This window comes from Carassius carassius, chromosome 31 (genome assembly GCF_963082965.1).
Source record: "Carassius carassius chromosome 31, fCarCar2.1, whole genome shotgun sequence".
Taxonomy (NCBI): Eukaryota; Metazoa; Chordata; class Actinopteri; order Cypriniformes; family Cyprinidae; genus Carassius; species Carassius carassius.
In genome coordinates this window covers 28,427,085-28,499,173 of record NC_081785.1, presented here as the reverse complement: position 1 = coordinate 28,499,173, position 72,089 = coordinate 28,427,085, and the positions used below count along the sequence as shown (strand labels likewise).

General features: G+C 39.8%; 2 protein-coding genes across 8 annotated transcripts in view; both read left to right on the top strand.

Moving 5' to 3' along the window:
* Window positions 1-42,372: 42,372 nt before the first annotated feature.
* On the top strand, window positions 42,373-65,740 carry LOC132111837 (phospholipase DDHD1-like). Of its 3 annotated transcripts, XM_059519461.1 has the most exons (14): window positions 42,373-43,612; window positions 45,204-45,380; window positions 51,814-51,909; window positions 55,692-55,820; window positions 57,398-57,545; window positions 60,914-61,023; window positions 61,288-61,394; window positions 62,265-62,527; window positions 62,625-62,700; window positions 63,559-63,708; window positions 63,806-63,870; window positions 64,382-64,554; window positions 64,658-64,831; window positions 65,347-65,740. In XM_059519461.1, the coding sequence occupies exons 1-14, from the start codon at window positions 42,919-42,921 to the stop codon at window positions 65,523-65,525; spliced, it is 2,541 nt and encodes an 846-aa protein (XP_059375444.1). In that variant the 5' UTR covers window positions 42,373-42,918; the 3' UTR covers window positions 65,526-65,740. The 3 variants fall into 3 exon arrangements, with proteins under 3 accessions (XP_059375444.1, XP_059375445.1, XP_059375446.1); XM_059519462.1 differs by lacking the exon at window positions 51,814-51,909; XM_059519463.1 differs by lacking the exons at window positions 51,814-51,909; window positions 55,692-55,820.
* A 3,919-nt stretch (window positions 65,741-69,659) lies between these two features.
* LOC132111835 (fermitin family homolog 2) overlaps window positions 69,660-72,089 on the top strand; it is a 65,526-nt gene continuing 63,096 nt past the window's right edge. For 2 of the 5 annotated variants that reach the window (XM_059519458.1, XM_059519456.1), the window contains exons 1-2: window positions 69,660-69,886; window positions 70,804-70,961. In XM_059519458.1, coding sequence (XP_059375441.1) covers window positions 70,805-70,961 — 157 coding nt within the window. In that variant the 5' untranslated portion in view covers window positions 69,660-69,886; window position 70,804. Of the gene's footprint in view, window positions 69,887-70,064; window positions 70,189-70,803; window positions 70,962-72,089 lie in introns of those variants that run through there. The other 3 variants (XM_059519460.1, XM_059519459.1, XM_059519457.1) reach the window with 2 other exon arrangements.

Below are 72,089 nucleotides of genomic sequence, written 5' to 3'. Positions count from 1 at the left end.
TGTATTGTATTGAGGAACAGTATTAATACAAAACTTCTTTTTTTCCTCTTTTTTTAAAGTCATGTGGATTTCAGTAAAAAGGCAAGCTTTCTGATGCTTAATGGTGATGTATTGTTACTGAAGGGCATTTTTTTCAAGACTTTTGTAGAATTTTAGCAATTAATCATGTGCTGGTACTGTGATTGGCAATTTTTTTGAGGTTGTTTTCAGGTGATGTTTTTACACTGAGTGCAAACAGTACCTATCACTATATAAACTCAGTCTGTACAGCATCTTACTTTTTTACAAATACAGGCCCAGATTTACTAACAGTTTGCACCAAAAAATGTATTATAAAATAGTTATTTTTGTGGCTGACCTTATTGCATATACATTTGTAGTTTCTCTTACGTTTGAGTTGAGTAGCAGATTATGCATTTGGAGCAAATGTTTATAGTCTTTAGTTCACCTGTGCCAAACCTGTTTTCTACATTAATGTTGATCTACTGCTTGGCAGTTCATCAGAAGATCTGCTGTCCCTTGGCCCTTTAACATTTGGCCAGACTCGCTCATTTTAGGAAGAGCAAAAATCCAGAAATAAAAGGTGCACCCAAGGACAGAAGCCTGTAATATTCATCCACACTCAGAGGACAGCGCGCACACACACACACACACACACACAAACACCAGGATGAAGCTCAAAATGAGAAGAAATGATGGCTTGTGTCCAAAACTTTCTCTGGACTGCTTTCATACAAAACTACAAAGACAGGAATCCCTGCACGACATGAAACGATCAGTCCCAACCTCTTCCATGTTTATAATGTGCTGTACGGGTCAGGATGGTGAGGGCCTTGTGCCTCTGATAACAAGTTCCTCAAGTTCTTATCGTCATCCATCGCATATTATTTCATGTCTTATCAAAGTTTAGTGTTGAAAGGAGCAAATGCCCACATTGCGCACACTGGAAAACAGTGACTGAAGCTAAGATGGTTTTGCCTCTTTGCTATCTGTACAGATACAAGATGAACATGGGCATCATATTTCCCACCTCCAGCTCAACATGTCTCTGTGAAGTTCAAACAAAGGCATGACACAGATTCCTGGGGTGTGAGGCTTGTCTTCTGTGTTGACCGCCACAAGAGTAGTAAGTTTCAAAATGTTGAGAGCAAACCCAACACAATCAAACTCCTAACTATTATGCTATTATGAGAGTTTTTATGCTAACACTTTAGATTAGGGAATACATATTCACTACTAACTAAGAGTTTCCCTCAATAAACTCCTATCTACTGCTTATTAATAGTTAGTAAGGTAGTTGTTAAATTTAGGAATGAGGTAGAGATTAAGGGATCTAAAATATGGTCATGCCGAATGAGGCAATAATATGTGCTTTATAAATACTAATAATCAGCCAGTATGCTAATAATATGCATGCTAAACCCTATTCCAAACCTTCAACATTGAGGTTTTTCTCAGTAAGATGAGATATGATATATTGAAACACAGGTTCTTCATGCAGTAAAATAGCACATGTTCTCAGGTCTTGCCTGGTCTGTTACAGATTCAACCATATGTGAGAGCTGAGAAATGTGAACACTGACCACAGAAATCTGGAAGATATTTGCTGTCCAAAACAACAGGCTGGTTGGTCTATATCTTTTACAGGATTTCACACAGACCTGGTTCAAAGAACATTAAATCTGATACCGTATCTTGCCAACATGCTTCTCATACATCTGCAGGCATGACATCTCTTTTTTTGTATTGGAGCCCAATTTGTACTTGGTGAAATAACGCTCGCCGTATAATCATGTGACTGATTTTTATCAAGTTTCCCTTATTAACTGAAATTTTGCCTTATTTATTTGAAACTTGACAGATACAAACCATAAGATACAGTTATTCATATCGATGAATTATAAATCATAACATCAGTACAATAATTAACATAAAATTATATTGATAATGAACAACACACGTAAATGTAATTGCAGGGAGAAACAGAGTATGCATAGAAGAAAAAAAATGCTATTTGCATTTAGTGGGAAAAGACTGACAGAATTAACATATTTTTACATTGTAGTTGGAGAATGTCTAAAAGGACTGCCCTGGCATTGTGAAAGCTTCAGTCTTACAATAGCAGCTCTCATTATTTGATTTGTTTAATATCTTACCTGAGTCCCACCAGTAATTGGGGAGCAGCAATATTGTGTTTCTTAGCAGACTTCATAATGAAACAAACTCTTTCACAGCACTTTATGGATATTTGGACTAGCGGGGAGATGTGTCCATATCTAGCACTCGAATCTCTGTAGCTTTAAAAGCAAAAAGCTTCATTTTGATGGATATTAAATGGATATCCAGTGTGTTGGTTTAAGAATCTTGTGATGTGGTGTGTTTAAGCGGCGTGACATGTCAGCTTCTGATTCAACCAATGACGAGAACTGACTAATAGTGACAGAACCTTTACCCGAGATAATCTGAGAGGTTTTTCTGTTCCTCCACAGTTTTGTCCACAGGATGTCTGTTGCTGATCTGTTTGCTTCTGTATGTGAACCTGAAAACACTCATTATTATATTTACACACAAATGTCGAACCGGATTGCTGTTTACCCACAGCTTTTGGGTTTTATACATCCTTTTGCACAAGAGTTTGTGCCCAATGGCAAGAGGAAAGAGAATTTTTAGAAAAGAAAAATCACATTTGAAAAAGATATTCGTAAAAATTATTCATTTATTATATAACCTTTAATGTGTGATTTGTTAGGAGGCACATGGAACCTTGAGTGATACTATAGTAGTGGTAAGTATATAACTTTAATGGGGTTGAAGTAATGCAGAACAGTTAGGTTAATAATAACAATTAATAACTATTTATATTTTGAGATCGTATAGGTCTAAAGGTAATATTTCAATCATTGTTTTACTCAGGTTTTTAAAGCAACAACAACAAAAAACTTCAACAAAAAATGTTTAGTGCTTTGTCATGTTGAAAGATCAAATATTTAATTTTAGGTCTATTACATTTCATTACATTCTATATATCCTCATAATAAAGAACAGGGATTCGAAATGGAGACAAGTGGAGTTCAGAAAAGTCAAACAATAGCTTACTCAAAGCTGAATCTGCTTATTAAACTGGGATACCTGAAAGTATTGTAACATTGAAAAAATTACAAACTCAAAGCGGAGTACTAATTCACAATCAAGTGCATACTGCAGCAGGTTTAAGTGTGCACATCATTAGCCTCATCTCCGGTGTTCTGTCGATTTGTGCTGCCTTGTCGAAAAATGCTACCTCCCATTAAAACCAATGGTAGCATAATTCGATAGCGAAAAGTGTTACCTATCAGATTTTGCTTCATGCATGATATTAATAAGGTGTGAGGCTTTATTAACATGTACACCTACCCCAACCCTAAACCTACCCTTACAGTATGATAAATACAGTGTTGGTAGCATAATCTGATAGGTAGCATTATTTGTCAGAACACCGGCTCTTCGTGTGTTTAATGTGGCAGCCTGTTGGCCTCTTAATATTTCTAGGATGTGGAGTGCTCTGGGGCTCTCGGAGCAGCCGTGCCGCTGGCTGTTGTAAAAGCTGGTCAGCATGCAGTGAAGTCTAATGGGATTTTAAGCATGACTCCCAGTGTGATGAATAGCACACACCTGCACTGCTCACGAGAGTGACCCCGGTTCATAATCTGCAACATGAGAGCTCACCTGCCCCAGTCCAAATCATTAAAACAGTCCGAACCCTTCCATGCAACACCCCCCCCCCCCCCCCATTCTGCTGGGAAGTTTTTGTCTTGCTAATGTGGGACACCTCGAGGAGCATCGGCTATAATGAGAGCCAAAGCCAATCGGACGCTCTCATGAGGGGAGGTTGCGTTGGATTGTTTTACGAAAAGAATTCCTTTAATTAATCACTGTGTTTGAACAGCTGGGTCACTCAAGTCAAGCCGTAATGGGATCTCTACATTGAAGTGTGGATTAGAGACAAATTCTGCTAAATATATTTGTCAGGCGCTGTAGGTGGAAGCCATAGAGGAATACACTCGGGGCCTGGTCAGAGGCCAGAGGAACATATGAGGGCCCCACAGATAATCCAGCTGTGTCTGGCCCTCTAAATACTCAAGATTTGTGGACAAGTAGAAATATTATAAATTATACTATCACATGACTTTGTTCCCTCTGTCTGTCTCTCTTGCAGAGAGTCTCAAAAGTTACTAGACAGTCACAATAATAATTTAGAGAGAGAAAAAAAAAGAGAAGAGTTTTGTTCCAAAACTCAATAAATCCATTTTGACTGACCAATAAAGTGGCAAGTTGAAAACCACTGTTTTCTGTTTCCATGTTGCACGTAGCATTTTTAGGTTATAATAATATAAAAATAAAAAAAAATTCAAATCCACGTTTTGATTTTCAAAGATCTATTATATAAAAAATTAAATTAAAAAAAACTCAAAAGTGCAATAAACCCATTATACTTTTCAAACTTAAAATTAAAATCCATTGAATCAATATGAAAGTTACTTAATGAAAATACACATAGTAATTTGATCCACATATGACAGCCTCTGAACTTGGTCAATACTAATTATATCATAATCAATACTTGTATAGAGGCACTGGACTAAAAATTCATCCAGCATTCATTGTTTCCGAAATGAATTCAATGGGTCATTTTGTGAATACTATAAAATTACAGCAATAACAGAAAATTTAATCATGAACAAGAACAAACAACATTATCACATTTGACCACAGAAATTCCTAAATGAAATTTCCCTTACATTCCATTAAAGGGATACTCCACCGTGTTTTCATATTAAACTATGTTTTTCCCTTACCTAAGACGAGTTGATACATACCTCTCTCGTCTCAGTGCGTGCACTCAATCGCTTTGGCGCGCGGTGACACTTTGAAAGCACTTAGCTTAGCCCATTCATTCAATATGGGCCAAGCAGAGAAGCTACCAAACACCTCCACGTTTTCCCTATTTAAATACAGTTACTCGCGTAGTGTAACTCGACCTAGGATGGTAACCCAAAACAAAACGTTGCGCTTTTCTAAGTGTGTAAAATGGATAACTATATTGTGTGGCGGAATACCATGGCAAGTGCTTGTAAGCACTTCGTCTTGGCACAGTAATATCTTCACTAGAGGGAGCGGGGGCCGGTGAGAGGATTTTTCAAGAGTGAAGATATTACTGTGCCAAGACGGTTTTAACGATTTTGGTGGACATTGCATTCTGGAACCAAACTCCTCATATACACCAAACCGATTCCTGAATATTTGCTATTGGTCAGCCAGCATTGTTGTGCTAATTGTGAAACTCAGAAACAGATCAGCATTTTGGTAGAAGCAAAGTGTTAAGCCACAGCCATACACGAAAATAATAACTGGATGGGTTATTATTCAACTTAGCAATTAGCATGTCAACACTTTATCTTTGCTCAGCAAGATTCTCTTCAAACTTTTGCTTCACAATGACAGGTAGAACAGAAAGCCGACCATAGAAAAAGGTAGAAGGGTGATGAAGAGTGATGAATAAAACTACTTCAGTTTGATGACATTTTCATTCCTTTCAAATTATGTCAAAAGCAGTAAGTTTAATAAGGGAAAACCGTACATTAATATCCAGTCCAAGCAGAGGTCAAAACCAAAGTATCCATCAAACATAAACGGGCAAGAACAGACTCAGGAGTGGCGTGATAAATACAAGGACTCTGTAACACATACTAAAAAAGACAGGGTATACGTATATACACAGGGAAATGACAATGCTAATGAGGAATTGACTGAGTGCAATGATTAGTGACCAGGGACAGCTGAGTGCAATGAAGAAACAAGGATCGTGGGGAATGCAGTTCAGAAAGTGTCAGACACCGTGGGGAAGGAGGACATCTAGTGGTTACCCAGGGAACACAAACCAGACACTGTGACAGTAAAGTGTTAAAGTTGTGGTGTTAAATTTTAGAGGATTAACACTAGCTAGTGTAAAAAGTCCCCTCTGGCAGTGTAAATACTATTGACTACTCTCTCCAAGGAGGTCCAAACACCATTGGCACAGACTTTGTTCAGTGATCAGTAACATACATTAGTGATGGCCGATTCGTGAACGAATCGTTCAATTTAACCGGCTCTTCTTAGTGAACCGGTTGAACCAGTTCACCAAATCGAACTGAATCGTTTGAAACGGTTCACGTCTCCAATAAGCATTAATCCACAAATTACTTAAGATGTTAACTTTTTTAACGTGACTGACACTCCCTCTGAGTCAGAATAAACCAATATCCCGGAGTAATTAATTTACTCAAACAGTACACTGACTGAACTGCTGTGTAGACCGAACTGAAGATGAACACCGAGCCGAGCCAGATAACGAACGAACACGCCCTCTGCTGGAGCAGTTCTCGTTCTCGAGTCAAGAGCCGGTTGCATCGGTTTTCGGATCACCAGTACACTGAACTGAGAATTGTTTCTGTCGGACGCGTCCGATTTGAGAACCGATGAGCTGATTCTCGTTCTCGAGTCAAGAACCGGTTGCATTGGTTTTCGGATCACCAGTACACTGAACGAAAACCGTTTCTTTCGGACGCGTCCGATTTGAGAACCAATGAACTGATGCTACTGCGCATGCGTGTAAAGTATTTCGGAAAGTGTGATAAAAGATCTATGTACATTTTTATTATTATTATTATTTATTTATTTTTTTAAGATGAATGTTTCTAATCTGTATATTGTTGATTATGAATAGGCCAGAGGGGGTTTCAGGGAAGTTGGACAATAATTAAGAACTCTAAAGACTCTATGTTTAATAGGAATAAGGGATGATTTATGAAATATGTGTACTGTATTTATAGTTAATGATGACACATTCACAAATTGAGTTTGTAGTAAACAGAACATGAACACGAGTAGAGCCGCTGATTATACTGAACTGCAGCACGTGCCGGTTAGAGTGATTCTCGTTCTCGAGTCAAGAACCGGTTACATCGGTTTTCGGATCATCAGTACACTGAACCAAAACCGTTTCTTTCGGACGTGTCCGTTTTGAGAACAGAGGAGCTGATGATACTGCGCATGCATGATTCAGCGTGAAGCCGACTGACTCACAGCGAGTCTGAACCGAGATGATTCTTTTGGTATTTGATTCTGAACTGATTCTGTGCTAATGTTATGAGCGCGGGTAAACCGAGGGCTTGAATGAAGGGGCAATCTGGCGAAACGTAAGTTCATTTAATAACAAATACATCGCAATGGTTTATGTATAGTGGTTTCTGCGCTGATGACACCTAATTTATTTACTTTATATCTTCAAGACTTAAATCCTCATATGCACATTATTGCTGTAACTGTATTTGGGTGCATTGTTGCAAAACTTAATTGTAAACTTTTCATGATTATGAGGTTTTTAACTGACTAAAGTTATGATTACTGACTTTATATATTTGAATGTTTGATAGACGTGACGCCATTACGTCATCGCCAATGACGTCATTACGTTGAGCATAAAATAACCGGTTTTTTCAACCGGTTTATTGAATCGAACCGTCCGAAAGAACCGGTTCGCGGAAAAGAATCGAACTTCCCATCACTAACATACATTCAACCAGGGCTGCCCTTAGGGGGGTGCAACTGGTGCAGTCGCACCGGACTCCACACTTGAGGGGTAAACGGACTGAATGAACTGTTTTAATTGTTGTCAAGTCAAGTCAAGTCAAGTCACCTTTATTTATATAGGGCTTTAAACAAAATACATTACGTCAAAGCAACTGAACAATATTCATTAGGAAAACAGTGTGTCAATAATGCAAAATGATAGTTAAAGGCAGTTCATCATTGAAATCAGTGATGTCATCTCTGTTCAGTTAAATAGTGTCTGTGCATTTATTTGCAATCAAGTCAACGATATCACTGTAGATGAAGTGACCCCAACTAAGCAAGCCAGAGGCGACAGCGGCAAGGAACCGAAACTCCATTGGTGACAGAATGGAGAAAAAAACCTTGGGAGAAACCAGGCTCAGTTGGGTGGCCAGTTCTCCTCTGACCAGACAAAACCAGTAGTTCAGTTCCAGGCTGCAGCAAAGTCAGATTGTGCAGAAGAATCATCTGTTTCCTGTGGTCTTGTCCTAGTGGTCCTCTGAGACAAGGTCTTTACAGGGGATCTGTATCTGTGGCTCTAGTTGTCCTGGTCTCCGCTGTCTTTCAGGGCAGTAGAGGTCCTTTCTAGGTGCTGATCCACCATCTGGTCTGGATACGTACTGGATCCGGGTGACTGCAGTGACCCTCTGATCTGGATACAGACTGGATCTGGTGGCTACGGTGACCTCGGAATAAGAGAGAAACAGACAAATATTAGCGTATATGCCATTCTTCTAATGATGTAGCAAATACATAGGGTGTTATGGGAAGTGTTCCCGGTTCCGGTTTACCTAATGAATGCAACCTAAAAATCCTTTAACGGATTTGGATATTAAAAGCATATTAGTATGTTACGTGTAAGCCAGGTTAAAGAGATGGGTCTTTAATCTAGCTTTAAACTGCAAATATTATTTATAAGTAATAAGCAATATTTTAAAATCTATACGATGTTTGATAGGGAGCCAGTGCAGTGTTGACAGGACCGGGCTAATATGGTCATACTTCCTGGTTCTAGTAAGAACTCTTGCTGCTGCATTTTGGACTAGCTGTAGTTTGTTTACTAAGCGTGCAAAACAACCACAAATGCTAGAAACATGGCTTTCTAAGGAAAGATTGCGATCAAATAGCACACCTAGGTTCCTAACTGATGTAGAAGAATTGACAGAGCAACCATCAAGTCTTAGACAGTGTTCTAGGTTATTACAAGCAGCGTTTTTAGGTCCTATAATTAACACCTCTGTTTTTTCAGAATTTAGCAGCAAGAAATTACTCGTCATCCAGTTTTTTATATCGACTATGCATTCATTAGTTTTTCAAATTGGTCTGTTTCACCGGGCCGCGAAGAAATATAGAGCTGATTATCATCAGCATAACAGTGAAAGCTAACACCATGTTTCCTGATGATATCTCCCAAGGGTAACATATAAAGCGTGAAGAGTAGCGGCCCTAGTACTGAGCCTTGAGGTACTCCATACTGCACTTGTGATAGATATGATACATCTTAGTTCACTGCTACGAACTGATGGCGGTCATATAAGTACGATTTAAACCATGCTAATGCACTTCCTTTGATGCCAACAAAGTGTTCAAGTCTATGCAAAAAATGTTGTGGTCAATTGTGTCAAACGCAGCACTAAGATCCAATAAAACTAATAGAGAGATACACCCACGATCAGATGATAAGAGCAGGACATTTGTAACTATAAGGAGAGCAGTCTCAGTACTATGATACGGTCTAAATCCTGACTGGAAATCCTCACATATACCATTTTTCTCTAAGAAGGAATATATATCTTGGACAGAAAAGGGAGATTCGAGATTGGTCTATAATTAACTAGTTCTTTGGGGTCAAGTTGTGGTTTTTTGATGAGAGGCTTAATAACAGCCAGTTTGAAGGTTTTGGGGACATATCCTAATGACAATCAGAATCAGAATCAGTATCAGAATGAGCTTTATTGCCAGGTATGTTTACACATACGAGGAATTTGTTTTCGTGACAGAAGCTCCGCAGTACAACAGAATGACAGCGACAGAACATAAAACACATAATAAAAGAATATAAAAATACAAAAAATACAAATAAGTAGATAAGAAATGACAATATACAAATTGACAATTGTAGGCAGGTATATTCCAAAAATGCAGTTATGTATGTACATGTATATTATGTGCAAAATTTAAGTGTATACTAAGTATGTGTGTTAGATAAATTAAGTGTATGTGTATATAAATATAAAGTGTAGTGTGTTCAGTGTGTTCAGTGTGTATCAGCTGTTCATAAGATGGATTGCCTGAGGGAAGAAACTGTTCCTGTGTCTGGTCGTTCTGGTGCTCAGTGCTCTGTAGCGTCGACCAGATGGCAACAGTTCAAAGAGGGAGTGTGCTGGATGTGAGGGGTCCAGAGTGATTTTAACAGCCCTTTTGCTCACTCTGGATAAGTACAGTTCTTGAATAGATGGGAGAGTTGAACCGATGATTCGCTCAGCAGTCCGGACTACCCTCTGTAGTCTTCTGAGGTCAGATTTAGAAGCTGAGCTGAACCAGACAGTTACTGAAGTGCAGAGGATGGATTCGATGATGGTGGAGTAGAACTGTTTCAGCAGATCCTGTGGCAGGTTAAACTTCCTCAGCTGGCGAAGGTAGTACAACCTCTGCTGGGCCTTTTTCACAATGGAGTCAATGTGAATGTCCCACTTCAGGTCCTGAGAGATAGTGGTGCCCAGGAACCTGAATGACTCCACTGCAGTCACAGTGCTGTTCATGATGGTGAGTGGGGGGAGTGCAGGGGGGTTTCTCCTGAAGTCCACAGTCATCTCCACTGTTTTGAGCCTGTTAAGCTCCAGGTTGTTGAGAGTGCACCAGACAGCCAGCTCTTTAACCTCCTGCCTGTAAGCAGACTCGTCACTGTCCTGAATGAGGCCGATGAGTGTGGTGTCATCTGCAAACTTCAGGAGCTTGACAGAGGGGTCCTTAGATGTGCAGTCATTAGTGTACAGGGAGAAGAGCAGTGGGGAGAGAACGCAGCCCTGGGGAGCTCCAGTGCTGATTGTACGGGTGCTGGATGTGTATTTTCCCAGCCTCACTAGCTGCTGCCTGTCTGTCAGGAAGCTGTTGATCCACTGACAGACGGAGGTGGGCACGGAGAGCTGAGTTAGCTTGGGCAGGAGGAGGTTTGGCATGATCGTGTTAAAAGCCGAGCTGAAGTCCACAAACAGGATCCTCACATAGGTTCCCGGTCTGTCTAGGTGTTGCAGAACATAATGCAGTCCAATGTTTACTGCATCGTCCACAGACCTGTTTGCTCTCTAGGCAAACTGAAGAGGATCCAGCAAGGGTCCAGTGATGTCCTTCAGGTGATCCAGCACCAGTTTTTCAAATGCCTTCATGACTACGGATGTTAAAGCCACAGGCCTGTAGTCATTTAGTCCTGTAATTTTGGGTTTCTTTGGGATGGGGATGATGGTGGAGCGTTTGAAGCATGAAGGGACTTCGCACAGCTCCAGCGATCTGTTGAAGATCTTTGTGAAGATGGGGGCCGGCTGGTCAGCACAGGATTTCAGACAGGCTGGTGTAACACAATCTGGGCCTGGTGCTTTTTTCCTTTTCTGCTTCCGGAAGACCTGGCGCACCGCATCCTCGCTGATCTGTATTGCAGGTGTGGGGGAGAGGGGGGATGCAGGAGGTGTGAATGGTGAGAGTGCTTGATTGGAGAGGTGTTCAGGATGGGTTGCAGGAGCTGTTAATGGTGTGAACGGTTGTGTGGAGAGGTGTTCAGGGCAGGTGATGGGTGTTCTTTCAAACCTGCAGTAAAACTCGTTCAGATCGTCTGCCAGTTGTTGATTCTCCACAGTGCTGGGGGGTGGTGTCTTGTAATTGGTGATCTTCTTTAGACTTTTCCACACTGATGCTGAGTCGTTCGAAGTGAACTGAGTCCTTATTTTTTCAGAATAATTCCTCTTTGCCACTCTGATCTCCTTTTCCAGTGTGTATTTAGCCTGTTTATACAAGACATTGTCCCCCTTCCTGTAAGCATCTTCTTTGGCCTGACGGAGCTGTCTGAGTTTTGTGAACCACGGTTTGTCATTGTTGTAATTTAGTTGAGTCTTGGTAAGAATACACATATCCTCACAGAAACTGATATATGATGTTACGGTCTCTGTGAGTTCATCCAGATCGATGGAAGCAGCTTCAAAAACACTCCAATCAGTGAGGTCAAAACAAGATTGTAAATCCTGCTCTGCTTCATTAGTCCATCTTTTTACAGTCCTTAATACAGGTTTAGCTGATTTTAGTTTCTGCCTGTAGGTCGGTATAAGATGAACCAGAAGGTGATCAGAACGTCCCAAAGCTGCTCGTGGAACAGAGTGATATGCATCCTTTATTGTTGTGTAACAGTGATCCAATATATTACTGTCTCTGGTGGGACAGGTAACATGCTGTCTGTATTTTGGCAGTTCACGGGAGAGATTGGCTTTATTAAAGTCCCCAAGAATGATTAAAACAGAGTCCGGGTGTTGTTGTTCTGTGTCTGTGATCTGATCAGTGAGTTTCTGTAAAGCCAGGCTTACTTGCGCTTGCGGAGGGATGTAAACACTAACCAGAATGAGCGAGTGAAACTCCTGCGGCGAATAGAACGGCTTGCAGTTGACAAACTGCATTTCTAGATTAGGACAGCACATCTTCTTTAACACAGTTACATCTGTACACCACCGTTCATTGATGTAAATGCATGTCCCGCCGCCGCGCGATTTCCCCGTTGATTCTGCGTCGCGATCCGCTCTAAACAGCTGAAAGCCCGGCAGATGGAGCGCGCTGTCCGGTATGGCGTCATTCAGCCAGGTTTCCGTGAAACACAGAGCAGCAGAGTGTGTGAAATCCTTATTTGTCCGAGAAAGCAGAAGGAGTTCGTCCGTTTTGTTGGGTAGAGAGCATAGATTTGGCAGATGGATGCTAGGCAACGGCGTTCGAAATCCGCGCTTCCTGAGTCTGACGAGCGCGCCAGCATGCTTTCCCCGTCTGCGCGTCCTGAAGCGTTTGATCAGCGCCGCTGCTCCTCCGATAACAATATTCAATAAAACGTCTGAATAATTGAAATCCGGAAAAACATCTTGTGGTGCGTTCTGCCGAATGTTCAGCAGTTCATCCCTGGTGAAACTGATTGCAGGAATATAACTAAAGACAGGACAAACTAACAAAAAGACAAAAACATATGCAGAGCATGTCACGGAGGCAGCCATCCTGTACCGGCGCCAAGCTGAATTCTGAGGAATTAATAATAGTCAGAAGAGGATCTATGACTTCTGGAAGCATCTCTTTTAGGAGCTTAGATGGTATAGGGTCTAACATACATGTTGTTGGTTTAGATGATTTAACAAGTTTATACAATTCTTCCTCTCCTATGGTAGAGAACGAGTAGAACTGTTCCTCAGGGGGTCTATAGTGCACTGTCTGATGCGATACTGTAGCTGACGGATAAATGGTTGCAATTTTATATCTAATAGTATAGATTTTAGAAGTAAAGTAGTTCATAAAGTCATTACTGCTGTGGTGTTGGGAAATGTCAACACTTGTTGAGGCTTTATTTTTCATTCATTTGTTGTAAAGTATGTTCTTTACATGTATTGAAAACACTGAATGTGAAGACATTTTGGTGCAGGGAAATAAATAAGTGTAAACATGCATTGTTTTGTTGATTAATTTATCTCTCTATCTCTCTCTCTGTTGAGTTTAAAACGCTTATTACAGTGTTGTTATTTAACTCTAATAGTGTTACATTTTAACACCATAATAGTGTTGACAATATCAAATACACTGGGGTTGTGTGATTAATCACCATAAAGTGTTATATTTGTATTCTTAAGAGTGATAATTTCTCAACACCTCGATTGTTAAATTATACACTAACGCAGTGTTTGAATAATAAACACTTTCGTTAGTGTTGTTTTAACACTAGTAAAGATGGACCTGTATGTTCACCCGGAAAGTGAAAATTTTAACACCCATGGTGACAAATCTCACAACATATTTTTGCTGTGAATCATCAAAACGGTTACACAGTTTATTTATCTATCAGACCTTTTATGTCATTTTGTTCACTTGGCTGTTTCCTTGATCGTAATTATATGATGTGATTACGTTGCTGTTTTGCCACCAGCTAATCACTGCATTACTGATCATGGTTTCAAGTATCATATATCTGCCCCTTCCAATGAACATGACAACACAGAGTAATCTCAAACAATTTAATCCAGATGTTTTAATCTAATCCACTGATTTGTTCCGAGGTCAACGTGGCCACCAGATCCAGTCTGTGTCCAGATCAGAGGGTCACTGCAGTCACCCGGATCCAGTACGTATCCAGACCAGATGCTGGATCAGCACCTAGAAAGGACCTCTACATCCCTGAAAGACAGCGGAGACCAGGACAACTAGAGCCCCAGATACAGATCCCCTGTAATGACCTTGTCTCAGAGGAGCACCAGGACAAGACCACGGGAAACAGATGATTCTTCTGCACAATCTGACTTTGCTGCAGCCTGGAATTGAACTACTGGTTTCGTCTGGTCAGAGGAGAACTGGCCCCCCAACTGAGCCTGGTTTCTCCCAAGGTTTTTTTCTCCATTCTGTCACCGATGGAGTTTCGGTTCCTTGCCGCTGTCGCCTCTGGCTTGCTTAGTTGGGGACACTTCATCTACAGCGATATCGTTGACTTGATTGCAAATAAATGCACAGACACTATTTAACTGAACAGAGATGACATAACTGAATTCAATAATGAACTGCCTTTAACTATCATTTTTGCATTATTGACACTGTTTTCCTAATGAATGTTGTTCAGTTGCTTTGACGCAATGTATTTTGTTTAAAGCACTATATAAATAAAGGTGACATTGACATTGAAGAACCAAATTATCCAAAGATCTTACAGTTAAAAGTATTTTCAGCTTAAATGAAAGTGTCCTTCAGCCAGTCTTCTTCAGTTCTTTTTTGCATTTGTGGTTGCTGAATAAATGCACTTACTTAACAGCTGTTGGTCTATATACAATATTAAATAGCCTATGTAAAAATAAGTTTCTCAATTGACAAAAGAAATATATATATATATATATATCAGTATCAGTTCAACCATTATACATGATTATATTATACATATTTAATTGACTAAAACTAGACTAAAATGCTCAGACATTTAGTCAACTGAAATGTTACTAGACATGTGCCGGTATTCAATAAAGCTATATATCACAGTAATAAATATGCACAATATTGTTATTTTGTTAATGGTTAACTAATGAGGTCTTATTGTAAAGTGATACCTATAGTTCTTTATAGACTTTTTTATTCCTACTGTGATTAATAGGATCCATGTAAATACATGTGTCTAGTTAACAATGCAGCCAACAGGGTGAGTGTGATTTCACCAAGTACAACATGTTCTTGGATCGACATCCTTGTTCATCCTGGAACTGCATTCCAATCAACCAATCAGAATTAAGATATAACTTTTAAGGAAATATCTGTTTTATGCTTACAATCAGAGTTAGGTGCTTCTACACCCTTGTTAATCAGTTATTATTTCCCACTGATTTTAGGAATAAATTATGGGTAGGATTGGGTTTAGGGGTAAGGATTGGGTTAAAGGGATAGTTTACTTTCAAATTAAATTTTGGTATGTTTTAGCTTACCTCAAGGGCATCCAAGATGTAGGTGTCTTTGTTTCCGCAGTAGTTTCAGTTTTGATATTTTTAGGTCAAACCGTTCTTGTCTATCAGTCATATAATGGAGGTCTATGGTCACCACCTCAAAGAGCATGCACAGAGAAGTCCAAATTAAACAATTCCCCATCGTAAGTACACATTGATGGTCTAAGACACGAACCGAGCGGTTTGTGTAAGAAAATGAACAGTATTTATAAAATTTTTACCTCTTGTACACAACCACGTCCAACTTATCTGAGGGCACGCATTCTTCCTGGTGTGTGACGTGTGCGCTCTGGCATAGTCTGCGCAAGCGCCAGAAAGTGCCAGAAGTGATATCTCGTGCGTGTACGTCACTCATTGTTTACACAGATTTCTGAAGTGTTACCTTTCACTGTGAAGATCTAAACATATTTAGACGTACAGGAAATCACAATGGAAGACAATTTCGATATATCATTAGACAACATTGAATTTTTTTCCCAACCATATATATTTGAACCAGAATACACAGATCAAGTACTCAGGAGCGATCGAGGAAACATCTGGTGCAGCAGCACGTCTTCAAGTCTCAGAGAGCCAGAGATCTCTTCAAAATTGGTGGTGTTTTAGTAGCAAGTGTTGTGACAGAAGTGTTGTCACGAATGGAACATAGCAATGCCACAACTACAAGACGACGACGAGGACATTGACAGTATCACATCACACACCTACCTGACTGAAGATCCTGAGTTTTCTCCACTGTTGAGCCGAAGCGTTTTGCACGTTGTGTTTAGTTTGCCACGTATAAACTGGAGGCGACGTCCAATGCCAGAGGGAACCAATCGCACGCTGTCACCTCTTTGAGGTGCTGACCATAGACCTGCATTATATGAGTCACAGACAAGAATGATTTGACCTAAAAATATCAAAATGGTAAACTACTGCGGAAACAAAGACACCTACAGCTTGGATGCCCTTGAGGAAAGCTAAAACATATCAAAATTTAATTTGTCCATATTAGTCCATATTTTTGGACAATAATGTTGATCCAAGATCATCAAAAGATGTTGATACAGGAACATGTCCGACTTGGCAAAATCACTGCAACCAGCCAAAAGGCAGATATATAGTTGCCAGTAGTTTAAGATCAAACACCACAGCATAATCACTGAGATCAGCTATTTCATTTAAAGATTTGTGAATCATTTTCTGAGCTTTGAAAACTAAATTTAGCCCTTCATGTTGAGGGAAGCGATGCTTGAAGTGTATTAATAAAACACCTGGCTGAGTGGAGGCCAAGGAACCAATGTTTAACCAACTCAAAGAAAGGGAACAGAGCAAGTAACCCTTACTGTACAGGATCTCAGAAAGTGCGCAGAGTGTTCAAAGTGCACACTTGCCACCATATGGGTTTCAGAAAGTACACAGAGCTTAGCGTATGTACTTAAAAGCTTCCTAAGCATCGCAGTAGGTGCTGAACCGAACGGGAGAGGCTAGCTCAAATAGAATCCTTTGAGGCAAGGGGAGAACTGCCTGAGACAGCATTATACAAGATTCTCACAAATGCCACCTATACTATATTATAGGTGACCAGGAAGCCCCTCAGGGCGACCTTGCTGGACATCCAGGAAATTTTGCATTGATGTGCCGGGAGCCTGATGATCAATAATGTTCCCGTAGAAGCCTATGACCTGGCTGCATGATCCAGGAAGCATGAACCCGGAACCAGGGCTATTCTACTGGCTGGCGAAGTATCGACAAGTGAAGTAACACTGCAAGTTGAGCACCCGGTTCTGAATCCAGCCAAGGTGGTGCTCACAGAGGACCTACATTAGAAATGACAGAAACCCACAGGTTCCGGAAAAATACTGCAAAGAAATCTCACAGAGGGATTATACACATAACCATTCAGCACATTCATATATATATATATATATATATATATATATATATATATATTAATATTGTGTGCATGTGAGCAGTGACACTATCCTTCTGTGCCCATTTCTGATCCTCAAATCAAGAAGGTCCAGGACTCCTGGGTTGTACGGGCTCAGACCTGGATTTTAAGGCCACTGAGCACGCCTTCGCCTCCCTGAACTTCTCAACCACTGTCTCAACAGAGGTATCAAAGTTTAACCTCTTAGTCTGCACCCCGACGCCCTCATCCTGAAAGCCTCTCAACTTGCACGTGTCAGTGTTTATGAATAGATTAAATGAAACAAGACAAATTTAATCTTGACAAACTATGTATCATTATAAAGATCTAAGCCTCAAGCATCGACACAGATCGCTGTTTTTCAGTGGAAAGCTTATTAAGACTGTATTTGCTACATTTGTGTAAGCAGTACACATAAAAAACATGAACATTAGAAACGCTGTACATACCAGATCTGACGTAATAACGAGTCATAAACACATCCACAGATGTAAATCCTGGTTTAGTTAGGAAGGTAAGGGTCCACTGAACGACATCTCATGAAGTATGTTTAGTCCAACGAAGCAATAACGTTGTAATATGGATCATAATTCCTTTGTTTACATTTCATTTCTTCAGCGACAGAACTGTTTGCGTCCATTATGGAATAACTCACGGTCGGAAACTGTGTCTTGGTAGTAAAAAAAATGGCATGGTTTTGCAGCATACAGTGTCACAAACAGAATGAGGCGATCCACCGGAAAAAAAGAATGAATGAAAGATAGGCGAAATATTTGTTTGAATTTTGGCGCTCCCTCGTGACGCGCTCTGACGCACCTGTCAGCTGATGGAGGCGGAACTTATAGCGAGTGCCTTTTTCTGTGTTTGTTTTATTTTTAAACAGTTTTTATATATGTGAGAGTGTGTTTTATGTTGAATGTGAATGTGCGTAATTCATTGTAAATACTGCATTTCTAGCAATCTGAATGCTTGTGCTTGCTCTTCAATACACACACCCACAGTACGCAAGCTGTGTGGACTGCAGGTATTAGAGCAAAGCCTCTGGCGAGAAACATGCACTCCCAAACACTGTACGCTTCAAACAAAACAGTCAATGAAGACGAAGAAGAGAGTGACGTGTTCTCCCGGTGCCTATTTATACTAGAGTTGCACCGGTAGTGACGTCATAGGCTGTCGCTGGCCAACATGTTGTTGGTGTTTTTCACTGTATGCTTCAGACACAGGTCACAACGAGGCGTTCCCCCATAGCAACCCCTAGAGGACACAGTTCGAAGTTCGAAGAAAGGGAACTTCTAGAACTAACCTGTGGACAAAACTTTGAGAAACTGTATTATTATAACAAAGACCATATAGTGCTTCTGTGTTGTCCATAGGAACATCTGAAGGTACATCTATATTTCTTAAACTTGTAGTGTTCTCTGTCTGTTTATTTTGCTAGTACACAGAATAAACCAGTTAATATCATGAATAGTGTTTGCATCTGAAATTGTTCTAACATCAACACAGGAGATCACAGAACAGCACATTAGAAAAAAAATTACTTTCAATGTCCTGCCAACTTTAGAGCATTGATTTTTTTTCCCCCTTTAATATGTTTAATGCCAGATTTGTTTTGTACTCAGCATGTGGGCATCTTTTGAGGAAAGTTGTGTACTTTAGCGACCGCATAAGGAACTATTTCCTGTTGTTGTAATTATACCATTCCATCATTAATTAGCTGCAGCTGGGAACAGGTATATCAGCTTCTACTGCAGGACATCGATATAACCATATAAATACAAAAGCTTTAGTGTATTGGAAATCTATTTTAACATGCAGGGCATTTAAAATGAGCAACAATATTGAATACAATATAATTCTGTTGACTTACACTTTGCTTGTAAAATGACATGGAGGTGTACGGTGTCTATATTGTACATAATCTGTACATCTCTTTGCAAACGTTTAAAGGAATTCTACCAATTACAAGACAAATGTCAGGACTGGTTCAAACAAGCATAGTCACTTTGGATGGGCTTGAACAAAGAGAGTCTCAGAGCACTTTATAGCAATGTGGTGCTAAAAGAGCTGAGAGAACAGGAGCTTTCTTGCCTCTGCCAGCCAGTTTAATCTACTTCCCTGAACTTACCACAATGCTCAACAGGGGAATCCTGTGAATCAATTTCAGCATATCAAAGCCAAGGCGTCTGGGTCCTTAAAATATATAAAGAAATGAACATGCAGACAGATGGACAGAGAAAGAGAGAGAGAGGGAGAGGGAGGATCAAAGTCAGTGCAAGAGTACATTTCATTAGACGTGATTAAATCAGGAGAGCGCTTAGGCTGGAGCGTCCATATAAAATCAAATATGCATGTCTGGTTGACCTTGCATATCTGAATGAAGACAGAGTCACATGATGGCAATAATACATGACAATTTTCCACTATAAGTGGGAGTCAAAATAACATTGTGGAAATGCTGTGGCTAGACTGTTGACTACATTTAGCGATTTGAGTACTGCTTCCGAATGCATTAACTTTAGAAACTTTTTAGAAACAACTGATGCATAAATTTTATGCAACATGATCGTAAATAAATCGATAAATAGTTAGGATGCTTAACCATTCTAATCTAACAATCAGAAGAAACCTTCTAGATTGCAATGCCAGCTGCCCAGACATGCCCTAGTGACCATGCAAAAGACACTAACTACAGCCTATTAATGTCCTAGTGGCAACCAGTAAGAATACTTTAACAATACCCTAGCACCCATACAGTACAACATAGCAACCACCTAACCATGGCCTAGTAACCAGCCAGAACACACTAGTTTGTCTTAGATTTTTGATTTGTTGTTTTGTTGTGGGTGGCCCTGCTATGTGTGAGTATGAATGCTTGCAATGGGCATTATAATTTAGTATACAGCAGGGGTGTCAAACTTACGGCCCGCGGGTTCAGTCTGGCCTGGGGGATAAATCTGCTATATGAAAAAAAATCATTTTCATTTTCGGTGGACCTAACAGCAGATGGTAGCACTGAGCTTCATGATCTGAGTGGCGTTTGGTTCAATCAGTTTTCCCGCTTTTCTGTTGGCCCTGGCACCCTCATCAGTGAAATGTCTTTGTCAAAAAAGAGAAAAGTGGACACAGAGTGTCGGATTTTTCAAGAAAAATTGACATCTTCCTATATGTTCACGAGGTCAATGGGAAACCCGTGTGCCTGGTGTGCACGCAGCAAGTTTCAGTGCTTAAGGAATATAATATTCGGCGCCACTATGAAACTCAGCATGGTGAAAAATACAACAGCTTGCATTGAGAACTGAGAAGACAGAAGGTAAATGAAATGTAGGTGGGTCTGGGGAAACAGCAATCTGTTTTCACCCGGAGCCGAGAGGCCAGTGATGCTGCAGTGAAAGCCAGCTACCTAATTGCTAGCGAAATAGCATTAGCATCAAAGCTGTACTGTGAGGGTGAGTTCGTCAAAAATTGCATGTTGAAGGCTGGCAAAATTGTGCGTCCTGAGAAGCGACAAGCTTTTGCCAATATTAGCTTGACGAGAAATATCGTGGAAGACAGGATTTCGGAACTATCGGCAGATTTGGACAGCCAACTGAAACGCAAAGTGGAGTCATTTCTGGCATTTTCTTTTGCAATTGATGAGAGTACCGATATAACGGATGTCGCTCAACTGGCCATATTCATTCACGGAGTTGACGAGAATTTGACTGTCACAGAGGAGTTTCTTGAGTTGGTGCCTATGACCGACACCACAACAGCTGAGGACATTTTCTGCTCCGTCGTTGGAGTGCTGGACAGAGTCGGGCCGGACTGGTCCCGCGCCGTAAGCCTGGCTACAGATGGTGTGCCGTCAATGATTCAAAGTTCAGATAGAAAGTACAAGCCACAAATGGAGGGGGTGATTTTTGGACATTTCATTGCATTTTGCATCAGGAGGCATTATGCTGCAAGTCGTTAAAAATGGATCACCTTATGGAGGTGGTTGTCCGAACTGTTAATTTCATCCGAGCCAGAGGTTTCAATCATCGTCAGTTTCTACAGCCTTCTCAGTGACTGTAACATTATCCATGGTCTGCCATACTACACTGAAGTAAGATGGTTAGGCAGATGTGCTGTGCAGAGGTGGGTAGTAACGAGTTACATTTACTTCGTTACATTTACTTGAGTAATTTTTGGGGGTAACTAATACTTTTCGGAGTATATTTAAAGATGGGTACTTTATACTCTTACTTGAGTAAATTTTTGGGGAAAAATCTGTTACTTTTACTTCGTTACTGTGGGCGACGCTGCTCTCGTTACTTTATCTTAATCCTATAAATGCTTCAGTTTATTCCAAACGCGCCATCTACTTTTCTCTGGGCAATGAGTGATGCCCATTCGCGAATGATTCATTCTTTTGAGTCAATTCTGTTCAAAGGCTTGATCAAACCAATTGTCAAACGAGTGAATTGGTTCATGAATCAGTTTGAATGAGTCGTTCAGTTCCCTGCCGCACGCGCTGAGCGTCTGAAGCGGTCCACTCAGAGTTGTAACGTTTAAGAACAGAAAGAGCGTTGAAAACGTGGCTATGGATCTGCACTGAATTGAAAGCAAATCTGCAAAGGCTATTATTTGCTTGCGATGGAGATCCTTATTAGATGAACACCGCGTGTGCTGTCTACTGTTCAACAGGTAATAACTTGGGCTACATTCGATTACAGTACACAATACCACTGTGACATTAGTTTGTTGTACGTGTGTGACTTATAACAGAGGGGAGTCAAGTTGAATGCAGCTTCCAAAAGACAAAAAATAGCCAATTAAGATTTTATTAATTTAAATACAATCACACCGGTGCGAGTACGTTTAGCAAGTCATATCATCAGCTGCTAAATTCAGATCTGTGATTGCTTGCTGGCGCTGAGCCAGAGATAGATGTGTTTTTACAGCACTGCGCATTATAACCAATCACACAAGATTCTTTTGAGCTTATTAAAGCATTGGCCAATCAGAGGTGTTCCGATGAGTCATCGCTAAAATGCCGGTGCTTCCTTCACTCGCTCACTGACTGGATACCTCTTTCTGGCGAATTCTCTCGTCAGAAACAACAAAGTGCAGATCTGTGTACGGATCTTTAATCAAGATATTGATTTCACAGTGTAAACAGTTTCAGTGATTTTAATGGGAGTTTCTGAGAGTGATTGAAATCTAGACTGTCAGTGAAAATGATCTTTAATAATGTAAATGTTATTTGCTCTCTTTCTGAACAATGAAAGATTAATAGCAATATTTATATCACATTAACTTTCAATGTTGAATTCACATTTAATATAAAGTCAGTCGTATTAAAAATATGTTATGGCATGACACCTATATCTGTTACTTAAGTAAACAGACAGGGTTTTATAATAAATTACATAAACTGGAGTAAAGGCTGATGAAATATATACATTTATACACGCACATATACATTACATACATTTTATCTATATATCTAAATAAAAATAGGCTCAGTATATATGACCCAAAGTAACTAGTAACTAACTACTTGAGTAGATTTTTTATCCGATACTCTTTTACTCTTACTCAAGTAACTATTTAAGACTAGTACTTTTACTTTTACTTGAGTAAATATTTCTAGAAGTACTTTTACTTTTACTTGAGTATAGTTTTTGGGTACTCTACCCACCTCTGGTGCTGTGCTAAAGCGCTTCTTTGATCTATGTGGGGAAATCTGACATTTTATAGAGGGAAAAGGTAAACCTGTTAAGGAATTACAGTGCCCACTATGGCTGCAGGACCTTGCATTTATGGTTGATATTACAGAGCACTTTAATAACCACATCAACTCTGGGGACCCACCGGTGGGTCCAATATTGCATATGCCTAATTCTCAAAAAATCAAAATAACAGCTGAAATGGATAATCTGAACAAAATGTTGCAAGGACGCAAAAAAATTGTAACACAGTATTATGACAGCATACGTGCATTCAAGTTAAAGCTCACGTTATGGGAGACGCAGATGGCAAGCGTTGACCCTGCTCATTTTCCCTGTCTAAGAGATGTGTGCGCAGCAAGTGTTAATCCTGACATGAGACAGTACAAAGACAAGATTTCAGGGTTGCTGAGGGAGTTTGAGAAACAATTTCAGGTCTTTAGCGAACTCGTCAATGAAAGAATTCGCAGTTTTTCGCTCACCATTCACAGTCAGAGTTTCTGATGTTCCTGTTGACATGCAACTTGAAATAATTGATTTGAAGTGCGATGTAGAATTGAAGGACAAATTTGCCTCTGTGGGCTTGGACACATTTTATCAGTATTTCCTGCCAGGCTATCCCAAATTAACAGCACTGGCTGCAAAAATGCTGTGCATGTTTGGGACTACCTACCTTTGTGAGCAAATTTTCTTAGTAATGAAACTGTGCTCAAAGCTCACACATACGCACTTAAATGAGATTCTAAAAGTGGCTGCTACTCAGGACATGTTGCCTGATATTGATGCACTTGTGCAGGCTAAAAGATGCCAAGTTTCAGGGGCAAAATGATAAAGTAAATGTGTTTACTTTAATAAGAAAAACTCTGTTTAAAAAAACATATATACTTATGTATAAATTTGCACATTTTACAAATATTTTCTTTTTAAAACAGCTGCCACTTAAGATTTTAAGTGTGTGGAGTCAATTCATGTGTTCAGAATTGCCCCCCAGACCATAATGAGTTTGACACCCCTGGAATATAGAGTACCAGCAGTTTTGTGCAACATTGTTTTCTAGAGTATCCTAGTACGATGTAATTTCTTTACTAAACATAAGTCAGAGGGTGAGTCATTGCTTCTTGTGTTCAGTGCTTGAAGTGGGCTCTTACACAGTTTTTAATGATTTATTATGGCAGAACTCTGTTGGAGAATTATTTTCACTATAAAATCTGAAGGGGGCCGGGTGGAGGTGGACATCTCAATGTCTTTTTTCTATAAAATAAGATATTAAATTGAAAAGCATATTCAGCTGTAAAATAAACAAATATTATACCAAAAATAACATCTTTGAAAGATTAACATCAGTGCTATCAATCAATTAAAAAATAACTAATCAATCACTTATGTAATTAAATGAACATATATATTTAAGTTATCATAATTCCACACTGAACCTCCAAATAAATGAAGAAACAACTTAAAGATGGTATATTTTAAATACGTTTTAATGGCATCTTTTTACTAGGAAGCCTAATGTGAATGAAGGCCAGTATCATTGATGCCAATAATGTTACTGATATCTCTATTAAATTCATTTTCCCTCAATTTTAGCCAGTTATTGTAGCCTTTCAACAGTACAATATAATCAAAAAGCCATTATTTGTAACACTCAATAGGCTCTGAAAAATATGACAACTTTTAATTTAAGTGAACTTAAAACAGTCATAAACTACAAATTCACATAAACTACAAATTGTTTGTATAAATTATAAAATGACAAAACAAAAGTTAATAAGTGACTAGAACAGTGGAATGATTTCTCCTTTTTCTTTTGTTCTTTGATTTACATCAATGACAGACTTCATCAGGTTTCACTTTAACCCTCTCAGACTCAAATAAAATATGTATCTGGAGTAATAAGGTTTTTAGTTTTTAACTGTTGCAAATCAGCAACGCCTGCCTTGAGAGGGTTAAAAGCAGTGCAATCTCTTAACCTAATGCACATGCGGCGGAACTGACGCACACATTCGCTCTTCTCCCAACATTTTACAGTCATTTAGAACTCATTTAATACCATGTTTATGAGGTAAGTTTGTTTTTGCTTTTTTGTCTGCTGAAGTGGCTCAGCAGTGTATGTGGAAAGTCGAACGCGCAACCTTTCAAACTTCATTTAACAATCAACTTTGTCCAGTCTCTGTGCTTTTTCTCGCTATAAGATATGACAGATATGACTAATTTAAACTACAGTTTCGGATATCTCATAATCCCCTCACATGAGCACTTGTTGGTGAGTGTCTTCCTTTTCTTTTTCAGCTGTGAAACAACAGTTCGGGCCAGTGTTTCCACCTTGTGGACAAACTAATTAGAGAAAAAATAATTCAAGGCATGTGTGCGAGTCTTCTCCCGGGCCAGATGAAGATGATTTATAGGCCGGATTAGGCCCACAGGCCACCAATTGAATAGCCCGGCTCTAGAGCGACTGTGAAAAAAGGCACCTAGAGTACACGTCATCAGCACTTTTGTCTGAAGGAGACATGTCCAGGTATACCCAAAACATGGCAGCAGGACACAGTGGCTAGGTTTATGTGCACATCAACCCGCTCACTTTATTTAGTGTTCATGTAAACACTACAGTCAGATTCATCAATCATAAGGAATTCAGTCCGATTGAACCAAAAAGTGTGCATGTAAATGTAACCAGTGTCTTGTTCCCCTTCTCAGGGAACCATGGTTACATGTGTAACCTGAGATTTTCCCTTTATCGAATGGGAACTCACTGCATCCAAAGACTCTTTGAGGAACGAGTACCCACTACGCTATGCTGAGGGAATAACTGCTAAAGAAGTTAGACAAGCAAAATGAAGGCTCACTCAGGTCAACACAAAGCTGTCTGTTACACTATACCCTAAGGCCACAACCATACCTAGCGAGGGCAGAGCTCAAGGAAAGCTTAATATCACCTTAAAGATAATATAGGCAAGGAGAAACGAGAGTTCCCTCGCCATGTCACTAGACTAGGGGGATAAGAATCAACCCCTGAGGAACACAGGGCATCTGAAAGACCTGCTCAACTCTGCATGACTCAAAGTCGGCAACACTGATCCACATTAGATCGGGCCAGAGGTGGGTCCAATCAAAGACAGTTTACCAAGGCGGCCCCAAGAGGGCCGAACATCTGGTATCACCATCTGTGGCTGGAGCTCAGGTGATCGAAGGCCTCAGCAGAATAACTCTCTAAACTTGAGGAGATCAGCCCTACTCAACCATGTAGACAGTTTATCAAGGTGGCCAGTGGGAGGGAGGGGGAAGAGGAGTCTGAGTTGCCACACTCTCCCTCTGGGCCTGCCTGTACTCCACAGACTCAGATAGCCCAGGTTCCACCAAGATTTTGGGTGCAAACCGGGGGCAGCACAGTATTAATTTCTTGCAAGCTGGAGACCGTGCCCTCGCCCCTCTGTTCAATTTATTGACCACCACCTCAATGTACAAATTAATTCACAGGGTGAGTGTGGTGCATTGAGAAGAAAGTGTTTCTCTTTCTCCACGATATCAGCCAGATTGATCCACAGATGTCTCTCTGTGGCCACCATTGCCTCCATTTGCACAAACAATAGCGGCAACTGTTTGTTTATTTGCCAAGAGAGCAAGAAATTTGGTGCTGCACAGCTCGGTAACTGCCTCAGGGGACAGGCCCTTGCCATCATCCAGGTCCTTAAGCAGATCAGCCTGGTAGGCCTGCAACACTGCCATTGTGTGCAGAGCACCACCAGCCTGACCCACAGCTGCATACATCCTTCCATTCATTCTAAAATGTCTTGATGTCAGGTTTGAAATCTTCAACATCGATGTCTCTCTCATGCATATCCACACTCTCGTAATCTGTCCACATTCATGCAATTGGTGTGGTATAGCTGAATGTGGATTCTTCCAAGACCTTTACACCTCCGTTTGCAGGTCTGTTAGAAATGGAAGACTTGCTGGAATTTGGAGGTCGTGGCCAGACAAGAAAGGTTCATCTATTCTGCCAAAAGCGGTCTGTGGCTTTCCACGGTTCCTGCTCTCTGTTGTATGGACCATAATCTCCAACAATTCACTGTATGCGGGGAAGGCAAGCTGAAAAGGCACCATTAATACATTAATACATACACATCCTGATCTTTTTAGCTGAAAACCAAAAGAGCACAATCTGCTGGATCAGATGGTCCTAAACAAAGAATATCCAAATCCAGCATATCGTTCGCGTTGGCAACAAACGAAATAGAAAGAGAGCTTTTTTTATTTAAAAGCTCTCGCAATCTGCATATTCTGCTCCATCGAGAACAGAATGCACATGGTCCTTTCAAAGACAAAAAATTATCATCCTGTGTGTCATCTGGTCTCAGAAAACACGGACATGGGGAACACACTTCCTCAAGAGCTTGTCAGAGGATTACATAGTAATCACCTTCAAACGCTTCAAAACAAATGGTCTCCTGAAGACAAAAAATAAATAAATATGATGCGAGTTGATGTTTTGATGTTCATTTGGATTTTCGTTTGGCTGTGCCCATTCTCTCCTGTGGATTATTAAAAGAACTCTTTTGATTATACTTCTTCGTCCTGTGCTTTGTTTTGCACACAAAATCATTGCAGAATAGCAGACCAAAAAAAGTGATTATAGTTTGGTGGTGTTTTTCTTTTGTTTCATTTTTTCCACTCCTCTTCCTCCCAGAATGGATTTTCCAGCCGTTCAACTCCTTTGCCTGGAGCAACAGGACCGTTCACTGGAGGACCATACCAGGGACTTTTTAGATCTGGCGTGCCTTACACAATTCCCGGTATTCTACATCACCAGTCTGAACAAGCATTGTAAGGCACGCCTGCCAGTGAACGGTCCCAAGGAGGATTTTGCCGCTTTCGTGGAGGGGGGGCTGGAGAATAATGGATATCAATTCACTGTATGCCCCACTGAGGAGGATATCTCCAGCCCCACTCCTGAACCAGAGACCTGCCAGCCGTCATCCTGCTCAACGGAGCAAATGCTAGAGCCCACCACAGCTGCAGAGTCTGACCCTGCTGCGATTAAAGAGCCAGTGCCAGTGCCTAAGTCCTCTGTAACATCGTAACATCTCAGCACTCTAAATAGCCCTAGGTATAGGCTCATTTAGCCAACGCACCAATAAAAACTGAGTCTTTCTTAACAAATTAAATTAAGATAAATTCAAAATTAAGATGGGTATTTGGCAATAACGAAATTAATTAAGATGAAGGTTCTGCCGGATTTGCTTCGCCATAGCAGCTGAAATTTAATAAAAGAATAATGCCAACATTAGCATATATACTCTGTCTACATTATGCATTTAAGACTCAATTGATATTGTTATCATTTGAAAAACCTTTACTCACCAAGATTAGGCTAGGCCTACATGTTTTTGTGGAGGAAAATTATTGAATCCATTGTAGATGTCTTCAGTACGGTCCTGCGCTCACTGACGGTGCATCCAGCAATATAACCCACTGGCTCATTATTCTCATTATAAACATGGTCAAAACTTTTCCACTCCTCAGACTTTGCTTTAGTTACTGGTACAACCAAAACGTAATCGCCAGAGGCAAGCCTCTGTTTCAACTACTCAGCATACATTTTCGCATCTTTCTCGCGCTGATCGAAACACATCACATGACTGCTCATTTACTGCTCGAGCCCGTGTAAAATTATATAAATTAAGCCCGATCCCGACCGAACCCATCAGATCCGATCGGGTCCCATCGGGTTCGGGCAAAGATCTTAAGCTCTACCCAGAACTAGGACTTGAGAGCACAACTGACCAGGTGTGTGAGCCGGCAACACTGTGTGTCGTGGGAATACTGGTGGAGACTGAGGGCTTGGAGGAAAGCCCCGCCCACACTCCTGCGATTGATGGTGAGCTGCATCTGGTTTCTGGGAATCAAATGGAGGAACTAATGGAATTTTTAAATGGACTTAATAGACTGTTTTGGGGAGGTAATTCCCAGTTCTCCTCTGTCTCCGCTGACTCTGTCCAGCCCTGAATCTCCTGCGTCTTCATTGGTTCCATACAGCCCTGAATCTACTGCATCTCTGTGGTTCGGTCCAGCCCTGAATCTACTGTCTCCACTGGTTCTGCCCAGCTCAAGTCCTCCTGTGTTCCTTCCAGGCTCGCTCTCCCACTTCCTCTTAAACCAATCAGTTCCTCAGCTCCATCTCCACTGATGACTGTCAGTCCCTTAGCTCACCCTCAGTCAGCGGCAACTAGGTGCTCTAATCCACCTTAGGACTTCCAGTCTTCAACTCCGCCTGGGCGTGATGATCCCCTGTCTCCCAGCTTCCAGCCTTCGAATCCTGGACTCCACCCACCTCAGTCCTTTGACCACTGGCTCCTAGCTCCCTCATCTCCCCCAAGGCCTGTCATCCCACTGGCGCAACCGGGTTCCCTCGCCCCTCCGGCTCTGCCTTGGTCAGTCATCAACCATCTACCACCTCAGGACTCCATTCCTCTGGCTTCGCCTCATCACTCTGTCCCTCTGGCTCTGTCAGGCTCATCCTTCCCTCTGGCTCCACTTCCATCCTCAGTCGCTCCACTGGGGTCTTTCAGAGCCCAGCCGCCACCTCGGTGTAACGACTGGGTGAAGGAGTGGCAGGAAGCAAGTGCGAGATAAATGAGATTTAATGAAGACAATGAGACAATACAAAACTGAGACACTAATAACGCTGGGAGGAATGCACAGTCCAAGATGGTGGTGAGGAATGACGAATCCGGAAGGCAGAGGTGAGTTGGCAGCAGGAGAGGGTGACACAGGAACTGCGGGGAAGAGAGCCGAAGGTAAGCGGTGTTGCTTGGTGGTGGGTTGCGTAGAGTGGACGGGGTTCCGGGGAGACACGGACATCCAACGCAGAAACACACAAGAAAGCAAGGCATAGGTTACAAACATGAAACAACGCTCTCACGAACACAAGACGCTAGACAAGCCAATATATAGGGATGAGTAATGATTGACAGCTGTTGCTGATGACAATTAACGGAGATGCCCACAAACTAATCAGTGCTGATGCATAACACACAGACTTCACCCACAAAGTGCAAAACCCAGAGATCACGGTTTACCAACTGTGACACTCGGTCACCTGAGCCTTCTGCTCCACCTTGGCCCTCTGGATCCTCTGTGTCTCCCTGGCTCTGTGGCTGCTTTGCTCCATCCTGGGCTCCTACTCCATTAGTGTCATCTCCATCAGTCGGCCTTCTGGTGTTGTCGGCCCAACTCCACCATGGCTCCTCTCGCTGTCAACTCCACCATGGGCCGCTGTCCTGGCTGGCCTCTGGATCTCCACCTGGCTCCTCCTGCTCCAGGCTCCTCCCTGACTCCTCCTATCTACTCCATCCTATGAACTATGCCAATTTCCCATTTCCTGCCCCTTGTCTGCTCTACGCCCACCTCCTGAACCCCCACCCTCCCTCCTCTGGACTTTTTCTCATGATGCACCGTTCCGGGAGGGGGTGAACTGTCACATGTATGATCTGTTTTAGTTTAGCTTTCTGTGTCTCCGTTACCCTGCCTTGTTAGTTTCCATGGTTTTTGATTAATTAGTTCCACACCTGTTTCTGTTCTTCTTGATTACGTTCCAAGTATTTAAAGCCTGTGTTCTCCATTGTTCCTTTTGTCTGCTATTGATGTTTATTTGTTTGGTTGTGGCCATTCTCTTCCGTGGATTATTAAAAGCACTTTCAATTATACTACTTCAACGTGCACTTTCTTTTGCACACCAGACTATGACACAGACCTACTTGATGTGTTCAAGAAAACACAAAATGTTAAATGGCCTTCATTGCATTACCACTTATGATAATTCTGCTATAATAGTAAAGATAATGGTTATAATAAGAACAAGAAGCAAATAAAATATCAAATACTTTAAACTTTTTTTTTCTGGCTGTCTAAAGAATCTTTAAAGAAAATGAGTCTGCCATCTGAAAAGGTTCCTGGCCTCTGCTTTAAAGTCCTTGGCTAAAGTAAATTTGTAGATTTTCTCCATTGTCACTATATCTTTTGTACACCAACTTTCCCATTTTCCCCACACACCCCATGCAGAGGCCCACTTCCTCAGCCTCTCCTATCCACACACACACTTTTACTCAGTAGACTGACCTTTGACTATTTCTGTTTTTATTTGACTTTTAACATGTCCGCAAGCGAAACATGCATTTATAATGTTGATGAGATCTGATGTGTTTCTGACAGGCAACTAACATGAGATGGGAGATTCATCAACACACAACATTTCCTGTGTCAGCTCACCTCTCAATGATAGACATAACTTAAGTAATTAAGTTTAATACAGATTACAAGACCAGACAATAGTTTGGAATAATTACTAAAAGTAATAATATTGTGAAATATTATTACCTTTTAAAATTACTCTTTTCTATGTGAATTTATTTTAAACTGTAAATGAATTCTGTGATCAAATCTGAATTTTCAGAATCATTACTCCAGTCACACGATCCTTCAGAAATCATTCTAATTTGCTGATTTGCTGCTCAAGAAACATCTCTGATTATTATCAATGTTGAAAACATTCAGTTTCAAGTTCAGCTGTGGGGGAATGCCGTCAGCATGATCTGTGTCTGAAGCATGTGTGAAAACACTCCAATCCCATTTGGCCACTCATTAGCGGGGTCTCTGGAAGTATATGAGGGTACCAGTAATGCACATCATCAGCATTTTTAGTTTTCAGGAGCTGTCTGTCTCTTCAGCTCATGTGAGACACGTATAAGAGTTCATAAGAGTTCAAAGTTTTTTACAACCAAGGACATGCACAACCTACATATTATGTGTTTGGGAGAGGAGCACACGCATTCAGTACTCAAGAGCACTGACTGCATTCATTGTGAGAAATTCTTACTGAAAAAGCTCTGATCGCGCCTGTCCTTGTTCTCAAAGGATGCAGGACAGACATCTGCACCTCACGACTCAGGTCCTTCTGAGTCATGGTGGAAGCTCCGGTCGTGGGGATCGCAGGTACTCACTGAGAAGTTGGAGAAAGGTTTGGATTTTTCTGCTTCTTCTGTCACAAGCTTGCTGATGTGCTCTTGTTGGAGTCATCCAGTTTGGTAGATAGCAATCTGCTGGGGTCATCCAGTCAGTACGAGTGATGACAAGGAAAGTGTAAGTACTGAGTCATCCCAGCCCACCAGCTCCACCATATGTTGGAGGTTATGGCCCATGCTGCTAAAAGATTGGAATTGGTTTGGGAACGTGACAAACAGAAGCCTGCCTGTAGTTGTCTGGTGGGCTTTACTTACTGTGGCTGTGTTACAAGCCTATCAGGTGGACCTGTTGAAAGATCTAGATGAAGGTAAGGGGTTGTCCCCTGAGGCTGTGGAGGAGCTGCACTGCACCACGAATCTTGCTCCCTACGCCACTTAGCAAACCACTGCCACCATTGGCAGGGTGTTGGCATCAATGGTGGCTACAGAGTGTCATCTGTAGTTAAATCTAGTGGACATTGGGAGGAAGGAGTAGAACTTTCTCTTTGATGCTCTGCTCTTACCTTTTGGGCTTTTTGGCACATGTCACATGAGGTGGTGGTCAAAAAGGTTTAGGCAGGCGAGGGCGCAGTTTCCAGCCTTTAAGAGGTACATCCCTAGCCAAACAAGTTCATCTCCTAAAACCTGTGAGGGGGCTGATCTTAGGATCGCAGACAGGACCAGCATGGCCACTCGTGCTCCTCCCTCTTCCAGGAGTAGAGCATGTAGGAGGTGTGATGCTAAGGAGAATAGAGGGTATATCAGAAAGTTGATTGAGAAGAAGCGTGCTTATAGCCGGCTCTCTGTTACTAACTCCCCTTAGTGCTTAGTGTTGGCTGTCGCCCCCTTTTTTCAATTTTTGTGCTACTCACGAACCACCTACTGATAATACCGGTCTCATAGGCAGTGTTGCTAAGGTTGGGCTGCCTTTTCGGGAGTTTTTTGTGAAAGATGTACCAATTGAGGCCGATTTCCTTTGATAAGACACCCTCCCTTTTACTGTGAGATTTCCTATCTATATTTTATAGCAGGGTTGGGCTTCCTCCTTGCTTTAGGACTTCAAGTAGGCAGCCCTCCTGATGTTCACTTTTTGCCTAGCATAGTGGTGCCTCCCCTGTATTAGAAATTATTAGGTAGGCGGACCATTCATAGCAGCCTTGTCTGAGGTTAGTAGCTGTCTGAGGATAGATTCCTTTTGATGTGTTGTTCTTCCTATCCAATGCTTGGGTTTTCTCCACTGTTAGGATTTCAAGTTGATGGCCACTATGTTTGCCACTAATTTTTTGTGCTCTCTCACCAGGTAGTCAGGCATGCACCAGGGCATGGCACAGTGGGTATTTTGCTCCCCAAAGTGTCCCCTAGAGGAACATCTTCGATGACACATGTAACCATGTTTCAACAAGTGGGGATGAGACACAAAAAATGAAGCTAAGGCCACATCCACACGAAGCTAGAGCTTTTCCTATCCAATCTTTTTTGCCTCGTTCAAATAAAAAAATCTGTAAAAAACACGGTGTCATCTGAAGAAATATCTTCGTATACACAAAACCACTGAAATCAACTCAAAAAGATGTAGTATACATGCCAGACCAGTATGTGGTGCTGTAATTCTGCCACAGGGATACCCTAAAAATGAAGAAGGACTTGGATCATGCACATAAACCTTACACTTTTTGTTGTTTTTGCTGGTATATGTTTGTAATGATAAAAACTCCGTAATCTTCGGGAAGAAGGAGGCGGGAACCGGCGGACAATCAACTGATATTTAATAATGACAAAATAAATACAAAACAGCGCGTCAGCCCCTCACGGACGACTGACGCGCACAAATAAAAATCTAAACACAAACTAAAACCCTGGCCTGGTCCTCTCTCGTCCGTCACTGTCGTCGCTCCGGTTTTATATCCTTCCATCTCCTCCGTGGGACTCGAGACCGGCGAGTGTCGCAGGTGTCACTCATCTCCAATCACTCCACCGGCCTCGCTCGTGTTCCCACATCCCTCGACCCCGCCCCACTCGTCACATACCCCCATCGCCCCTCGCAGGCCGGGGGGTACTCCCGAGACTGCACTCTACTCCCCACCCCCCCCCCCACCCCCCGTCCGGTAGGACAGACGAGGTGAGAGAAAAGGGAAAAGGAGATGGAAGGAGGAGCGACAGAGACGTGAGAGGGGAGAGAGGAAAAAAAAAAATCCGGTTCCCAGACGCACTGCTGCTCGGCCCTCCACCAGCTGGGTGATCTCCTCCGCGGTGCCTGGCGGTGGCACTGGATGGCCCTCGGCGGATGGCACGACACTACTCCACCGCCCGGTGGACGGCAGGAGTCCCCCGTTCCCTGCTCCTCCCCGTTCCAACAGATGGCAGCAGGCTCCGGCCACCTGGCGAACGCCGCCGACTCCTCTGCTCCCTCACGGACAGCAGCCACCCCTCCACATCACGGGCGGCCGGCAGCGAGCTCGCCCGTCCCCGGCAACTCACTCCAGCCCACCACCTTGAGCGTCCATGGCGGCACACTTCCTCGCCTGCTCGATGGCACCGCGGATTCACCACAGCAGCGTGGGATCTTCAGCAGCGCGTCCCTCCTTCTCCCGGGTTTCGGCACCACTGTAATGATAAAAACTCCGTAATCTTCGGGAAGAAGGAGGCGGGAAACGGCGGACAATCAACTGATATTTAATAATGACAAAATAAATACAAAACAGCGCGTCAGCCCCTCACGGACGACTGACGCGTACAAATAAAAATCAAAGCACAAACTAAAACCCAGGCCTGGTCCTCTCTCGTCCTTCACTGTCGTCGCTCCAGTTTTATATCCTTCCATCTCCTCCGTGGGACTCGAGACCGGTGGGTCGAACAGGTGTCGTTCATCTCCAATCACTCCACCGGCCTCGCTCCTGTTCCCACGTCTCTCGGCCCCGCCCCACTTGTCACAGTGTTGTAGTGGTGTTTGACTAGAGTCAAGACGTGGGCTGATGACATTATAATTTCACAGAACATACAGATTGGCTGTACACATGAAAACGCAAGAGTGTCATTTTCAGATTTATCCACTCTGGGACCTGGTTTCAAGAAATAGTGGTTTCAGGCTCCCAAAACGCACTTTACCAGTGCTTGAAGTGGAAAAAATAAGTGCTGGTACTCACCCAAAATTAATTAATTAATTAATTAAATTAAATAAGTACTTTTTAATCATTCATAATGTATGTATGTATAGTGCGATAAGCTGCGATACCAAACAGGACCACAGGGAGACGCCAAACACCACTAATAACCTGCTTTTACTTCTATACGGATCTATTCAGAATCGCTAAATCTCTGACCACCACATGATCAGTGTTCATTATAAAACACTCTTGCTTTTAAGCCAAATACAGGCTGAAAATAACAATTTTACTGACATCTGGACGTAAGTCTCTTTTCTCTTAGTCTCACGTCCATGGGTGTGACATCTGAGGCTGACACTTCTAATCTCTCCACAATCGCTGATGAAATCGGCAGTGTTTTCTCTGCATTAGCGTTGTTTGGACTTACTGATCAAATTCGTTTACTGGATCCTTGGACCTTACAGGAGTTTATCGGTTTAAAATGAAAAACTGCTTCTATTCATTTTATTATTTTCACTATAAAGTACCGATTAAGATTAATAATCAATAATTAATTATTATGCTACTACACTGCGCACCTCCCCTGACATGCTCTTGCACCCCACACACTCCGCTTGCATTCATTCACATTTATGATTGTGATTTATATAGTGGGCTTTCTAATCATATATGGGATTAGTAGATGCTAAAATTAACACATTCTAATTAGATGGCCACCTTTAAATATCGACACAGACCACAGCATTGAAATTACATATTGATATTGTATGTATACTCTCACACTTGAATTGCTTCAATTGAAGAACACTTGATTATTTAATCAAGTTAAAGTCGCACATCTAGCAAAAAGCACAGCACTGTGCCTAGGAGAACTCACAGGTATCAGGTATCACACACACCGAATATGATGTTCAGTTCAAGCGGCAGTCTAAAACAGTTTATTTAGTCACCAAATCTATATGAAGCATACTTGCAGACTTGAGCAGAGATGGACAAACCACTGTCCTGCCCTGATAAAACTCACCTGCCTGTAACCTTCTAGCAATCCTAATGAACTAGGTAGATGTGTTTAATTAGGGTTTGAGGGAAACTCTGCAGGACAGTAGCCCTCCAGGACCACTGTAAAATACCACCATAGATACATTCCCGCAAATCTCTGGACTAGAGATGTCCTTTCTGCATCTAGTCAACAAAGTAATTACTTGGTAATGATATGAAAACAAGCACTATAGTATACTCTATACATACCATTTTGAAGTGTCCCGCTCTGTGCAGCATGCAGTGTCACTTGTCAAAACAAACCGTGCATGGTTTCAGTGAAAGCTCTGTAGTTCAGCCGATAGTTCCAGCAATCAAAAATCTGTGCCGATTAATCTGCCAAAATGATGCATCAGTCATACTCTACTAATACTCTACTAATACTATACATACTCTGTGCACTAATAATGAGTCATGTGCTGTGTGGCCCAATGGGACTGGAGTGTTTTCACACATGCTTCAGACACCAGTCATGCTGATGGCGTTCCCCCAAAGTGTCCCCTATGGGATGCAGTGTCTCCTTCCCTCTTAAAGGTTACATCATGTATAACCCAAGACGATGTGCTGCTTCATATTTTTGTGGAAGCTATGATGCATTTTTTTTTCTCCAGAATTCTTTAATGAATTGAAATCTTTCATAAAATTATAAATGTCTTTGCTCTCAGTTTTGACCCATTTATTGTGTCCTTGCTGAATAGGCCCCTAAACTTTTGAATAAAAATCATAATTTCCACAAATATATTAAGCATCGAAAACTGCAATTGCAATTTTTAAACCAATTATTTACTTGCTCCTATTAATACATTTTACAAGCTGTTGAATGCCAGGGGTGCTTTGTTTTCCATGATGAAATCTATCTTGTCAGTTTCAATTGGTAAAGGAGGAAGCTGATCATTGTCGGATGTGTGGTGATGAGAGATGGTAATGTTAGACGCATTGGGGTCAAAAGCGTCTCCAGACAGACCCCTGTCCTCACCTATCTTTCTCACAATGTTTTCAGAAGGTTACTTTTCAGACCTATAGAAGTTTAGTGGGAAACCAAACCCAGCAATAACCATACACGAAGCCATCAGGGGACATGTGGTCACCAGACCTGCGGACCCCACATCCCTCACCTCATCTCCCCTGAAGAGAAGAGGAAATATACATGCTTTCCTCTTAACTTGGTGTGTGTGTGTGAATGCTTGAAGAGGCCCAGGACAGCCACTGATGATCATTCAAACTGTCTAGAAAACAGCTTAAATTTATTTCATAGCAACATAACATCGGCTGTTGTATCCATAAGAGAAAGTGCCCCAGATGGAGAATATTGAGCAGAAACACAGCTCTGTTGCTGTTCTGTGTTGTGCATTATGATCCAAACTCTCTTGTACTGTGCTGCCCTCATGTGGTCAACCACAATAATACCTAAAAAAATAAAAATAAATAACTTGACATTTTGAACATTTAGAGAACTTTCAGATGTAATATTTTCTTAATAGGAACATTAGCAAAACATTATAACATATTATTGTTAGCTTTGTGTATGAAAGAGGACTTGATGTGCTTCATGGGCTTATTACACACTAAAGAAGGGCACGTTCACTGACCCACAGGTGCTGGTAGCAGAGGGACAGAGGCCAGGACACATCAAAGCTCAATATTCACTGTAAGGACACTATAGATGAGAAATTATAACATAAAATGATCAGTGAGCTCGGCAAACACCTGCTTGTTGTGACTAGTCTCTCAAAAGGCCATTTACACAGAGAGAGACTGAGTAAACCCTCACAGAATGACTCATCAGACATGAACAGGGACTTATTGCTGGAATCTGTATTCTGTTAAACCCAGACCATATCCAGAATATCACAGAGACATGACGGTGGACAGGTTAGCAAAAGCCATTTCTCAGTTTTGCACACCTTTGTGAAAAAGAAGTTTGCTTAAATATACTGATATGATCTTGTAGTGTACTTTGAATCTTAAAAGTATATTTTTGAGAAACTGTTCTTGAAGATGATGTAATATTAATAAAACAACAGGCCACTTAAAGGCAATTTGTCATAAGTTTTACTTTAAAGTACATTTAAATTATTATTTTTTAGTCTGAGTACATTTATTTTGATGTGTTGACTAACACACTAATCTTGGTTATAACTTACTCTAATCTGTTATTTAATCTTCAATACAAGATACTTTAAATTATTTAAATACACAACATAGGTTTCAGTAGAAATGCCATTAGAGTATATTTTAGTTCACCATAAATGCTTGTCAGTACAGTGAAACTCATACAGATTTGTACGTTCATGAGGGTGAATGAACTATCCCTTTAAATGAATGGAACCTCAGTCAGCTGTTGTTATTATTAGTGCCCGACCCCAAACAACCTCTTGGATTTGTTCAGTTTGTTATAATTATTATTATTATTCAAAATTAATTGTGGTTTTGAGGGCCTAAACATGCTCGAAAACTCATGAAACTTTGCAGACACCACAGAATTGGCAAAAATGTACGTCTGATATAGGATTCAGAAGTGGGTGTGGTAAAACGGAGTGCGCCTCAAGCTATGTTTCATGTACATATATGAAAATTGGTACACACATGTAACACACCAATGCAGTCTCTTGGAGCAAAATCCAAAACCCAGGAGCCAGTCGGTTATTTTGAATTTTCTCAGCAAATTTTGTGTCATTGTTGCCATTTTCAGGTGTTGTATTTTAACTCGTCCTAGAGATTTAATGAGATGAACATCAGAGTTGGTCGGTGTAATCTAAAGCCCTTTGCAATGTTAAATTGCGAAGATCTAGAGTTTTCATTAAAGGGCGTGTCCATGGTGGCCTGCCAAATTTCGATGTTTCGCCATAAAACAGGAAGTTGTTATAACCAGACATACAGTGCCCCAAACTTCACATGTTTGATAAGACTCCTGACCTGAAGAGATCTACATGAACATATTCAGTTATAGTCATAGCGCCACCTGCTGGCAACATGTTTTACTCTTTAACAAACTCATAGAGATTTAATGGCATAAACATTATATTTGGTCAGTCTAATCTAAAGGCCTTTGTCATGATAAATTGCGAAATCTTCAGTTTTTCTTAAGGGGCATGTCCGTGGCGGCATGACAAAGTTCAGTTATAACCATAGCGCCACCAGCTGGCAGTAGGAAGTTTGGCACATATAAATGACATATTTCTTAGTTGCCTCTTTAAATGCATATTGCTCTCCATTCCCTGTCTGAAGTCACCGGGTGGTGGTGTGAGGGACCTTTCATCGCTGCTTTTAGCTTTAATTATATCTTATTTTTTAACTGCAATTTTTGAAAAGGCACATTTCAAGTCACAACTAGCCTATGTTTGACTATCATTTTCTGTTAATATTGTCTTTCATGAGTGGTGATGACAATCATTTGAGAATGTTTAGAGCTGCACACACTGCCTGTAACTTTTCACCCACCAAAACATGCTTCTCTCACAGATGGGGCGTTCTGGTTGACGGGAAGTTTGAAAAAATAAAAAATTGAGTTCTACACATAGTAACTTAATCAAACTTTGCTGATTAAGCATCAAACTGTTTTATTTTACTTATGAAAATATTTTATATAAAAATAAGATTAAATATTGTTAATTATAATTCATATAAAATCGATTTTTTTATTATTTCCATAATCATCATCTGTCATCTATGAGAAGGCTTTTAATGCAGCATTTTTCTTAAAGAATTTATATGTTTTAAAAAGTTGTAACGCTTCCAGAAAAGGTTCCACTGTGACGTGTCCTGTTCACACATGACCTCTAAATGGACAAATGCTGTTAAAGGGATAGTTCAGCCAAACATTTGCTGTTAATTTTCTCACTCTCGGGCCATCCAAGATGTAGGAGACTTTTTTTTCTTCAGTAGAATAGTAAATACTTAATCTGAAACCATGATCCTTTGTGATTCTTAAAATGTCAAAGCCGATCACTTTGAGAGTCAAAAAACAAATGAATACTCGTTGTTCCTAATGATGTCTTATGGAGAGAAATGATTAGATTGTGCAAGAAACAGACCATATTACCTGTGATACATTATTAACTGTCCAGTTCCTGAACAAATCATTCATTTGAACCAGTTCATCAAATCTGACAGAAGTGTCTGATACAGTTCATAGATCGAGCAGCACAGATCTACAAGTTATTTCAATCAAAACTCACTTTTAGACGCCTGACAGTCACTCCGACTGTAAATGAGCCGAAACAGCGGTGTATCTGATCCTGTGATGAATGAACTGATTCTTTCTACAGTCACTGAACTGAGGAAACAGTTCAAAAGTAGTTTTTAAAACATTTTTAAAAAATAATTCATCATCATTCAGAAATAATGCTTTCATAACTTAGAAAAACATTGTTAGAGCATATTTTTGTTAGCTGGGTGAATTATTAACTACACAATGGCAGGAAATCAAACAAGAAACTCCTGAAGTATTACATGATACGTATCATTTTTACCGTGTGGTAAACATGTAACATGACAGAAATGCAAGATATTTTGGCGACTGAGTGTCTGGAGCCCAAAGGGTTAAAGATATCTGCTGGCATCTGTGACTGCATGAGGAACTTGTAACAGTAGTGAGGATGAGCGAGTGCACACTAGAGAGGGGTCGAGGGCAGCGCCTCCAAGCCAAGTGTTCACAACAGAACAGTCTGGCTTTCCATGTGAAATATAAATCCCCTGCTAGACCCCGAGCACGGACACACCGACAGATCCGATGTCCCAGCACACATGCAACGTCACACACACCAAATCACACTTACATAAACACACTCTGTATATTAAAGAGGTTTATTTCCTACGAGGTAAATGTTCTTGACACATGTCATAAACAGGAAGATTCTACGTGAATTTCACATATGCACAAACGCTCCCTTCTTCCAGTTGCAGACTCAGACCAGATGTGCCCTAAAACACCAGACATATTGTAAATCAATTAGTGTAACCTAATGCAGCTTTTAGGGGATTGAAATAAACAAAAGCAATGCGTTTAACTTGATTTGACTCATACATTAGCAGAAGCCGGCCCACTTTTATTGTTGTAATAGTAGTGTATGTGTATAAACATGGCATGCAGTCTGATAACAGCTGTACACTTGTGGACAGTTGAACTCAAGTAAGTCACACAAACCATGTAAACAGTAGAAGCAGACACATCTTTTTTGTTCTCTGCATAGAAACCGCAAGCCCTTTAGATTGTGGTCTGACAGAATACAAATCACAGCAGAAGACATACGAGCTGAAACCCACAGGCGTATCTTTAGCTTCGCTGGAAACATGGCTGAAGGAACAATGGTGTTCAGGGACCTGATGGGGTTTCACATCACGAGGGCCCCTCCACATTCCCACATGAGCCCGAGTTGTTAAAAACCTGTTGCTGTTTTTGCAAAGTAGACTTCATGACAGCTGCCTAACAGCACCTAGGGCACGAAACCGTCGAGATCAGGGGCCCGGTGCTGGAGAGACACTTTCCACATTAACACTGAGGCCCACAAATCGAAATTTAAGCCAAAACATCCACAGGCCGGTTCAAACCTGGTCAGAGAGAATGAAAAAGACTAAAAAGACCACACAGTTGAGGAATGGTTTAAGGTCAGAAGCAAGACAACAGCGGCATCGTGTGGACATTTTTGTTATTACTTTAGTAAAGAAAGTGGATGCAACATACATTTGTGCTAATAATAATAATAATAATAATAATAATAATAATAATAAATTCCCCAACATCTGGTAAAGCTATATGTTTTCCCCTTCAAAGATCTTGTTCATGTTCATCACCTGGAGCCACTGTTATGTGACTGTATAAAGCACCAGTATACTCATGGATCAAATAATACATTGTTAATACAATTCACAAATTGAGATTTTAATAAAAGGGAAAAAGTAGCCTATGGCTCCTATGTTTTTTATAGAAATTACAGGGATATTTAAGGATCCTGCATGGAAAACCTACAGTTTAAGGTCCAGCCAAAAAAAAAACATGTTGGAGAAACTTATTTAATTAGTCACTAACATATTGTAAGCTCTGTCTAAATACAATTACACCAAATAATTTATAGTTATTAATATGTCATTATGTGGGATACTATCTATCTATAGAGTGTGTGAGTATATATATATATATAAACTACAGTTCTTTGTATCTTTGTATCTGTTCTTTGTTTGGCCTCATGAGCGTTCACAGATACGTGCGCGCTCCAAACCGCTTACCTGGTTGCGTAACAAGTGCGCGCTACGCTCACACGTGACCGCTTTTACGCACTACGTCTCCTGTGATGTAAGGTCGTACATCCCGCACTTGTCAGTGTGCCAGCGGGTCAGTGCGTTTCCCAGCCGCTGTCAGACTGACCGGAATAGCGCACAGACTTATGTTTCTATTTGTGATACGGACTCGTTTATGGATAAACAGCGCGGAAGTGCGTGATTCGGTGAAAGGACGCGCTCCGGTTCATTTTCAAGGTACGGCAGACGGCAGGTTGGCTCCTGTAGTGAAGCAATCACTGCCTCCCGTGAAACCGGTTCCTCGTCCTTGCCTAGCTCAATAACAGCTGAATAACATGACACAAAGTCGTTTAATGTGCATTTAAGAGTGGTAAGTTGCGTTCACGGTAGTTTTGTTGTGTTCTGACGTCATAACTCCAGGCTGGTCCCTCAACAGCTGAAGAACATGACACAGTGTAATATAGTTGCTAAATTATAGTGGCAGGTTGCGGCTCAGGTCCCTTTTGTGTTGACATGACGTCATGGCCCTTGGTGAATGACCTCCCAGAGGTCAGTTCCGGTCGGGACAGCTGCTGGCTCCAGGAGGAATGAGATATGAGCAGTCTTACGAAGAAGACACGGTTTATTAACAGTCCTGGCAATAAGCTGTCTTTTGGCAATAGAGACTGGAACGATGCCTTCATCAGCTTCTACGACGAGTCCATTAGGAGAGGGATGTACGCAGTGCGGTCAGACACGGACAGACACCCTTCACCACGTGACAGAATGACACTGAGACTCGGGAACCATGAGGATCCTGCCTCGGACGTCCTCCCTAGGGGTCGTCTGGACCCACGCAGACCTCCAGTCACCAGCTACCTCCATGCCAGCAATACAGCTTACTGCACAGACCCTGCCTCAGACAGCCACGGGACGGAGCGTCTGCTCGGCATTCGGAGAGCGACCTGGTCCAGCGCGTCCAAACACCGCCTCCAGGTGATCGCCGAGCTGGGGCCCGAGGAGGTCAGGTGGTTTTACAAAGAGGACAAGAAGACATGGAAGCCCTTCCTGGGACACGACTCTCTCAGGATAGAAATCATGTATCGCAGATTCTGCGAGTTAAACCCGGAAAGGGCTTTGAGGCGTGGTGGAGAGGAGACTCCTGAAGACGATGGGCCTGATGGAGGTCAGTCGTCACTGAATACCAGCAGAGAGAGATATGAGAGCGCTGTAGAAGCAGTGTGTGTCAGAGGAGGACTCTATGAAGTGGATGTGATGAATAAAGAGTGCTATCCAGTGTACTGGAATCGTAAGTATTGCTCACATTCATTTATGTAGTGCTTTATACAATACAGATTGTTGCAAAGCAGCTTGCAAATTCAATTTCAGCTGTAAAGCAGAAGAAACAGCACAATTAAGTTTATTTTTTGTTCTCATCTGATAGTAGCAGTGCATTTAAATCAATAATAGCACGGATTACTAATTGTCTTTTAAACTCAGGTTTTGACTTTTAGACTTGACAAATGACTGAATAAAGCAGCCCACAGGCTTTTATTTCTTTCCTGAATTAGAGTCATCTGACAGGATGTGTTCTGTAGTCTTTTGTCTTAAGTCATTTAGCAGGCCTTGGCTTTATTGACACACGATCCGTTTTAGTATGTTAAATTGTGCAAACATCCCAAAATTGGTTAACAAAACTGTGTTTTGTCTGATACTGCACCAAATGAGTCTTCTATAAGCCCGGGAGGATGAAAGAAGAAGCTATGAAACAGCAGAAAGCAGGAGACGAAGTGGTGATAAATATGAGCGGGGTTTATCGAATAATCTTAGTAACGTGTGTTTCACCCCTTACTTCTCCTGGAGTTCATCTGACCAGCAAATATCCAACAACTGCTTCACAACATCGCCCTGTTGCACTGGAACGGAGACATTCTCTTATGAGACTGATATCTCTCCAAACCAAACAATCCAAAGATTGATCAACCATAAAAAGCACTACAAGAACTAGAAAAATAAATAAAATCATAAGAAATATATATTTTTAAAAAATGGTTAAAGGCATAATAAATGATTATTTAATTAAATATAATATTTAAATGATTGTAAATGATGAAATAATAATAATGAAATAATAAAAACCGCACCGCTGTATGGTTGCTGTTGAGAATCTTTAGATCCTACCAAGCTTGTACGTAAGATGTCACATAAATATAATTAATTATACCTGTATTTGCTCTCACATATGAAATAAATTTAGATTTGAACAACTCTATTTTATAACGAACTAAAAAAAACCAATAATGTACATTTTTCTATTTTAAAATATCATGTTATGACGTAACATTGAAATAACAGAGTTGACTTTGTGCACAATATTAACTGAATGAAATAATCTTTTACAAGAGATATTCGGTGCATAATCCTAAAGGCTACATGTTTCGTTTTTTTGCATAATAATTATCTGTATTAGCATCTCTGGTGCATTGATATAACTTTGATGATTTTAGCAGAATACTTCAATGTGTAAGGCTTTTAAATGCAGGTAGTCTAACTAATTTGGTGTTGGATTTACTTTTAAACAATTTCACGCAAAAATTACTAAAATATTTGGTAAATAATCACAAAAAACAGCATGTAACAAATTTAATTAAACATTAATTTTAGAAGTAGAAAGAGAGTTTTCTTGCAAAACGTACTTCAGTAATCTTTGTGTTATTTACAGCTTCAAAACTTTTTTTTCAAAATTTTTACAGTGTTACAGTGGGTACAATTTACCCAAGTTTAATACATATGTTTCTTACTAGTTTTTTTCATTGCTGAATGATTTAGGCCTTTCCTACTTTTATTCTGTGTTCTGTACTGTTAGGTTAGCACTTTGTTTTGTGTTCCCAACCTTGTAGAACAGGATCGTATCCCTGTCATGAGAGGCCAGTGGTTCATTGATGGCACATGGACGCCTGTAGAGGAGGATGAGAGTGACCTCATAGAGGAAGAACACCTGGCGTGTTTCAGAGGACAACAGATACAGGACGCTTTTGAGACTGACACGCTGAGCAAGACTGTGGACAGAAAAGATGGTGAGAGACTAGCACATCATTTGGTTGTTCTACATTGTAGGTTCATTGTAAAGAGAGAGCATTCCTCCTGTATGTGAGACTGTAGGTAAGTTTAGATTGGGAAGCAAATGAAAAATCCATCAGAAAAGGTGTTGTTCCTGACAAGGCCACACCTGCCCTCTTTGCTGAGACCAGTTGAATTGGCTTTGTGTATGTCAGTGTGCACTTCTTGCATGCGTGACTGATCTAAAACATGATCGCATTTGCCTAAAATCATTTCTATCCATAAACACACACACACAAACCCCTTTTCCATTTGCACAGTCTGGAATCACAGGAAATTTGCTCCATCTGAAATATTGTTGGAAAATGTGCTCCACGCTGGCCCTTTAAAACAAGGTGGGCTCAAATCATGAAGAGCAAATAAGGGGAGTGAGTTCTTTTAAACAATAAAATTTCAAAACAACAATAACTTAATCTGGCAAGACTGACACAATTTAACGCTAGAAAGCATAACACCATAAGTGCCCATGTCACATTGCACAGTGGCAGTTCTAAAATTGTTCATGTAAAATAAAATGTTATTTACAAAAATAAGCTAATTGATGAATTTATATTAATTATGCATTCAAAAAAAATCTGTCCATTGTTTCAAAAGCCGCTTGTGATGGCATAAAATGCTGACTCGGTTTATTTGAATGTTTTATAATGGTGTCTATGACATCATAATATATAAAGATATTATGCATAACATTCTGGGTAGAGTATTGACAAGATGGCAGTGCACAGAAAACACTTTTTTTTTTTTTTTAATTAACATTTTTATAGTTTTACTTGAAATTTGAATAAGAGCAGTGATGGAAACTAAATACAGAGTTAGGTTAAATATGCAACCCAGAAGTGATTGTTCATAATGGCAATTCAGTGCAACTGTTGAAAATACCAATTTGGGTCTTATATATATATATATATATATATATATATATATATGTAATTTTATTTTAGTTTTTTTTTATATAGGATAATTGAGTAAAATAGGGAGAATTTGCACAAACCGTATAGACTGCTGGAGACAGAAGGCCATGTCATGCGAGCGGAAGAGAGGATTTTGATACTGTGGATGTCCTCAGATTACGCTTTTACAAAAAGCTAAAATTTGTTAATGTGCCAATGTGACTCATCTCACTTTGAGATGTTTAAACAGGTTCTATAGCTAGGTAAATTTTTCCTTGCTGTTAAACTACACTGCATTTTTACTGTGTTGTAGGGAGCTTTGAGTCCTCTTAAGGTACTGAATGTAGGTCAGACAAAATTACATCCAGTGTGTATTTAAACACTGAGTTATATGAATGCTGAATGAATATCTCCCACTTGGGTTCTAAGTTTTAATCACAAGTAAAGGTCCATTAGATCTAGGGCTGCACGATTATGACAAAAATCATAATTGTCGATTATTCCCTTGCTATTATAACTAGGGATGCACCGAAATGAAAATTCTTGGCCGAAACCGAAAAAGAGAAAACCAAGGCCGAAAACCGAAACCGAAACACCGAAAGAAATTATGCCAATTATTGGTACCATTGCATTTATTGCTATGACCGTGTACTAACTGTACTAAAATTAAGACATTGCAATTGCATAAATTAATATTAAAGTTTCAAAGATAATTACAATTACATAAATTATAAAAAAAAAAAAACATAAAAATACATAATTACAATTTATGCAAATATTTATTAAGCACATTGCAACAATGCACAGTATTAAAATAAAATTCAAACTAAAAATGTATCCCACTCATGTGAATATTAAATAATAATGTACAGGCCTACTGGCCTGCAGAAAGGTTTTAAAATGAACTCTTCTCTCATAAAAATAAAGTGCATTTTGGTGAAGTGCATTTTAAATTTTTCTCTGTAGGACTAGAAAGTGCATTACTTCTCCAGCAAGACTGTTATCACTTCTGGGGATGGGGACTTCAGACAGATAACCATCTAGCTGATGAGCAGTTGAGCTTGTCATCTGCCTGACATTTGAGAAATATTTGAGAGAGTGTATTTCAATAGGACCAGGGCATAAATAAACATTTTTATCAAATTAAAGCAGACATCTAGCAGAAAATCTAGCAGAAAAATGGCTACAATCTGATATTATGTATATGTGTGTGTGTGTGTGTGTGTGTGTGTATATATATATATATATACTGTATATATATATATATATATATATATATAAATATATATACTGTATATATATATATATATATATATATATACTGTATATATATATATATATATACTGTATATATATATATATATATATATATATATATATATATATACAGTATATATATATAATGTCACATATATATAGTAGCCTAAGAACAAAATAGCCAACGTATTATTATTATTTGAGGCACTTTCTTGCAGAATTCCACTGAACACATCAGACACCGAGGGTGCATGTCCCTCATCTGGTGCAGAGACGAGTCTTTTTTTCTGCGCTCTGATCTCAGTCTCCTGCGCTTGGCGCTTCTCTGTCTCCACGCGGGTTCTCCGCATCCAGCACGGCCTGGATTATTTCTCGTGCGCGCTACCTTATTTCCGCATCCAAGTAATGGTCTTTATAATGCGGATCAAGCACATTCGCGATGAAGTGCAGAGGATCCGAAAAGATCTCAGTGAGACGTGTGCTAACAGACTCTACTTTTCTTTGTTTTCACTTCGTGGTCCGTCTTAATCTCTTTGTTAGAAGACGCTTTAGTGCTGCGAATAAAGGAATAAGAAGAGAGAGAATGTTCTCACTGGTGTGAAGTGAATGTCGCGGGGAGCTCTTGGTCTGCGCTATGCAGGTGCACGTGCAGGTCGCGGTTTCTGTTTGCGTCATCACAACATTTCGGCCGTGTTGTTTCGGTGATAAAAGTCTATCGGCCGAAAACCAAAAATGCCATTTTCGGCCGAAAATTTTCGGTGGCCAAATTTTCGGTGCATCCCTAATTATAACAGCATATCACATTTTTATATGAAAATAAGCTGAAAACACTAACTGAAAAACCTGCTTTTCTATTGTATATTCTATAAAAAGCCTCAAATGTCAACATCGGATTGGTTTCTTCTTTAAATGATAAAAAAAGTAAAAAATATGAGTAGAATTATAATGTTATACTGAAACTAAAATAAAAATAATGGGGAAAACTTTTAAGATAACGCCAGATGAAAAAAACGCATCACAAGCATGCAGAATAACATAAGTGGACTTTAAATTATTAATTGCCACTTTGAACAATTACATAATTGTGGCATCCATTATTGTAATCGCGATTAAAAAAAAGCTTAATTGTGCAGCCCTAATTAGATCAAACATATCACTTTCTTGTGCAGAAAATCTTGTCTAATCTACTCCAGTCAGTCAGTCAGTCCAAATCATGTCATCTGCACCTCCTCAGTTTTGTTCCTATCAGGATAGCAGATTCTATTGAATAAGCTATTCTGTTGAATAATTGACAACTGAGTCCCACAGGGCTCTGTACTGGGACCTAAGTTTGTCTTAGTCTTAAGTCATCGGCTGTAGCTTCTTTTATTTTAACATTTTAAAAGCAGTTTCATGCTGAGCATCACACTTTTCATTACACATGAGACAGATTTTAGTGTGGCTCAGTGTTTAAAAGTGTTTACAGTCTTAAAGTCAGATATGCCAGTTGCTTACTTATAATTGACTTTGCATGTTAAACTGAGACATGAGTTTTTTTCAAAGAATTATGCAAGACATTTATTATTATATGCTACAAATTGTGTGTTTTGGGCATTCTAGTGTAAAAATCTATTTTACAAATGCAAATTTTTCCCCAATTAATTTAATAAATGGGATAAAAACGTTTTAAAGGTCTGCCGAAAACGGGGAACGAGTGCTTTGGTTTATTTGAAAATTTAGAGAAAAGGTAAATTTCCTGGGCTGGGGCTGTGTAATATCAGCAATGTTTCTGCTGTTTTCTTATGGAAGTATTTGAGATATTCTCCTTGCCATTTATTGCAATATTTAGCAGTTCTCTGCAGTTAACATGTTAAATCATATATATGCATAATGTAGAGCTTAGATTAAATGCGGCACGCATATATATATATATATATATATATAATATATATATATATAACTGCGCAGCTCCCCCGTAGCCTAAATGATCTAGCACAGCAGCACCTGCAGTAAAAAAATTATAATTACAGTGAACGTGTCGGGACGGGCCGGGCTCGGACACAACGTGCTCGGGTAGGGTCAGCTTGATTTGTTGGGCCCGATCTAAGCTCTAGCATAATGAACTAACAGGTTTTAGCAATGCACTGTACATACATAATTATAATATGTTTAAATTTCATGTAATAAAGCAATATTGTTGTGCTTGTAAACATGGTCCGTGTATGATCAAAGCATCAAAACTGCAGCTCCCTTAAAGGCATAGTTCACCCAAAAATGAAAATTATGTCATTAATAACTCACCCTCATGTCGTTCCAAACCCGTGAGACCTCCGTTTATCTTCTGAACACAGTTTAAGATATTTTAGATTTAGTCCGAGAGCGCTCAGTCCCTCCATTGATGATGTTTTTCTTACCTTTCTGGACATGGACAGTAGACCGTACACACAGCTTCAAAGTAGTCCATGTGACATCAGAGGGTCAGTTAGAATTTTTTGAAGCATCGAAAATACATTTTGGTCCAAAAATAGCAAAAACTATGACTTTATTCAGCATTGTCTTCTCTTTCGTGTCTGTTGTGAGAGAAAGTTCAAAAACAAAGCAGTTTGTGATATCCAGTTCGCGAACGAATCACTTGATGTAACCGGATCTTTTTGAAGCAGTTCACCAAATCGAACTGAATCGTTTTAAACGGTTCACGTCTCCAATACGCATTAATCCACAAATGACTTAAGCTGTTAACTTGTTTAATGTGGCTGACACTCCCTCTGAGTTCAAACAAACCAATATCCCGGAGTAATTCATTTACTCAAACAGTACACTGAGAGAACTGAAGATGAACCCCCGAGCCGAGCCAGAAAACGACTCGTTCACGAGTCAAGAACTGGTCGCATCGGTTTTCGGATCACCAGTAGTTCTTTCTGACAGTTCAATTCAATAAACCGGTTCAAGAAAACGGTTCACTGGTTCTTTTGCGCTAGACGTAAATGACGTCATTGGCGATGATTGCCCTTGATTCAAGCCTTCGGTTTACCCGCGCTCATAACACTAGCACAGAATCAGTTCAGAATCAATCACCAAAAGAATCAGTTTGGTTCAGGCTCTCTGTGTGTCAGTCTGCTTCACGCTGAATCACACATGCGCAGTATCATCAGCTCCTCGGTTCTCGAATCAGACATGTCCGACAGAAACGGTTCTTGACTCGAGAACGAGTCAATGTTTTGTTTGTTATCTGGCTCGGCTCTGTGTTCATCTTCAGTTCTCTCTTCACAGCAGTTCAGTCAGTGTACTGTTTGAGTAAATGAATTACTCCGGGATATTGGTTTGTTTGAACTCTGAGGGAGTGTCAGCCACATTAAACAAGTTAACAGCTTAAGTCATTTGGGGATTAATGCGTATTAGAGATGCGAACCGTTTAAAACGATTCAGTTCGATTTGGTGAACCAACCGGATATGACAAACTGCTTTGTTTTGAACTGTCTTACAACAGACACGGAAGAGAAGACAATGCTGAATAAAGTCGTAGTTTTTGCTATTTTTGGACCAAGTGTATTTTCGATGCTTCAACAAATTCTAACTGTCCCTCTGATGTCACATGGACTACTTTGATGATGTTTTTCTTACCTTTCTGGACATGGTAGACCCTACACACAGCTTCAATGGAGGGACTGAGAGCTCTCGGACTAAATCTAAAATATCTTAAACTGTGTTCAGAAGATGAACTGAGATCTTACGGGTTTGGAACGACATGAGGGTGAGTTATTAATGACATAATTTTGCAAATTGGGCGAACTAACCCTTTAAACACTTAATTTATAAAAGACCAATTATGTTATTTGGATTTAATCTATGAGTTTATTGTGATTTTACGTGACTGAGTAATTTTGTGTTTTCACTGTCTTTGTTATTGCAACATTATTGGTTAACGCATCTGAACTAAGAAATGTGTCCTAGTTCATATCACATGCTTTCACTTTGACATCCTTAAAAAAGACTATTATAGCCATGTGAGAAGCTTGATTTTCACAAGTGACTAACACAGCAGGTCTATTAGATGTTATTGCCTTTCCTGCTTAAGTGTACTGCTGAGATAACGCATTTTGATGCCATTACTTGTATTTTGAGTTGCATGTTATAGAGTACAATGCAGTCTCATAATGCTGTGGGTTTTTATTGAAACTAAAGCTTCATGTTACAGTGATATAGTGGTATAGATAAGTGACATTGCCAATAACGTGACCGCTTACTCTTTTTTGGTTTTTGTTAGTTCTTTCCCATTTCCCCCCATTCTACCTCGCCTTTCTATTCAAATGGAGTGGATATCAGACGAGTGCTAAAAGTCACAAGCGAAAGCGATGCCAAGGTACTACAACCCTCCATTTTTGCTCCTTGTAGATGCTGATTCTGTTTTTCCGCCTTAGCTCATTAGAGCCCTCACATCAGCAGACCTGTTCTTTGTATTATCGCTGGCTGTGCACTGAAATTTGGTGTAGGATTGACTGATTGAAACAAATTTCACTCAGAAATTTAATGTAAATTGAAACAGAAACAGCAGGTGACACCTTCGTGATATGTCTTGCTGGAAGTACGCAGGAGACGCGGGATACTCTAGAACAGTCTTTATTGAGCAAACGCAGGGGGAAATCCAACATGGGAACTAGCACAAACACGTGTAACCAAATAGTAGACCGGACGAAGAACTAAGGAATGGACAGGAACTAATCTACAGGATAATTAAACACAAAGACAGGAAAATGACCAAATATGGAAAACCAGGAACTAAAACAGGGGTAAATGAAGTCCAAAACAAGTCCAAGTTCAAAACACACAAAACTTAAAAAATAATTATTTTATGTCATTTCTGACTGATAAAAGCCAAGGCCAATAGTTCACAAACGTAGTCATCTTTAAATCTAAATATGATTTAAACTTTATTTCATTCATTATTTTTACTAGACACCACTATTAATTACTAAGATGATTCGTAGACTGTTGCTAGTGTAACAGGATACGGCCTTAAATATAATGCAATATGGCATATTCTAGTATCTGCTGTATATTCTGTTTCTCCTATTAATCTATATACATGTTCATATTTTAGATTTGCATAATTATGTATGTGTAGTTGCATATGTACAGAAATATATTTTGTGTTAGGTTCATTTCCTACATTCAATAATGTACTACTCCTGCGTAATTTGATGATAAACATTACAGATGTCCAGCAACAGTTCATTTACAGACATTTATTACATTGAGCAAAAGAGCCACGGTAGCTTCCTTTGTGCCTACCACTTACATTTCCATGGTATTGTGCACATTTCTCTGGTGATGACTATTTTGTTCTCTTGACAAATGCTGCTTTATCCATAAATAGTTTTTGAGAGATTCTGTTAAATTCACAGCCATGGCTAGAGAAAGGCATATCTTTCAAAATACATGCTGAAAACCAAGTGTCTGTTGCCGCTCAAAACTCCTGCCAGGCTGTTTTCTAACACAAGTCCTGTTAACCTCGGTTGGCCTCGTAATCCCTCCAGATTTAGTTGGTCCTGCTCTAATACTCCACTACTCCATGTAGGTCCGTGTATGTAGGTCAATAGAGTAGTGCTACAATTTTCCATTGGGTTTTCTCTGAGAAACAGTGAGTTTTCGAACTCAAATACTAGTGTTGTACTAGTGTTATGCAATGCCCAGTGAGTAAACCAATTATTGGGTCAATGTTTGGCCATTTTTAGCTTTTCATCATACACTTTGCTTGTTGCCCATTGGCTTTTCCCCATTGTTTTCCTTTATAAAACAGCCTTGTTCAGTGCATTCATTTAGATGGTGCTAGGATGGTCCTCTATTAATATTTGGATGTACAGTTCAAAATTGATCTTATGTCGCCTTGTTATTGTAGATTGTGAAATACAATCTTGAAAATCCTATTCAGAGCTCAGATTGAAAGATGTCCTCTGTAGATAAATGTGTGTTTATCAGGAAACTCGACTCAGATTTTATCACCCCGCTGTCCTCTGAATGTCCTCACTTACACAGATAAGGTTGACTGAGAGACGGTCACTTGACACTAGACTGTAGAAATCACTGCAGTTAAAGAGAAGAGAACCTGTCAATCATCAGTCTGTTCTTATCCAGATCCATCAATGCACTGGACGTCCTGCAGTCCATTTGTTTGCTTTTCTATGCTGATCAGCCTTAGACGCCTGTGAAAAAGAGCAGCTCTGAGTACAGACAAGCTTTATTTTGAATTATTCACCCATCTTAGTAAACACCGCTTAAAACCGGATGAATTTACAAATGTGCAAAAATCCCAGTAAATCACAAAGTTTACCGTTTTAATCTTACAGTTCAAGTCTATGGAGAAAAGCATTGCAGTGTTAAAATACACACATTTTTGGAAGTGTAGCTATTCTAAAAGGTCTTTCAAGGGTTTTTAACTCAACCAAAATTGTTGAAAGAAATACATGAATGGAGAAGAAAACCAACATATTAAATGACATGAGGGTCACACTTTAGTTTAGGAACCAATTCTCATTATTAATTAACTATCAACTATGACTTATTTGTTGCATATTAATAGTTAGTACGGTAGTTATTATTAAAATTTGGTATGGGGTAGAGATTAAGGGATCTAAAATATGATCATTAACAATATGTGGTTAATAATTACTAATAAACAGCCAATATGCTAGTAATATGCATGCTGATAAGCAGCTAGTGAATAGTGAGATGAAGTGTTACTGACACAAGAAAAGATGGATTAATCGCGAGAGATCGCAGAGATAAATTAATTGCGAGAGATCGCAATTTTTATCTGAGATTTAGGGCCAAATTACGGGGAGTGAAATGACTTTAGGAAGATGGCAACATCATTATTTTTTTTCGTTGTACACAGAGATTGGTAGGTGTATTTGTAAAATCTATAGACTATAGAAATCCTTGTTGCATTATATGCCACTTTTGCATTATTTTCATGCCTGTAACTCAAAAAATATTAAAGACATCTTAATATACAGAGATGTGGGGATCTCATTGTGGCTCCATGAGTACATTTTTCAGTTGTAAACATATTCAAATGTGGGTCACTTTGCCTACAGCTTATTTTTTTTCATTTTACAGATGAATGTTTGAGGACAATTGCAAAAATATGATTTTTCCAGAGTTTGCATATGTATCTTCTGTAGGCAAAGTGACCTTCATTTGGTTTTCGACCATTGAAAATGGGTAAAATTCCACAATGAGTTACAGGAACATAACGCAAAGCTGCAGGGAAAGTGACCCATATTTGGTTCTTGACCACTGAAAACCATTCACACATGAAGCCACAGTGAGATCCCCATTATTAGAGCTGAATCACATAGTGCCTTAAAAATAAAATAACAAAATAACAAAACAAAGGGTTGTTAAGAACCATAGTATCAATGGCATTTAAGATATATGTAATACATCTTAAATTACAGGTAAGAAAACATTAGCAAAAAATGCCACCATTGGAATATAATGCAACGATGATTGCTAAAGTCAACAGATTTTACTAATTGACCTATCAGTCTCTGCCTAAGAATAAAATAATGCTGGAATTTTTTATGTTGTTAAAGTTATTTATTTCCCCCCTCTGTAATTTGACTGCAAGTAATGTAATTGTAATTTATACCAAATAATTAATATAAGCATTTGAACAAAAACACAAGTGTACATTTATACCATCCAGAATGTCTTTTCACATAGACTTTTAATTTTTAATGATTATTATAATATTTATTTTAATCAATAGCGATATGTTTACTATACATATATACTGGGAGTAGAAACTGATATGCTGTGCATGTGCGGGACACAGGGCTGCTCTTAACATCAGGTGAATATTTGCTGATTTGATCCTCTAGCCTGATTCATTTCTCTGTTCATATCTCTCTGTAAGAGAGAATGACAGATGGCTTTTCAGTGTGCTCTCTTTATGGGACTCTTTATTCACTGATTAAAAACCAGACACGTCTGTGCACTGAAAAGACACTTTCTGCTTCCTGTAGTTTCATGGCGTCCTATAGTAATGTGAACAGTGATGTGTGTTAATTCATAGCCATGTCTGTGAATGAGATGAGTGTCTTATGCTTTCCTAAATATTGTCCACATATCACCGTCCAGCCATTCACAGTCTGCAGTTGAGCCGCAGTCATGTGGACTGGTACAGCGTGGACGAGGTGTATCTGTACAGTGATGCCACCACGTCTAAGATCGCACGCACCGTCACGCAGAAGCTGGGCTTCTCGAAAGGTGAGTGGACACAGCCATCGTCTCGCTGATCAATCCCAGCTGGATTTCTGGAGAATTGTTTTTTTTAACTATTCAAACATTCCGGACTTGCACAGACTTGTGTACAGTATATATATATATATATATATATAAAATAATAAAATAGCAAAGGCATTTCTGATAATATGCCAGCACTATTATTGATACTATTATTGTTTTTTATTAATATTTTAAATCAGATTTTTTTTTTATAATTTAATTTATATTTTAGTTTGTAAATATGTCTATAGGCTTTATTAGTTATTGTTCATTATTTTTTTAAAGGATTAGTTCACTTCCAGAATAAAAATGCAGTTTCAGTGCAACTTCAATGGACTCAATCCCAGCCGAGGAAAAAGAGCCTTGGCTAGAGAAACTAAATGTATATACTTTTTAACCACAAATGCTTGTCTTGCACTAGCTGGGCTTTACACATTATGTAGTCACGTTGGGAAGTTCACATGTAACATAGGCAGTGTTTACAAAGCGAACATACAAAGAAAGTCAAACGCCCTTTACAAAAGGTAAAAGAATGATGTCTGACGATTTAGAAGTTGGAGACCATTTATTTATTTATTTATTAGAAAACGACTTCTCGTCTCGCTAGATAAGACCATTATTATTCCTGGGCTGGGATCGAGTAGAGCTCTTTGAAGCTACATTGAAACTGCATTTTTAGTCGGTTGAGCACAACTGAAGTCCACTATATGGAGAAAAATACTGGAATGTTTTCCTCAAAAACCTTAATTTCTTTCCAACTGAAGACAGAAAGAACAGAACGTCTTGAATGACACGGGGATGAGTAAATTATGAGAATATTTTATTCTGGAAGTGAACTAATCCATATATTTTTATTTGAGTTATTTTATATATATATATATATATATAAGTGGTAACACTTTAGGGATCAATTCTCACTATCAAAGAGTTACTTATTAACATGCATATTACTAGTATATAGTCTGTTTATTAGTACTTCTAAAGCACATATTAATACCTTATTCTGCATGATCATATTTTAGATCCATTAATCTCTACCTCATACCTAAACTGAACTACCTTACAAATTAATAATAAGCAGCCAATTTTGAGTTTGAATAGTCATAGTGAACAGTTAGTTCACAGTGAGAATTTGTCCCTAATTTAACTGTGAACAAAAAAGTTATATATTTACATGTTTTTATTTATTTATTTTATTCCAAATGACACAAGTAACAATGTTTATGGTTTTAGCTAACTAGAACAACCCTGTTAATACTTTACAATAAGGTCCTTTTAGTTAGAATTAGATATGCATTAACTAACAACATTTGATTTGAATGTTTAAATGAATTAATTTTAATCAAGTGTTTTAAAACGGTTAACAGAATGAAACTGCAAATGTAATCAGGTTAGGATGTTTTTGTGTCTGTAATATTTTTTATGTTGTTGCAGTCTCTTCATAAAAAGCAGTAGAGGTACAAGAGCCCACGTTATATTCTGAATGTAGTCACAGATGTGGAGGTCGCAGCAGTGTTGTGTGAGTGTTAATGAAACCTCTCTCATTATGTTGTGCTCAGCCTCCAGCAGTGGCACCAGACTGCACCGCGGCTTCGTGGAAGAGGCCTCGCTGGACGATAAACCTCCTCAGACCACACACATTGTGTTTGTGGTCCATGGCATTGGACAGAAGATGGATAAGGATCGTATCATCAAAAACACTGGCATGTGAGTCCTCAGGAGTGCTGTTAGTGCTGATGCTTTTTAATTGTACAAGTAAAGGATGGGACAATGTTTGCATGTGCCAAATACAGAATCCCATGGACCAAACATTTAACATACAAGTAAGAAACACAGGCGAAGTAAAGAAAGTGGCAATATTTACACGTGCCAAATGTGTTAGTGCTAATGCTCATGCAAATAAAGAATGTATTTAGATGAATCACTCGTGTAAACATGTTCAGAGCTCCTGGTTTTTCCATTCATGTTCAGGATGCTCTCAAACTGATTTTAATTTTCATCTACTGTAGAAGATCTGATAGGGTGCAAATAGTGTTGAAAAATAATGTTTTTATTCAGAACATCGCATTCTGATGTTTATATCAGAATCAGAAAGAGCTTTATTCCCAAGGAATTCGTCTTGGTGTCAGGAGCTTCCAGTACAAAAAATACAAACACAGTGCAGAAATGCATATAGTTAAGGTAATAAAACACTAATAATGAAGCGAATAGACGATAAGTGAAAAATAGCAATATAGTAATAAAATATAGAGAAAAGGAAAATATCAGTAGACAGAAATGTGAATGTGCATACGTGTCATTTACAGATCTATTTACAGATGTACAGTCCTGAGGTGTGTTATGTGTTGTACAGGTGGGGTAAGGCCTGGGGGAAAAACTGTTCTTGTATCTGGACGTTTTGGTGCACAGTGCACTGTATCACTGGCGATAGGTCAACAGATCAAAGGAGTGTGCTGGGTGTGAGTTCTCCATAGTGATTTTACCAGTCCTTTTCCTCACTCTGGAGGTGTAAAGATCTTGAAAAGTGGGCAGGGGGCACCAATAGTCCTCTCAGCAGTCCTGACAGTCCATTGTAGTCTTTTGATGTCTGATTTGGAAGCTGAACCAAACAGTTAGAGATGAACACAGGACAGACTCCATGATGGCAGAGTAGAACTGTTTCAGCAGCTCCAGTGTCAGGTTGAACTTCCTCAGCTGGTGAAAGAAGTACAGCCTCTGCTGGGCCTTTTACACAATAGAGTCTATTGGCGCTTTTCCACTGCGTGGTACGGCTCGGCTCGGTTTTTGTTTCGACTGCAGTTCAGTACCGCTTTAGAGTAGGTGGGATTATTCATATGTCATTATAGTTGCACCCCCTGTACTCCTGACTCGACTTCTGAAAAACGTTTTCATTCCGCGTCGCCCCATCAAGCTATCGCTGGATCTGTTCCTCTGCTATCAATGAGAGGAATGTCTTTACTTCCTCAACAAACAATGAAACAGCCATTTTTTGGTTGTTAACAAAAGATGCGCTCGTTCAAAGCAGTTGCGTTCGATCCTTCGCTGGCTGTGCTGATTTAAATCCAGTGGATTTGTTGGGTTTGTGTCGTAAGTTCATTGACGCAGGTAGTGACGATTCTCTCGGGCCAATCCCTGATCAACAGTTACAGTTTACACATCATGTTTTGGCAATGGCACAGTTCACTTGGAACCTCGACCAAGGTGAAAAAAGTACCAGGCACTGTACCTGGTGGAAACACCCCCTCCCCCCAAAACTGAACCATACTGAGCAGTGGAAAAGTCTCAAATGTGAGTACCCAACTTCAGGTCCTGAGAGATAGTGGTGCCCAGGAACCTGAATGACTCCACTGCAGCCACAGTGCTGTTCATGATGGTGAGTGCAGTGCGTTTGTTCATTGACAATGAGAAGAGCAGTGGGGAGAGAACACATCCCTGGGGGGCGCCAGTGCTGCTGGTGATAGTCCCGGATGTGAGTTTGCCCAGCCTCCGAGCTGCTGCCTGTCTGACAGGAAGTTGGTGATCCACTGACAGATTGGGGTGGGGACGGAGAGCTTGGACAGTTTGGCTGAGAGAAGGTGATGGTATTTAAGGCTGAACTGAAGTCCACAAATAGGATCCTTGAGTAATTCCCAGGTCTGTCAAGGTGTTACAGGATGTAATGCAATCCCATGTTGACTGCATCATCCACAGACCTGTTTGCTGTGTACACAAACTGAAGAGGATCCAGCAAGGGTCCAGTGATGTCTTTCAAATGACTTGACGACAGGTCTGTAGTCATTAAGTTCAGTGATTTTTGGGGGGGGGGGTGGTGGATGATGGTGGAGCGTTTGACGCAGCAGGGAACTTCACACAGCTCCAGTGATCTGTTGAAGATCTGTGTGAAGATGGAGAGCAGTTGGTCAGCACAGACCTTTAGATGCCAGGTGAAACACCATCTGGGCCTGAAGCTTTCTTAGTCTTCTGCAAAGGAAATGCATTGGCCGGGAAACTGCTTGGAAGGCAGCTATGCTCACCACTATACCACCAACACAGGCGGTTATTTATAGCTACTAATAAGACTTATTTAAAATGTGAATAAAATATTAGATTTCAATCAAATATGAAAGTGCACACATCCAGCCGGCCAAAAGCTCAATGTAAGTCCTCAACCACAAAAGAAAAAAGTGAAACAGGAAAATCAAAGGTGGCACAAAACAGCTCCAAAAGTAAAAAATATTTAATTATGTTCTCACCACAGGTGACGCTCAAGCCTAAAAGCTCTTCATCAGACAATGTTAGGCTAGAAGCCTCACCTGTGGTGAGAACATGATTCAATATTTTTTACTTTTGGAGCTGTTTTGTGCCACCTTTGATTTTCCTGTTTCACATTTTTCATAAAAATCTAAAGCATATAACATTTACATTACATCTTACATTTTGTGACAGAAAATATAACCACAAGTAATTATTAAAATTTTCCAAAAAGCTAAAATCATTATTTCTTTGTTTGTTTTTATTAATTTTTTAAACAACCTCTACTTTCTGTATGAACAATATTTTTTAAAGGATAAATATTTATATTATTTTTTCCTTAAGTAAAAAAAAAAAAAAAAAAAATATATATATATATATATATATATATATATATATATATTCAGTTTTCATTTCTGTTTTATTAATTCTAAATTTTATTAATCGTAAAAAACAACATCTAAATAGCAGAAACTGAACAAAATGCACAGAAATTTTAAATGTGTAAAATCATTTAACAAGAAAAAAATGACTGCTTTTATCATTTTTCTTAGTTGTCATTTTAATATTTCTGCCTAGCTTTAATTAATTATTATTTCAGTTTAATGATTTATATGATTTATTAATTTCACTTCATATCCAAGGCAATTTTTAATTTGTGTTTGTTTTTTAAGTTTAACTCTTTCATCTAACATTTCTATCCTATTTTACTTGAGCAGTAATTCTAATGAAATTCTAAAATGGTTTGATTACATTTTTTCTAGTGAACAGTAACATCAGTTTTTAAATAATACTGAAAGTGTGCACATTCTGAAGGCTATTGTGATTTTCCGTGGTGTGTTCAGGCTGAGGGAAGCTGTGAGGAAGATGGAGGAGAAGCACTTCGCTGATCAAACAGAGGAACACGTGGAGTTCCTGCCGGTCGAGTGGCGCTCCAAACTTGCTTTAGACGGCGGTAAGACAGACGCCACACCACGTGTCTGAACAGCTGCTCTTATCACACACTCTGTGCCTTTTGTTCACAAGCACACAGATGCTGTTTTAGCAGGGAGCAGAGACACGGCAGGAGAATATAATACAGACCATGAACTCATTTATCATCTTTCATCCCTCCATCAGCTGTGCAAACTAAACCACACACATGCATTAACATTTATGATGAACTGACGATTGAAGAACTGGTTAATCAGACTCTGTATGCTGTCTTCTCCACATGCAGACACAGTGGAGTCAATCACACCAGATAAAGTGAGAGGCCTGAGAGACTTACTCAACAGCAGCGCCATGGACATCATGTACTACACCAGCCCTCTCTACAGAGACGAGGTGAAGAATATTCAGTATTTACTCACCCTCACGTCGTTCCAGTCTTGTATGCAAATTCTGAATTATGCTCATGCTGTTCTCTTCCACACAATGAAGGCATGTAGATTAGTAACAAGGGGTTGTCAAGCACTAATAAGTTGCTCACACAAAGTTATGAAACTTTAAAGGTGCATTTATGGTATTTTTTTGGAGCTTGACAGCCTCTGGTTACTATATACTTTTATTGTACGGAGAAGAGCAGCATCAGCATGTTGCAAACCGACTCCTTTTGTGTCTCACTGAAGAACGAAAGTCACACGAGGTTGGAACAACATGTTTGTCATTTTTAATGACAATGTTTATTTTGGAGGGAATTAAACTAACGTTCTAATGTTTGGGGTTTGTCAGACTTTTTATATGTTTTTTAAAAGATCTTTTATGCTCGCCAAGGCTGTATTTATTTAATAAAAAATTAAGTATAATCAATAATATAGTAAAATATTATTGCAGTTTAAAATAACTGTTTTCTGTGTGAATCTCTGTTAAAGTGTAATGTATTTCTGTGATGCACAGCTGTATTCATTCCTCCAGTCTTCAGTGTCACATGATCTTCAGAAATCATGAAAGTATACTGATTTATTATCAGTGCAGATACGTTTTATTTTTCAGGATACTTTGATTAATAGAATGCACAAAAGAACAACATTTATTTGAAGTAGAAATCTTTTGTAAATGCCTTTACTGTCACTTTTAATCAATTTAATGCTCAAAGCAAGCATTGATTAAATCTTCCTGACTCCAAACTTTTAAACAGTACTATATATTTTCCTATAAAGCTGACGCATGAAGTATTTTGTTTAAATATACTCTATTGTTCATCCATCCATCCAGATCACTAAAGGTTTGACGCAGGAGCTCAACCGTCTCTATTCTCTCTTCTGCTCACGAAACCCTGAGTTTGAGAGCAGAGGCGGCAAAGTGTCCATCATCTCCCACTCGCTGGGCTGCGTGATCACCTTCGATATCATGACCGGCTGGGATCCTGTGCACTTCTGTCTGCAAGAACATCAGGATCATCTGGAGGGAGAAGATCTACACTGGACCACTCATGAAGAGCGCCACCTGCTGGAGGACGTGCAATTAACCAGACGAAGGTAAGCACCTGCATAGAAATGTCTGAGCATTGAACAAGCACCACTCATTCTTCAGAAAAAAAACATCAATCATGTAATTAATCTGTGTCTGTGACAGGTTGCAAGATCTGCAAGATCAACTTCAGGGCCTGAAGGCATCTAAACCCGCACCCTTCCCTACATTAAAGTTTAAGGTGATGTAGTAACATTTAAGGAATAGTTCACCCAAAAAAGCTGAAGATGCACCCACCCTCAGATCATCCAAGATGAAGCTGACTCTGTTTCTTCATCAGGTTTGTAGAAATGCAGCACTGCATCAGTGTCTCATCAACGGATGCTCTGCAGTGAATGGGTGCCGTCAGAATGAGAGTCCAAACAGCTGATAAAAACATCACAATAATCCACAGCACTGCAGTCCATCAGTTCACATCTGGAGAAGACAAAAGATGAATGTTTTTAATTATAAACCATTGCTTCAGGCTAAAATACGAGCTCTTAATCCATAATAATGCTTCCTCCAATGAAAAATCATCTGGTCGGAATCAGGAGTGAAATCTGCACAGATCAAGCACCGTTTACAAGCCAGTTCAGAACTAATATGTGTGTGGATTTTGATGTGAGAGACAACAGGAGATGCACTTTTTCACTGAAGGAAGTGTTATTATGGATTATGAACTCGTATTTTAGCCTGAAGTGACGGTTTGAATTTAAAATCATCTTAATGCTGGATGTGTTTCAGTTTTTGTCTTCTCCAGATGTTCACTGGTGGACTGCAGTGCTGTGGATTATTGTGATGTTTTTATCAGACTTTCATTCTGACGGCACCCATTCACTGCAGAGCATCCATTGATGAGACACTGATGCAGTGCTGCATTTCTCCAGATCTGATAAAGAAACAAACTTATCTACATCTCATATGACCTGAGTGTGAGGAGATTTTCAACAAATTTTCATTTTTGGCTCAACTATTTTTTTCAATGTTGTGGTCAACCCTCTCATGCAAACAACACATCCGTATCTCCATTTAATAAAGCTCACTAATTGAATTGCAGGTGGAGAACTTCTTCTGCATGGGGTCTCCTCTGGCTGTGTTTCTGGCTTTGAGAGGCATCCGTCCCGGAGACACCGGTGACCAGGACCACATCATGCCCAAATCCATCTGCCGGCGCCTCTTCAACATCTTCCACCCAACAGATCCTGTGGTGAGACCACGTCACTGCGTCTCAGTCTGTCAGCTTCTAGTGCGTGTGCTTCGTTAGCATTTCTGGTAATATATATATATATTTCATTGTCCGACAGGCTTATCGACTGGAGCCACTTGTTTTAAAGCACTACAGCAATATCGCACCTGTGCAGATACACTGGTGAGTCTTGATCACAAACATTAATTTGCATTTATTTAGATCAGAATGACCTTCATTTTTCAGTATCTTAATTATTTTTGTCGTTATTTGTAGTAGTGTTTAAAGCAGAGCTTCTCAACCTTTTTGACTCGAAGGCCCCCTGTTGTTCAATATTTGAGCCCCCAATTATAAAAGCTAAGATATTTTCAGTATTTCTGACGTGTGTTTTGTAAGTCGAACCATAAGTAATTCTCAGATTCCAGAAGTTTCAAGAACTGTATGTGCGTCAGTATACAAAGTCACTGAGGTAGAAACAAATTGACGTGTTTATACTATTTAGATTTTATAATGTAGGTTAAATCTTTTCCGAAACTTCTGATAATGCATCATGGTTTCCACAAAAACATGAAGCAGCCAAGACTGTTACAACACTGATAATAAGAAGCACCAATAATAAAAGAGTTGAGAATCACTGCTTTAGAGGCTACAGCGGCCAGGGTTTGAATGAGTGTTTCAATGCGTTGTTTTGAAGGTGTAACACCATCAGCCCCACCCCGTACGATGAGGTCAGACCCACGTATCTGAACACGAGTAAGAGCGCAGCGTCCGACACGGAGAACGGCTCCAGTCCCAGCAGCTCACCTGTACTGAGCAGGACACACTACGGAGAGTCCTTCACCAGCCTGGGCAAGGCCAGCATACTGGGTACATCCTGGGACTTTCAGAACTCAAATCACTTCTCCAGGCCATAAAGAGCTTTGAATAGTCCGACTGCTGTCTGTTAATCTGTAGCCTTGTGTTTGTGCAGGCGCTGCTAGTATCGGCAAGGGCATCGGCGGGATGTTATTCTCTCACTTCTCTCGATCACCCAGCCTGCCGTCAGCCGTGGATTCTGGGATTGGTGACAGTGAGGACGGCCAAAGCACTTTTACATTTTCAGCCATATCTCCATCCTCTTCGTCCTCTTTATTCGATGCAGCGGGTTTGTAAAACCAGCACTTGTGTTCTCTCAATGCAGTGAAATGAACTAGTTTTATTCATTAAGGCTGCGCTGCATTAATCCAAACTGACAGTATGGACATTTATAATCTTACAAAAACATTGAAAAAATAAAACGCATCACGGTTTCCACAGAAATATCGGACAGCACAAGTGTTTTCATCATTCAGAATAATCAGAAATGTTTCGGTAAATCATCATATTATTCTGATTTCTGAAGACTGGAGGAATGATGCTAAAAAATACAGCTGTGCATCACAGAAATACATTAGAGTTTAACAGAGATTCACACAGAAAACAGCTGCTTTACTATTAAATGAATATCTCACAGTATTACTGTTTTTACTGTGATTTTGATTAAACAAACGCAGCCTTTGTGAGCAGAAGAGACCCCTAAACCTTTAAACAGTACTATATTTACCTGTTCCAAACCTGTTTGACTTTCTTTCTTTCTGTCTGTCTGTTGAGCTCATAATGATTGGTTGTTGTGTGTCACAGTTGAGATGGAGCATCGCATTGACTACGAGCTTCGGGAGGGTTTGGTGGAGAGCCGCTATTGGTCAGCTGTGACCTCACACACGGCCTACTGGACGTCCCATGACGTCGCCCTGTTTCTCCTGACCTTCATATACAAGCCACAGAGCACAGACCAGACAGAAAACCCCAGTCCCGTGTAGCACAGACAGCACTTTCCACAATAAAGACTGTTGTCCTCCTGTCCGCTCTGGGTCTCTTCGAAGAACACTCGGTGCCTCTGAGTTTCCTAAGCCTTCCCAAGCAGACAGAGACTATGCAAGCCCTGCAGCTCCCAACCTCATTATTGAGAAAAACTCATATTTTTTATATAGTAAGTCCAAAGAATGCACCTGATCCATAAGAGGAGTATGCAGCAGACATGCACAGTTTTGGACCATGCAGAGCTAAGGGTCAAATAGAGTTCATTATTTAGTCAGCAGCACATAATCATGGAAGCTTGTTTCCACCATGGAATAAAACAGGAGGTAATTCTGGCTTTTTATCTCAGTTTACTGTATACAGTATATCACTAATGCAAGTTATACATTTTTACAATTCCAATTTTTTTTTGCAAAAAAAATCTTTGAGTTGTGAGATGTACATCATAATTGCAATAAAGTCACAATTATCTTATTTATTTATATTCTGTGGTTAAAACAAGCTTTCATGCACAATAAATCCCTAATAATGTCTGGCACTTATTTAAATATGTGCACGAGAGATTTATTTTTAGATATTTGACTTGAGGGAACAATGTCTGTTTAGTGCAATAAGAAGCACAACTAATTGTATATTGTTCCAAACAAAGGTTATGCAGAAGGGTACTTGCGGTTTCTTAATCATGCCCTCACGACTACATTGTGACGTGGTCTGACCATATTTATTCGCACATGATTATGAAAGAAGGGCTGATAATTCAGCTTGCTGATGTCAGAGTTTAGAGCCAAATCCTTCCCAGAGTTTGTGAGCGGGTGAGAATCTTATGAAACCTGCTCAGACCATGTCCAAGTCACATTTCACCACCCTAAATGTTGTTGTTATTTTCATGATTGCCTACCAGACACATAAAAAATGCTTACTTTACATGAAAATAATCTCCCAGTGCAATAAATAAACAAAGCAAGTAAATTGATGTAAATGATAATTTTAGTCTTAAGTGACTTTCCTGTATACATAAAAAGAAAAGAAAGAATAAATAGTATTTGAGCAAATGTTTGTTTGTTTGTTTTGGTTTTGTGCTGAAATGTGACCTGGACATGTTCCCGACAGATTCCTGTAAGATTCGCCTTCACTTCACTACAGTTGTAGCATTTATGTGTGCCACGAATATCAACACTGTTAAACGTAGAGGTCAGCTGACGGAAATGATGATAATTAGGCTAGAATCCAGATGTGTGTGTGTAGGTTCAGATGTGACAGGGCTCGAGACTGTTGTTTCGTGTATTTTGATGTTCCCGTTCTTCTGCCACTACTTCTTGACATGCAGCGCTGTTGATTGAAGATTTATATGTCCTTGTACTGTAGGTCACGTTTAGTTTAGTACCCATCAGTAAAGCTTTATCAACACTAATGTTTTCCTGTGAACTCCTGTTACACTGTATCTCTGTTAGCTCTTCTGTTAATGTCATTAAACTGTCTACAACATTGATTCTCTTCATGAGTCAGCCGAGTGTGTGTCTGTCACACGTTTACACACTTCCTCAGAAAAAGACTCCATGGATTTATTTCGAAATCAAATACGGGATGTTCAATGGAGGTAAAGTCATGTGCAGAGGCAATCGAAGGAGCAAACATCACCAGATAAACAGGTTTTAATGGCTGTCCATGTTTAAAGTCAACAACATTGACACAAACACAAGTTCTTTGTTTCTGTTTTAGAGGTTTACCAACAAACAAAGAAAAGTCTTGCCAGGTTCCTCATATGATATTAACCTATAAATAGCATCATTTATTATTTTTTTCCAAACAAAGTTGATTTCATTAAAGGGGAGGAAGCATTGTTATGGATTATGGACTCAAATTTTGGTCAGAAGCAGTTGTTTGAAGTTAAAAATGTCTTGATGGATTTCTCTCTTACAAACATGCAGCTTTTGGCTTCACGAGACATTAACTGCAGGACTGGAGGGGTGTGGATTATTTATTGGGATGTTTTTATCAGCTGTTTGGACTCATTCTGACGGCACCCATTCACTGCAAGAAACAAACTCATCTGCATCTGGGATGTACTGAGGGTGAGAACGTTTTTGGGTGAACTACTCCTTTAAGGATTTGTAAATCAAAGAAATCAATATCTTTAAACCTGAAGTGCAAACACAGTTTTCTGTTTTAGGTACAATGTTTATTCACTTATTAGTTCATAGCATGAGCAATATTGCTGACAACATTGATCAGTGTCAGAAAATATGTGGGATAAGAACAAATAGAGATCATTTTGAAAAAATCTCAATGCAAATGCAATTCTGGTGAATAAGTGAGAGCAGACACACATGAGCTCAAGTGTATATCAATGCGTCCTGCTGCAGTACATGCTATATTATATTCCATATGACTGTGTTTAATAACATTCATCTAACGCCTGCATAATTGTTAAATACAAGTAGACCTCATTATCTGAGAGACATGTGACAGTTTGGCCACTAGGTGGCGACACATGTCTTTCCAGCAACCCTTCTCTTTCTCCAGATGTCTCCACACAGAGACCAGGAGATTTGCATTGACTTTGCATTAGCTTACAGTGAGTAAACGAGACAACATTTGTTCTTTTAATGTCTTGAGATACAATCATTGTTATATTTCAATGACTAAATAAAAAAGTGAATTGCATGTAAACAGAAACCACAGTTATTTTGCTCCTGTTATGGTCCATTAAAGAGCTGAAGCTTCGATCAATAATGTTCTTGGCAAAACAAGAGCACACTTTATGAACAGTTCTACAGTTTTAGAGTTAAAATGACTCTAGGTTCTCGTGTGAGTAACAGTTCCCCTACACAGCTCACACAAACACAGAGACACCTCTTCTTGTGAAGCTCTTCCCATCCTCTTCATTTCCCTGCTCTGCATCACGGCCTTTTGTTTACACTGTAATTAAAACACAGCCTAAAAAGGAGAGAGAGAGAGAGAGAGAGAGAGAGAGAGAGAGAGAGAGAGAAAGAGAGAGAGAGAGAGAGGGGAGGTTATAAATTCTTGTGATGCAATCCACGACTTCAGCACAAATTCCTGCTTCTGAGTTCAGGAGAAGCTGACTTCAGCTCTTTTTGAAATATTCAAATGCATTTTAATGAAAGGGTCATCCATATTTTTTCTTTTCTTTTTTTCACATCCAAATCCATGTAGGTTTTGTGTCAGATAAACAGCTGGAAAATACCTTATCATTTCATATTAACTGACTTCGAAGGCAACTTCACATATGAAAGGGAAAAAAAGAAAAGAAAAATGAAAACCTGTAATAAACCTGAAAACAAAAGAGCAGGGAATGAAAATAGATACCTCGCTTCTAGAAAGTGTATATTTTACTCGTATAATAACATATAGTCAACCATAGCTAACTAACTCATAACATTGTATATCCATAAAAGGCTGATACTGCAGCCCTGAGGTCACAGTATACTCGGGTTAACTCCAGTAGAAAAGCTTTGAAACACTAATTCGACAACTGTGTGTTGTGTTTATTACTGTTAACTGATGGTTATCAGCGATGACAAGCGTTTAAACACAATGAACCCATTCAGATCAATTGTTTGGTGATTTCAAAGAAAAGTTAACTGATGTTAGTGTTCATAAGAAATACTTCACATAAGAGAAAGTGAACTGATGGCTAAAGAGCAGAATACTTTAGAATGTTATCTCTGTTTTAAAAATAAAACAAATAATGTTTTAAAAACTGTGAATGTCATTTTATAATTTTTCAAACATTATGGGAACGGTAGTATCGTATGTTCTCAAAACTTTCTGCAAGTTAGTTAGTGACATCTAAAAGGTTTGGTGAACGTCCAGCTAAAACGTTTAAGAAGAAAAAAACGATGTAAAAATTTGTTCATAATGTTTTTATTTACTTTAATTTGCATTTTATTTTTTAGAATTTCAGACATTTTAAGGAAAGAATGATAACGATGTATGAGCACTTTCTAAAACAGAAAAAAAATGTTTTGTTGATTTTTTAAAAGGTATTTAAATATTAACTACTTAAAAATACCTTACGTTAGTATTAATAAGAAACACGTCATGTACGTAGAAAGTGAACAGCGACTGGAGTGACGATGGACGGGGAGCGCGAGCGACGGTATCAGAGGGCGGGAGGAGAGAGAGAGGGAGAGAGATACACAGAGAGAGAGAGAGAGAAAACGGCCGCTGGACTCCATTACGCAAAACCCTTCAGGAGCTCCGCTGCTGGACTTTTCCTTTTTCGGGAACCTTCCTCAGGATAGGATTAAATACGTGGTCGAAGGAAAGAAAACGCGTCGCCTGTTGAAGTTCTGGGGACTGAAGTCGTGTTTTGCGGATTTTTTTCGGCGTATTTGTGAAGGTTAGTGAACGCTATGATTTCACTCAGGCTCTCAGAATTGATCTGGCGTACGTTACTCCGCCACTCTGAGTAAAAAAAACCTCACGATTGCGCTCTTCAAACCCGACTGCTGACTTTAAATCGAAAGCCTACGCTCGTGTTCGACCATAAAGCCAGTAAACCGTAACTTTCTCAGTGGTTTTGAGGTGTTTTCTCTCATCGACCTGGCTGTCTGTGTTTAGTTGGCGTGTGGAGCGGGGCTGCTGACGTCACCGGAGCCCTAGCTCGCCTCGGAGTTTGACCGTTAGTTGCTGGAGCTACAGGTTTAATTTAACTAAACTAAAACCATTATAACCTCTATTGTGACATTGTATTATGCGATTCATTAAATTAGGTGGCTGGTGCTATTTAGTGCACACAGACTACTCGAAATAATATCAATTCCATTCAGTTTAAATGCGCTTTATTGGCACGACGAACTTTACCGTATTTAATGTATAACGTCATATTTAATGTAACGTTAATTTTCCATTTCCCAGTCCTAAAGAGTTCTATGTGTGTTTTTGCTAATTTTTTTCATTGATAAAGGGTTGTGTCTGTGTACACTGCTATTAGCTCAAAAAGGAGTGTGCTGGGTATCTGTCGTGCATTATAATTACTCAGTCCAGCTTTTGAGATCTATCGTTTTAAAGCACTCTTAAGAGGGCACTTACTTGCCCGGGCATTTGGTCTTGTATTTTTAGTGTTGGTCATAGTTTTTAGTGTCTGTCTTAGTTCTAGTTGGTTCTGTTTTATATGTTGTTCTATTGGAAAGCACTTTGATCAACATGAGTTGTTTTTAAATGTGCTATACCAACAAACAAATCTGTATTTCAGTCTGAAGACCACTAGTTGCTGGAGTTGACAGATCATAATGGTCTTTGACATTGTCTCTATAGGATGGCGTTGGATGGTATACGGATGCCGGACGGCTGCTACGCGGATGGGACCTGGGAGCTGAAGATGAACGTCACTGACCTCAACAGGGACGTGTCTCTCAGAGTCACCGGGGAGATCCACATCGGCGGTGTGATGCTCAAACTCGTGGAGAAACTCGGTACGTACACGGTTTCCACCCTTCAGGATGAGTTTGCGGTCACTGAGCCGAATAATGCTCATGCTTACCGCGGTTTCATTGACTCACGGTCGGCTTACACATAATTGTTGACTGGAAACTGAAATATAGTACAGATTTGTACACTGAATTCAGAAGTTAGTGATTCCTGCTGCTCTGTAGAAGGTATTCTTACATTATTTATAATGATGAACCAGTATGCCATACAGTTTAATTGTTTGATATTTGCTAAATTTGAGACTATAGGCATTGACTGAGCTATACTAGCAAAAGTGGTCAAACCTAACCAACAGGCTTTCCAATGATTAGTGCATATTTTTGGTAATATTGTGAATTTTCAATAAATATTGCAGTGGTGTGTCATAATTAAATTGTATCGTTAAGGCCCATTCACACCGAGGATGTTAACTACAACTTCGATGTTTTAATATTTGTTCTGGTTCTGTGGAGTTGACACAGAGGAACGATGGTTTTTTTCCGCTCTAAAAACATTGTCAGCAAATCAGAAACCTCCCGACTTTAAAAGAGCTCCAGCATTTAAACCGGAAAAACTTATTTTTGCACATTTAAGCTAATAAACAGAACATAAGTTGGTTTGGATGCTAAAATAGTTATGTTCTTGCTGTGAATGGGCCAAGATCAGTTGGTTTCATCAGCCACCCCGCTCTCTAGATGTTGAATCGGTTAATGAAAAACCATTAAGGTTGATTGCTAATTATTCCCTTGCATTTTTAAATAATTGTTCTTGTGTCAGTGATTGAGACCAATTTGTTGTGGTTAGAAAATGAGGGTTTTGGGATGCTATGTAATGTACCATATTCTGCTTCCTCGCTGTTTCCTTGCAGTTCATCCTTGTTGTTTAGAGCTACAGAACAAATCAGAACTATCAGCTATGGCACCTGTTGTTTTCTTCTATGCTGGTGAATGTGGCACACCAAGACCTCCTGCGGCTCTTCCCTCATCTTAGAGCAACGATGTAAAAAAACAGCTTTGTTTGAGGGTAGATGTGTGAGAAAACTCATTCAGGATCAGGTTAACCGTGCTCATGCATTAACCCTGTAAACTCTTCGGGAATGTGTAGTGGTGCTATGGGAGAGAGCTTGTGCTATG

Bases quoted from the DNA above. Each gene is read 5' to 3' on its own strand.
- LOC132111837 (XM_059519461.1), top strand. From the start codon at position 42,919: ATGAGCAGTCTTACGAAGAAGACACGGTTTATTAACAGTCCTGGCAAT. The intron at 45,381-51,813 runs GTGAGAGACTAG...GGTTTTTGTTAG, and splicing joins GACTGTGGACAGAAAAGATG to TTCTTTCCCATTTCCCCCCA. The intron at 64,832-65,346 runs GTTTGTAAAACC...TGTGTGTCACAG, and splicing joins CTCTTTATTCGATGCAGCGG to TTGAGATGGAGCATCGCATT.